Here is a 72089-nt window from a genome sequence, read left to right on the forward strand (position 1 = left end):
GCTGTGTTAAGGGGAGCACAAAAATTATCATAGTCAAGTTTACTACGGAATTGATATCATGCTTCGTAAAATAAAATGCATCACACCAATTACTCTAATCTAAGTTAGGAAAATCAAGATTGATATGCGGTATTACAGCAAATACTACAAAAAGAGCTATTAAGCCACAGACTTCTAATATTTCTGAACCTTCCAATTCCCATACATTTCAAGGTTTAGTTTTGCATATTTCCATCAAAATATCTAGCTTGGATGGAGGCATTTTTAGGCTGAATACTTGAAAAAAAAGTTTGCCTTTCCTCTGCTGCCATCTGCCCTCAGAAACATATATATGCAACCAGATTGGTTCTACATACAGAAATTTTGAAAAGCATGGAGCTTAAGACTAAGAAACAAGGGCTACCAACAAGTTGTATCTGTGTTCATTCCCACTCTGTTAAAGATTTAAAATAATAATAATAATAATAATTTTTTAAAAATTAATGTAAAACTAGAAAATGAGATGATGACTTGAATCATTTCCTATAAGAAGGAAAATCTCTGGAGAAAAAGAATAGCTGGAGAAATTCAGCTTGTATAATGGCGTCTTCGTAAAATCAACCAAAGTTAGTTTGACTCAGTGGGTAGGCAGACAGAGAAACTGTGATCTGATGAAGGTTGGCAGTAACAATGGGGCAAAATACATCTTAACTTTCTCAAGGAATTCATTGCCTGCATCAATTCGTATCCTGCTTGTTTTATACCCAAAAGAAGCTTTGATAAGAATTAATATTACCTCGGTTTTGTTTTGTTATGTTTTGTTTTTTTCCTGCTTGTTTACAGCTGGTGGTGGGAAGAGAAGGACCATGTTTACATTTATGTTGTATTTTTTCCCAATTCTGCTTTCAGATTTTTACAGAGTAGGAATATATTTTTTCAAAGAAGCATGACATTTAATTATTCATTAGTCCAAATAGCAGTCAGCTGATGGGGCAAGCAAAGCTTCACAGCCTTGAGAGAAATCTAAACTCAAACATGTGCACCCTTTGTATCTTCTTACTCATATTCCTGCAAACTGCTGAGAGTAGGGTTTGCCACTATCACCCCATGTAAGATCCTCTCTCCATACACTGAAAGAGGTAATCCCAGCAAGGACAACACTGGCACAACAACTGGGAGTTCAATATAGGGAAAAACTATAGACAGATCTTAAAAGCAGACATTGTACATCCTTTTCCTCAATGACAGGTTGCACTCGATAAGAGTCAGTTTATTTTCAGTTATCATCTTTAATCCTCTCCTTGTTGCATGATCCTTTGAAGATGTGCTCTAAACTAAGATCAATGACAGAAATAAAAACAGAAAAAAAATTCCAAAGACCTTAAAAAACAATACAGAGTAAGTTTTAATGGGTATGTTTGTTAAAAAGAAGAAAGCACGCAGGTCTCAGAAGGGTTGCAGCACTGAGCAATATGAAGTACAAAATGCCTGCCTGTATGTGTACTTAACATCATGAAAACAACTGGCCAAATGCTTCTGTAGGGCTAGTTTTCTCCTTTTTGCACTCAGTTGCACTGAATTTGAATAGGAATAATTAGCAATATGCCTTTAATGCTGCAATCCTGGTGCACGAATCCCTGAAGTGGGAGGAAGGTGTTAAGGGAAGAGAGAACTAAAGCCAAAGAACAAGCAGTTTCTATTTTTGCATTTTTAACATTCCCCTCAGAATAATTCAGTGTCAGTTTTATTAAAGTACCATGACCCTTGTTGCTGATATTTTTTTAAATGGAGGAGCACATCCATTGCAGATGACAAGTCTGCAAGAAAGCATTGAATGTACTGACCAGGATACCTGGGAACAGAGGTCTGGACAGGTCTGGAGTGCCAATGTGCCCAGCCAGGCTGCTCATGCTCAGCCCACAAAGCATTTGGAGAGATGACAAATACAAACGCTCTCCCTAGACTCAGCAGATTCAGCTAAAGCAGTTTACAAGGGAATATACTTTCTCAAATCCAATGACAAAGTATCTTTGTCCTTCATACAATCACAATGCATTTTTCAGTGGTGTCTCCCATTCTATTTTCTGAGTCTGAATTCAAAACAATGACTGACAATTTCATGAGAGTCAATATTGGTGTCAGAAATACAGTTTGAATTCTAATTTTTGAGGTCCAGTGGAAAAAAGTACGAGTCCATAGTAGTTTTCACTGATTTATTTCCTTAAGGGTTATTGTCTTGTTTCTCCATATTCCACAGAATAAGAAACACAAAATAATTATACAGTGGATTAGCAGACATGTCAAAAAACTTTTTTTCCCCCTGGTTATATCTCTTCTCTGTGAGCTCACAGCATTGCAGTATGTTGCCAAAGAAATAAGAAAGAGGATTAGTTATAATTCAGTTCAAAGCTACTCAGATAAAAATCCAACAAAGGAATCTAACTTATTTCTAATACTTTGTCACTCCTCATCCACCTATTGCTGCCAAGAGCTACCTTGCCAAAAGACTGATGGAAGATTAAAAAAAAACCTACAAAACAAAACACACCTTCTGATCCTGAAAATGCACAGCAGTGTGTTTGCACCATCTGTCATGCAGATTCAGACATGCCCAGCTGAAGATGGGCTGCTGTTGATCCATCTGCAAAACATGCCCCAGACCAATTGCTTGACTTATGGTAAATTTGGAAAGCTGTATAATAAGAGATATTTGAAAAGAAGCTTAGGGTTTTCCCCTTCCCATCCAGTGTTTCTTTTTTTCTCTGTTTTAACAGAGATTCTCCTCCAATATAATTGTATTAATTCATGGCCAGCTCCAGTTCTGCACATACAAGGGTCTTGCTTATCATTGATGCAGAACTGGGTGGGATGATTAATTGTACGGTTTTGATTCAACTAGCCTTTCATATTTTCCCCCTGTCAATTACTTCCCACAGAAGCTTGTTGCATCTTCCATCTCAATAGGCTAATGCAATTTCGCTTTGTTTTGATAGTGGGAGTGGAGAAGGAAATGGGGGGGAAGAATTGAAAGTCTTCAATGTTTAGTCTTATTAGAGAGATTTTTCAAACACCCCACTAATGAATTGCTTTAAATCACGTAAAAAAGCAATTACATGCAATGATAAATTGCTTCCTTAAATGGGTTGCAGGTGTCACATCTGATGCATAGTAGAGAAAAGTATAGTTCGTGTCAGGTGCTTCCCTTGTACATGGATTACTTTCAAACAAAATGATCAGAAGTATCTTTGCTGTACCTGCTCTCCTCTCAACAGCTCTGGTTAATGGACATTTTAATTTTAGATTACTAACAGGGAGATATTGATTAAGAAAAAAAAGTCAACAATGACAAACTTTTTAGAGGTCATTAAGTCATGCATTTTCAGAGAGATATGTATACCTCAAGGGATTCTGGTTGGAGAAAAATGAGGTGCTCAAGCAATAGGCTAATAGCAAGTTAAATTGAAAATATAAGCTGCATCCCTACAGGAGACTACTCCAGTAGCATGCTGACCTTATTGGATAATAACAATTTTCCCTTTATTATTTTTTTAATTAGAATAAGGTACCAGTTGAGAAAAACAACCAATATTCATCATCATGTGCAAACCCAGAAATGTTGTGTCTATAATATGAAAAGATAACATGCCATATGCGCTCTAAAAGTTAATAAAAATAAAATGCAGCTAATTCATTTTATTCTCATTTAAATGATCTCGTCCCTAAGCTTTAATTTGCAGGCACTGAAGGTGAAACTCGAGCTGCTAATCTTAATCATTGTTATGTACACAAAAAGATTTATGATTGTGCAAGTTTTCAGAGAAATAAAGATGATAATTTAAAAACAGGAACAATGGTTCAACTTGCATAGTAATGAATATTATGCAGAAGGAAATAATTTACCTGGAACAGGGAGCCAGATATCAAAAGTCTTTTCTTCTGTTGCCCTTAAGTTATTTGAAATGGAGTTTTGATATAAATTTATCTGCTGAAGACCTGACAGTCACTTAGTCCTGCAGCAAATTTGTCTTGCAAACATACAGAAACCATAGTGAAAATAACACCAATCTGGTCATAGAATCATTAAGATTGGAAAAGACTACTAAGATCATCTAGTCCAACCATCACAACCACATCTGCTAATCCATGTCACTCAGTACCCCATATACCCTTTTCTTGAAGACCTTCAGGGTTGATGACTCCACCACTTCTCTGTGCAGCCTGTTCCAGTGCATTATCGCTCTTTCTCAGAACATTTTTTTTCCAAATATCCAACTTGAATGGCGCAATTCATTGCCATTACCTCTCATCCTATCACTGTTATGCAGGAGAAGAGGCCAGCACCCACCTCATCACAACCTCCTTTCAGGTCATTGTAGAGAGTTATGAGGTCTCCCCTGAGCCTCTTCCCCAGACTGAACAAGCCCAACTCCCTCAGCAGCTCCTCATAAGACCTGTTCTCCAGATTCCTCAGCAGCTTTGTTGCCTTTCTCTGGACACACTCCAGGGCCTTGATGTCTTTCTTTTAGTGAGGGACCTGAAACTGAACATGGTAATCAAACTGCCGCTTCACCAGAGATGAGTACAGATGGAAATATCACCTCCCTAGTCCTGCTGACTGCACTATTTCTGATACAAGCCAGGATGCCATTGGCCACCTGGGCACACTTCTGGCTCATATTCAGCCTCCTGTCAACTAACACGCCCAAATCCTTCTCCTCTGTGAAGCTTTCCAACCACTCTGCTCCAAGCCTGCAGTGAGCTGTGCGAATGAATACAGCTGTTCATTCTAGCTATTCCTCTGCTAGAACAGAGGAAAGAATTAGGTTTTTCTGAAGTCTCCCAGAACCCAGGAGTGAATCATGCTCACATTCAGCCTCAGTATTCTTTCTGACTGTCCCTGATTGCTCTCTGCCCCTACTCATGTCACATCACCAGAGTTCTGCACTCCTGCACCCAGCACAGAGCTCCCAGCCCAGCATGGTCTCCATTAGCAGCTCCAGCAAGGAGACCTGTTTTGCTTTGAGGCCTCTCTGTGGGCTCACACCTTCCTGCTTTCAGCAGCAGTTGAAACTTTCCAAATGTTTGGTCACAACCAGATTTCCTTCTGGAACACTGAACTTGAGACTCTCAAAGGGTGAACAGGTTAGATAGAGAGGTGAAAAGGGAGAGAACTCTGGCCCTCCTCAGCCAGCCAATCCTTCCAGAAAGGAGTTAAGTTACATCCGCACGTTAGCAGGCTTCTTGGAGATTCCATACAGGGGCTATCAAGCTGACAGCCTTGGACAGGCAGGGAGAGGAACGTGCTGTTTTCCAGTTCCAGTGAGCTGTGGTTAATGCAGCATCTGTCTTGTCTGTCTTTTGCCTGCCCACATATTAACGCGCAGCTCTGTGCCACTCCGTGAAGCTCTGGAGCATATAATAAATGGAGTTCCAACTCGCTGGAACCTCCTGCAACAGCTGATATTGTAAGTTGTTTTGCTGTGACTGCTCATTTGGAAGTTCCCAATCTTGGCAGGATGGCAGCAGTATCCACTGCTGAACACACACATGAACTGTAGAAGTCTGAGAGGCATTCCAAAATGCATCTCCTACATCTGAAGCTGGGGCACGAGCTGCCCACACACGTCCCCTGGAAGAGATGTTCTGGAGGGCAGCCCCGTTCCACTGCAGAGCCCAGGCGACGTAAGCGGATATGCAGGACATGGGAGGTGTTTCTAGCATATTGCACCTTTTTGCCACTTGATAGTGTAAAAGAAAAGGGGGCAGCTCTTATTTTCTCTCCACTTTACTACAGTCAGATGTTGGCTTTCATTTATTTCCCAGGAAGTCAAACAGCTTATGGTAATGTGTTTTCTGTGAAATAAGGAAGTTTATGTGGTTCATTATCTGCAGACTTGAAATAAATGGCTCTCGCCTCAGACAGATGGAAGCTGCAACTGACACCTTTTCAGCAATGAGGTCACTTCTGAAGTCAGTCTCTCAAGTTCATTCTCCATTATCAGGAAAAAAGACTGATCTAATGCTGCATCTTCTACTAAGCAGAGGGGCTAACAAACAGCATCTCATGTCTTTACCTAGTCACATATCTCAAGCAGCCATAAAGAAAGGCTGTGGAGTTGTAATCTGCTTATCCACCATTTACTGTGGTTGAAAGTAGTCTCTGGGCTTAAAAAATACAGGAGAGGGGGAGGCTGAGAAAGAAGACCTGGCAGACAGACACAGAGGTATCTCCCATCAGCTTTTTTCCTTAGGGCAACCAAAGGTAGAGATCTGTGAAACACACCCATATCAGAAGGGAAAAAAAAGAAAAAAAAAAAAAAGGAAAAAAAAAAAAAAGATGCTAGCCTGCTTTTTAAGCGAGTTTAAAATTGGAACACAGCCACAGCCAAGTATGGGTGTGAGTTGGAATCTACAGTGTCTACCAAGTGCAGAATTAGACAGAAGTATCGGCTCCTAAGGAAGAACTGGTGGGGTGGCTGCCCCCTCTCTGGTTCTATATTTTTAGATAAAAGAAAGAGCCTCCATGAGTTCTCATGAGGAAAAAGCATGCATGAACTCTGCGCCTTATAGCCACCTCAGAGCTGTCCTTCCAGCACAATGGCTGCCTTGATAATGCTCTGCGGTTAGTTCTAGCTCTGGAAGTGAATCATACTGAAAGCTCAAAACTAGGAAGAAGGACCGTAAAAGCCAGGTCTTGTCACGCATGGCTTTTCAGTATCTAAATCCCTCATGGGCTTTACAGCCTATAGTTGAGGTTATAAAAGGCTGCTCCATCTGATAATCTGCTGCCATGTAGATTAGGAGGTAAGGGGATGTATATCTTCTCATATGGATCCCAAAGCAATTAAATACTGGTAAAATCAGTTTGGCAAATACACATTTTGGGAAGCAGTCATAAGCACTGTGGGGTGATCACTCTGTAAAGCTAACTCCTGCAATCGCTGCTGGTGCTGCTTCTCTTCCAGTTAAACAAATCTGCACTCTATGCAGTTAAACAAATACAAATGACAATACTATTCCCCCCCACGCTATAATCTACCATCTTGTTTCCAGCAGCCTACGAGAGTTAAAGTAAAAATCCATAAGAGCAAATTCAGTGCAAATAAACCAAACCTAAAAATCCATAAAAGTAAGTGTGACACCCAGAAGCCAAATGCAGTTGGCAGGCAGCAATGGCTGTACTCTGTCATTTTAACAATCCAAGTCGTTCACTCCAAATCCATCTCTGACAGGTAATCTCCTCTTTTACTCACTCCTCCTCTCCTCCAGAGGCATTCACTGAACAGAGTGGAAAACAGTTGCTGGCAACATTCTACTTTTTTTTTTTTTTTTTTTTTTTTTTTTTTTTTTGTAGTGGGATTGATGGAAACGTTTCTTCTGCAAAGACTAATGCTGGAAAAAGTATAGTGCTCTGCTTTTAAATGCCATATATGACTAAGTGCTCATATAATGTGTTTCCTGCTGTTTACTTCTTCATATGTGTCAGGCTCAGCACACAGGGTTGCATGGCTGAGCTGTGATTTCCAGAGCTATTTATTTTAGGACCTAGCATGTGCAATAACCATGTGCGCAGCAAGAGCTGTTGCTCCCCCCATGAGTGAAAAAGCTTCCCAGTAGCTGTTGATTCTCAAGTGTGATCACAGCAAAATTCATCTGGGATCCAGTGTTTGCATTTGACAAATTTCCTTGTATCATCAATCTTTGCATTGCAAATCCAATATATGGGTAGGTACCTCAGAGATCAAACCTTCTTTAGCAGAGGCTTCAGTTTGAAACCTGCTATATGGTCTTACCTGGAGTCTTATAATGAGGGCTCAGAGAATGTGGTTGCAAACACCTCACTCAGTTTAAAGGAAAGTGAATGTCAGTGGAACCATTGTACAGCCTGTTATCTCGTTCCTAACTGGGGCTATCATCACCTAAAAGCTTTCCAAGCTAAAATAAAAGTGGCTTGGAAGGAAGTTGTGAGATTGCTGTGAAAAGGCAACCTGAAAATAGATTCCAGTTGAAAAGAAAATCTCTCCTGGGAAACTTTCATCTGCTGATCTCAAAAAGATCCAGAGGGTTTGTTTCCAGTGCCTGCTGAGATCCTGAAGGCATCACATATGTTAATAATACCTGTGTCACACAAGCATGCTGACAGTGCAAAATACAAGGCAAGACTCCCTCTACCATCTTTTCAGCAGGAGAAACAATAATAGGCAGGGACAGCCCCTCACTCAAGCCATCTGTCAGCCCAAGTGACAAGCGCCCACATAGGGATGCATCACTTAATGTCCCTCAACTCCTCCTAGCAATCTCACAGCACAGATAACATTTCAGGAATTCTGAACCCCAAATTTCTATTTACTTCTGCAAAACTTAATAAAGCTCAATAATCTCTCATAGCCTTTACTCATTCCGGCTATTTTTGATAGCTGTATTTCTTTCTTATCACCCATCATAGTCAACATTTCCCTTGGTTCATCTCACTTCCTAAGTAAGTCACTAACTCAGCCTCTAAACATCATCCTGAAAGATCCCTCACTTACTACACCTTCTCCTCCTTTCCTCCAAACTCTTCTCAAAATCTTCTTCAATCCCAGTTGCCCTAGATCAGCTGCTGCTCATTAACATTTCCAGCTGGCCATCAATGCATAGCTACTGATCACTGAACTTGGTGATGTCTGCCTGCCTGCCACTCTGCTTAAAAGCTTCAAGTGCATCCTGAAGGTAAAGAAAGAGGTGCTGACTGCACATACTAGAAACATGCATAGATGGGGAACCCTAAAGAGATGTGTAGGTAGACTTTTCCAAGTGTCTACCAGCAGCACATGGGGAATGTATCCATATTAGACTCTCAGAAGTTAAAGCAATACCATGTCTATCATATTTGCAGCAGCATGGATGTAAAAAGCTACACAGGCCAATATTCTTTGCCCTTTTGCTCCTTTTCCCCTTTCTTCAGCCTTGTGAATCCAAGTTTTACTGAAGGAATACTGGAACTTCTCAAGGACCTCACGACAGAGCAAAAGGCACTAAACTCTGAAGAAGCACAGAAGTTTGAATGAGAAAAACACTTCTCAAGCAATTTATTTCCCGGACCCTTCAATGTTACTTCATTTCATGTGTGTTTGACACCTCCTTTTCCTCTGCAGAAGGTGCAAAAAGTGTCAGGGCAGAAAAAATGGATAGAAACAATTTTGTTCTAACTTAAGAGCCTGTAAGTGTCACTTACTGCGCAGAAAATAATTGAAAAAGGATTGTGCTAGAAATGTAGACATATGATTCATTGCTGACTACAAGTTCACATGCCATTACTGCCATGCATAAATGAAGGCTTTATGATCGTTAATGGCTTTACGATCTCTCGCCTCCAACTGAAGCAGTAGTTAGACCAATTACCAAGTGACACCAAGGTGGTAGCGTGGTAAAATGGCGATTTATTGAAGCACACATGACCTTATATAACCTTTGTCCACTTCGTCTACGCCTACTGTATTACACGTAGCAAGATTCTTCCAGAATATGGGGAAGGGCCTGTCACGTCACAGCCCGATAACATCCCCGTATTTCGCCTAATACAACACATAAAGTGCCCTTCTGCTACTTCAGGTCATGTGCAGCTTCTCTACGCTCATTTGTACCATCCTATTTTTTTTTTTGCATTCCTTTACAAAAAGACTCTGGGAAAAAGGAAAGCAAAACTGCAGTTTTTCCCACTGATAATTTTTGCCAGGCAAAAACCAAAGTGTGGTGCAATTGCTAATCATTCACATACAAAAAAATACGTACCCACACAGAGGACTGTTCTATCCCAGTATTATTTGATCTATGAGAATACATTTGTATTCTGGTTTCTTAATATAAATCAAAACGGAAAAGTTAATGATTTTGTATTGGTACAAAAGGGTTGTTTTGCATTTCTCCCACTCCATGTAAAGGCTGCAATAAAACTCTATCACAATCTGGTTTGAGCTGAACAAAATGTTTTGTTCCCACCACTTTAAATTGGCATTTTCAAAGGGATTGAACTTGTGACAGCCTGTGAGAATAATGCTGGCAGCATTATGGTTTTTGTCAATACGTATGAAATCAATATCTATGTTGTTTCATTAGGCACAATACCATCAACTTTACAGCAGATGTGCCAAGTTCAGCCTCCAAATAAGCTGAAATTTATTAATTAGACCCCAAATCAATGTAAGATCACATTCAAACATTACAAAATGAAGAGTAAAATCATGCAACTCCTTCCAGCAATAAAAAGGTTGTCAATCAAACCTGCATGAACAAAACGTATAAATCTTTATGTGTCATGTTTGTTTATTTTTCTTGGACAAGGATTTCCTTCTCTTGCTTTGGGCAAGCTGCCTTTATGTTGCTGCTCTGGCAGGTATCCATCAAAGAAAAAACACACCACTTGTCATTGCTACTAAACTCGAGGCTGCTGCAGCCCAGCCTCCAGGCAGGATGAAGGGAGATAATCCCCAGAGGATACTCATCCCTGCAGCCGTGGGCTCCCACAGAATGGCAGAGCTCAGGAAACCTGGTTGCCTCCTGCTCTGATTGAAAGCTACGCTTCCTTAACTCTCTGAATAAAAACCTTCTCTTGAATGTGTTTCTTCTCCATTACACCTATGGCAGCTGTTGCTCTTGTTGCTTGATGTCCTGCAGGCACCTGTGGATGCAACATGACAAAAAACAGTGTTATAAAGCAGAGTAGGGCTGGCACAGGAAGCTTTGGAGGACTAACACATCCAGCAGAAATATATCCAGCCCATTGCCCACAGCAATATGAAACTTATTATTAAGGAGGCTTTCTGGTTTGAACATTGTTGCTGTGCAGAGAAATCTATTCAAAAAGTATTTTGTTTTTACCCCCCAAATATGCACCTTTTCTACTTAAAAAGGAAAAGATTTCTTGAAAATAAAAAGAATAATAATAAAAAATTCCTGCAGGGTGGAGAATGTTCCCATAGAACATAACTGTTAATTAAAGACCACGCTTTTCTCTGAGAAACCCGATTATTTTGAACACAACTTTATCATCAGCCTCTAGTGATCTCTGTCTGTCAAATTGCTGCCGTGGTGTGAGAGGTGAAGAGGTGATCCCTTCCCTCTCCGCTCATTAGAAGGGAAAAATGATAACAGGAGCTATCTTGTACTCTTCTTCCCCTGCTCAATTTACTTCTGTTGTGCATGCAAGTAAAGCAAACCCTGAACAAAGGGCCACAGAGGTCTTTGAAGTGCAAGTGTACCAACACAGAATCACAGAACCACAGAGAACCACACAGAATCTGAGAGGAAGGGAAACACAACGATCACTGAGTCCAGCCCTACACAGCACCAACCCAAATCCAAACCCTGTGTCTGAGAGCAGTGTCCTAATGCTCCTGGACCTCCAGCAACTCGGGGCCATGCCCACAGTCCTGGGGAGCCTGCTCCATGCCCAACCGTGGTACCTCACAGGTCTTTTAATGAGCTCAGAAGATGGAGGTATGCTGCTTTGACCTCCTCCGCTCAGGCAATGAGCAGCACGTTGGTGCCAGAGCTGGAGCAGTGGCCTCACCCCATGCTGCAGGAGCCTGCAGTACTATGGGTCCTGCTCCAAAGCCACCTCCTTGGCCTAGGAGATCTTCCACAGAGCAAGGAGGAGCCATCACTACAAAATTTTCCCTCTTTTATTGTTTACTTTATGATTTTTTTTCTTAAGAAAAGAAAATCATTTTACAGCTATTTAAAAGTAAGCACAATAACTTCTCACAAAGTTGGGGGCCACATTTAGTTTTGCTTTGAGATATAAAAAGAGGTTATTTACTCTTTCATTTGAATCAAATATGCGCTGTTTCTATAGCAACTCCAACACTTCATAGCTCTGTTGCACAGACAGAAAGTGTTTAACCCTTTGAAGTGTACAGATCCGAATATTTCAGAAATAATTCCCAAATAATTACCCTTCATCATATTGCCATTCTTCCTCCCTCAGAGAAGGATGAGCAAGTCTTTTTGTTTCATATTTTTTTAAATAACCTTCCTAAGTATATGGCTTATTAACTTGTGTACAGGAGAAGCAAGGAGTCATTGCTATGCCTGGATTGTGATCAAGTGATGCATCGGTGAAAAAAAGCATGTATCAGCACTGAGAGCTTGCTGTAATAACCCCAAAATCTATAAACTTCACTTGGTGTGGGATCCTTAACATTAGATACAAAACACATCAGGACAATGTCAATTTTAGAATAAATTGATACAACACAAATCCCAGGTTGGATACTGGGATTTGTGGAAGTTCTGACCTTATCCTATATTCGCCCTTCTAACAAGCATTTATACAATGAAACTATCTCAATGAAACAACCCTCCTTTCTTGTTTCTCCTGCTTCCAACCACAAAACCCCATCCTTCCAAAGCAGGACCCGAGGCACCATGTGGACAATTCCACTTCCCTCCGGTTAGAGCTCTCCTTATATTCCAGAATGAGTAATAAAAGCATACATGACTTCAGAAAGTATGTCTGAATATTCTTTCTATTAGAAAAGCTGTGTTCTAGATTTAAATGCTGTGACTAAACAAATGGCTCAGGTGTGCAGTATCACACCATATCATATCAGCAGTATCATCTGCTGATGAAAAATTCAACGAAAATCAATCTGAGATTTATGGTGCTGTCTTCATAGCCAAAATTATCTGCTCTGGAAATCAGCCTCGTTACTATCCTTGATTTAAAACTGAAAGTCTGACGAGGTGGGAAATTTGCAATGTTTCTGTATTTACTGCTTTATGGTTTCAAGAGCAAGAGCTTCCATCTTCACAGACTTCATTAAATTGCATGAATAATGGTAATATTTTTTTTTGTGATGCATCACTAGAAAAATGTTTCAGTAAGAAGAACATGAAGTGAAAAAAGAACAAAGAAATCATTTTAAAAGAACAAAAGCAATGAATGAGTTAAAGCATGCCTATTTTTAAATATAATAGCAAGAATGAGTCATGAAAGGTGCCTTTATTTCTGAGCTAAGCTAAGTATGTGTGTAGATAGCCTTGAAAATAGTTTATCCTATAAGATGTGTCTTTTGCATGATATTTTGCACAAAACATTATTTTAAAAGTCTGAGTTAATATCTTGTCACTTGTTCTGTGGATTTTTTTAATTGTGCTCAGATCTAGAACTCAGAAGAGTTAGTGATGTTACTAACAACTTAATTCACCCTGTGCCTAAAATGTCAGATACATAAAGTTATGTCTACACTTTCTGCTATATTCATAGTACACCTGCAGCCAGCTCTGCACGCTGTTCACCTACGTAGCTGTCAAGTACTCATCTCTGCAAACCACAGTGGTCCTCAGCACAAATTTATCTGGGACTGATTCACAGGCAGGGTACTGTGCTCCTGATGAAGACACAACCCTGTTGGTCAGTCCTCAGTACTCAGTGGTCTAAAATCAACCCAACAGAGATGGATTTGCCTAGCAGGCCCCACTTTGGCTTCTGTCAACCACATGCCCACACCCCAGAACATGCCCATACCCCAGAACCTGCCCTTCTCAGGTTCAAGAGATCATGCTGCTGCCTTCCTACTCAGCAGATACAGGTAGAAGACTGAGATTGTGGATGCCCTCTCCCTGGAGGTATTCAAGGCCAGGTTGGATGAGGCCCTGGACAGACTGGTCTAGTAATAGATATGGAGATTGTTGGCCCTGCCTGTGGCAGGGGGCTTGATGATCCTTGAGGTCTTTTCCAACCCAAGCCATTCTATGACTATGACTCTATGACTGACCAAATCACAATGCAGCTTCTAGTATCAGCTGTTGTGCAGGAAAAGAAAGTACTGCAAGGAAACAGCCCCTCACACTGACTGATAACAGAAGTTACAAAAGGACAAAAGTAGCTTATGTGGCTCTTCTACCGGTTTTCAGGGAGTTCCATGTGATATTTTTTTCTGTAAATCTGTAGATGGCCAGAAGCCATAACACTGATTGACCTAGTCTATCCTTGTGAAATACAAGTTATATGTTGTCCTTGAATAATTATAACTTAACATCAGCTACCACACTGCTAAGGAAAACAGCATTTTCTCAAAGTCAGACAAATTTGAACACTGATTTTTTGAAATGATTTTTTTCCTTCCAAATTATTGGAAAAATACTTCACTGTTAGGGTGGAGGATTGAAAAATAAGGAATAGTGGCAGTACACACAACAGGAGCTTTATGATTTGTCCCTTCACACTTTCTTGTCTTCATGCTCAGAACTAGAGAGCTTTCAAGTATATTTATGTAGAAACTGTGTGTTTTTAAATACCTCATATTTCAGAAATAAAGGAATGAGGAAGATGAGGATGGATATTCAATACACCACAAGCACAGGAAAACACTCCGTGTCAGAACAGCCAGGATATATGTTCATCATGAATGTATCACCACAGCACATTTTTGTTGATTAACTGGCAGAGAAGTCTCCCACTGGGAATCACAGCACCAGTTGCCAGAGTTCCCTGAGACTTGGATTTCCAGCGTTCAGGAGGAGAAAGAGTTGGAACATAAATTACAGTTAGCGGGTGAAGCAGAAGGGCTCAGCACATCGGTGGGTGACCCTTCAGATTGCAATGCAGGGTTCAGAGCCAAGCACTGCTGCAAATGTGAGGATTCAATCAAAGAGCTGAACGGAACGATTCTGGAGTTTGATTGCACCAGGCAGGGGTCATGATGAGAAACAGTGGTTATTCACCCAGGAGATATTTGAGGAGAGCGTCCTGTCTGCACAATATACCTTAAGACATCTTATTAACATTCACAGGGATTCATACAGGGAAAAGGGGAGAAAATGAAAGTAAAATGAATGTATAGGTATCTGCAAGGGCCAACAACTTATGCATTTTTATAGAGTAAAACTGAAGCTGCATGTGTGTGTGCCTATGTGGAGGTATTCATGCAGAATTACTTCACTTTCATTGCAGGGAAACAAATCAGTGCAAGACAAATGAAATGATAGAGATGTAAAGAAAGAAGTTATTACTAACTGATCCTTAAAGCTAAAAATATGGACAGTAACACATGTAGAGGCAGTAAAGTCACATAGTTAACGCCCAAGCCTCAAGACAGAATTGGTTTCATCACTCAAAACAGACTTTCATGTTGTTATCCATAAAGATGATAACTGAAATATTAAAGGAATCTGGCAAGGCTTGCTCATATTAATAGAGTGGACCTGCTCTTTAATGGTTTTCTGGAGTGAATGTTTGCCAGAACAAAATAATATGCAGATTATTAGACTGTTTGATTCTCAGATGAGATCATTAGGATAGACTTGATTGTGAGATTTATTTCTGTCAAGTTTAAAAAATAGGTGATCATATGCAAAGCATAAAGTCTTTCTCTTCTGCCTCAGGGTTCTTGAAAAACAAACAAACAAACAAACAAAAAAAAAAAAAAACCCCAAAAAACCCCACCCTTTCATTTTAAAAAGTGATATTAAATGTCAAATCACAATAATGTGAATGACTTAGAAGCGTTCCTGCATTACATCAATCTTTTCATTGAAACCAGACTTACTGAGCTTAACTGTCTAAGCACTAATTAAAACATCCCTCATTTTGTTTGTTCTATTCAGAATTACACTGCAAGCTTAGAATGGGTTTCACAAAGCTAAGGCAGTGATAAGCATTAATAGTATTTTATTATTTCTCAAGTTCAAAGAATTTATTTCTTTGGCTGTAGCTGAGTGGTTCTGGGGACAAAAGTATTGCATAAGGAGAGTGGGAACACAGCTTCATAGCATCGCTACTTCACTGCTCTTGAAGTCTGATAGTGAAGTTTTTCTACAGCTCACACCATGGAAAGATGCCACACGTTTGTACAGAAGCTGCCTTTATGCATTGTATCGATCTGGAGTGGTGTATTTTGAGAGAGATTGAAGCAGCTAAGCAAATTCTTGAAAGCCCATACAAAGTGACATAAAAGAATGGCAATGAGTTCTATTCACTAGCTTGCACTGAGAAAAACTTACGTGATAACTCGGGGCAAAATAATATACAGTATGCTTTTTCTTTATGTAAGTGAGAGCCTTCAGAAGGAGGCGATGGTGACTGGTGCAGGTCTACATTAATGGTCCCATTGCTGAACAGTGAAAAGGTGGCTGCCAGTGGGAAGCTTAGTAACAATGCTCATAGAGAGGAACTCAGAACACAAAGAGCTCGGAAGTTTTCCTATTACTTTCTGCATGTTTTCATGTCCTGCTGGTTTGCACTTCACCATCACCTCTGCCCTGTTCAGAACTGGAGCTGTTGTAGGACGCAGAGGCCAGAGGATGGTGCTCCCAGTCCAGCTGCTGACATGTTGCTGACCTTGAAAAGTTGCTTCATTTTCCAATATCTCAATTGTCCTGTACCTATGATAAGGAACCAAGATTCAGTTTCTGTATGATCTGCTGCAAATGCCATTATATAAGCACTAGACATCAACTGTAAATGAGAAATTTCAGAAAGAATCACATTTAAAACAAATGTTGTACCTTAGCCTTTCCAATTCTGAATAAAGAATCTGAATATGACAATGTAATATTATTTTCACTGTAATTTGGCTTAATTAATTGGCTTGTGTTCCAGCTGGATTATAAAACAAGCGCCTGCCAGTTACAGGGATAAATATTTTCTAATCATCTATATAATTGGGATGTAAGTCCTGTGTTGATATTTTAACAGTTCTGCACATGAGACACATCAGGTTCAGACAGTTGCTATGTGTTTTATCTTCCAGGCCACTACTTGTACATACATCAGCTTTCAGGTACAACAAGGGCATTGTATCAAAGGAGTGATGCCAGATACCAGAGCATGATGATTATACAGAGATCCAAGACTGGATGTATCTAAAGAAATATTTCCCTTGGGACCACATTTCCCTTCATGACCAAACTTGAACTCCTTCCTGGGCCCCTCAGTAGTAAATCCCAATGAGTTTCTGAGACCACTCTGGGTATGCATAAAAACACATACTCAGTATTCAGGGAATTCCTGCATATTCTACAGAATCTATTACCATCAGCACTCCAATACGGGTATCCAGACAATACAGTTCTATACCTTCAAACTGTGAGGGCTCTGTTCTGCTACGTGAAAGGCAGCCATAAACCTCACTGCTGCAATTGTTAAGTATGTATCCATCATGTTGTGATAGCTGGGATTTCAGCGGAATGCTCAGCAATCAGCCTTTAAATGCACTAAATAGTACTCTAGTCATGCAGATTGCTGACACTAACAATGAATTGGCTTTGCCCACCCCAGCAGTAAGTTACCTGCAGCCAGGTGAAACCAAAGGCCCACCTTTCCCCAGGAGCCCTCCAAGTGCCTTGCATACACCAAGATCTGCACTTAGTCATTCCCCAACGCTACCGTGCACCACAGCAATTTGCAGGAGATAGAAGGCATCTAGATCTGTATGGGCTTAATACAGAACGTATGGTCTGCAGAGGCATATATAAAAAATCCTGTACAAGACAAAAATCTGTTTTAGAGCCAGAATGAGGCTCACCCAATCTCCAGCTGAGCACTTCACCTACATAGTCATTATCCCACCATTATCCATAATCATGGAAATAAAATGGATGAGGGAATTTGACTTCAGACAAACACATACTATTATTCCTGTAAAAGAAAATGAAGCAAAGGGATAACCACAGTTCTGTTGCCTTTGGTATATGAATCACATTTTAAAACCATTCCAGATCACAGTAAAGACCTGTCATTTCTTAAAATGGTAGACGATACAGTCTTTAAAACTTCTAAATTCTATTTAAGTCATATATTTGTATGCCCAATGCAGAGTTTGGGTTATAAGGTAGGATGAGAAAGTGGAATATTTTTGTTCTGGTGAACAGAAATGTAGTCTGTTTCTAACGAGTAGCAATCAAGACACACTGCAGGGACACAGAACATAAAATAAAACAGCAAGAGAATCCAATATGCTGCTATTCCTGGCAGTTCTAAAAATTAATTCGAAATTGCATCCATTACAAGAGTAATGGAGAAGTATAGTCACATGCTTGTGAATACCGGGACCATGGCTGATAGCTCCATTTCCCCCCTGCCCCAGTTAAATATGGCAGCTTAAATTTAGCTTACAGCTAAATTACACAATGTGGCCACAGTTTGTAAACAAAATAATCAGTGTTACTAATGTATGCACCTAATAAGCAGATACACTGTTAAATTCATGCCCCATAACTGTTCACTTCCAAATAGGCACATCTTTTATTAAGCATTTGATTATTAATTTCTCCATTCCCAGTGCAAAATGATATAACAGAAAGATTTCAGCTGTAACTCCTTTCACAAATCACAATCAAAATCTTAATAAAGTAGTTCTCAATCTGTTTCAGATCTAATTCTCCCAGACAATAGTACTTTGTCAGCCTGACCTGGATGCTTAAAATGCTTAAAAAGGTTTATGCTTTAAACTGGAAAAAATAATCATCAAATGACAATCCTAGAACCAGCCTGTGCCCCACTGCACCTCAGTGGATTGGACTGTGTGATTTTTTCTCTTCCTTTTGTAACCCCAACATCCCTGGTTCATTTAACTCCTTAAGCTTTAATTAAAAAACAGCAATGAAAGCCAGGAAGACAAAGCAGCTGAAAATTCCTTTGTAACTTGCAGAACTGCTAATATCACTTTGAGAAGAGGCAGTAAACACCACATTCAAATACAAAGGCAGTCTTCTGAAACTTAATCCTTCTTCTGTTTTATCTGAGAATCACAGAATCTTTTGAGTTGGAAGGGACCCTTAAGTGTCATCTAGTCAAACTTCTCTGCAAATAACAGGGACATCCACAGCTAAATCAGGTGCACAGAGCCTAGTCCAGCCTGGCAGGATCACCACCTTCGACTTGCTGGCCACGCTGCTTTTAATGCAGCTCAGGATATGGTTGGCTTTCTGGGCTGTAAGGGCACATTGCTGGCTTGTGTACAGCTGCCCTGGCAATGATCAGCTCAATTGGTAATGGAGGTTGCCACAACTCAGGTAGAAACCACTTGGCTTTGTTGAACATCCTGTGGTTCTCCTGGGCCCACTGTCTAATGCCTGTCTAATGGCATCCCATTCCTCAGGTGTGTTGACTGCATCACATCCTACTGAGGAATACTTTACAGAACTAGATTTTAATTTCTCACAACAGGGGAAGGAGCAACCATAATACTTGTAGAGGAGCTTGTGCAACTCATTCACTACTCTTTTATCTGTTGCATTCTTCTATCTTTGAATGCTGAATATGGAGCCCATTTAACTTACTGCAAGAGAATAAAACCTAAATACTACTAAGGATGCACATATGTAAAAGCACAAAGTTCCACCTCAGTTCAGGTTGCAGGAAGAATTTACGACAAAATGGGAGAAAGGTAGTGCTGCAAGAGGTGGAAATGGAAGAATCATGCCAGGGCAAAGCTTCTGGAGTAAACATCACTAAACAAGTCCAACTGGCTGCCACAATATAGGTTTATCAAGAGAGACATAGTCTCTGACCTAATCACAAAATGCTATGCCTGTACTGCAACAGCAGGAGACCTCTGTGGGCCCAGAGTGTGTTGGGAGCAGCCAATGAAAAGAAGCGTGAACTTTTTTTGTGCACTTTTTGCACGTGTATTACAATTAACTTACACTATAGATTCAAGTCATAAGTGAATTAGGAAAATGTATATTTTTTTTTTTGTGTGTGTGTGTGTTTTCAAGTAATTCTGACATGCAGGGAAAAATCATTAAAGTTTGTCAGCAAAGGCATACTTCACCACAGAATGTATCTTTTGACAAACTGGTATATTTGAATGAGAAGAGATTATAAAAAAAATTCAACTTCAAACTATAAGAGATATTACTCAGTGTGATCCTGCATTTCCAAAGGAAAGCTGTACTTATAAAGCCCTTTTGGAAGCCCTGGTCTTTTTACCCCCAAGAACTATTAGGACCAATCCTGTGTAATACATTGTCTTAAGTAGATTTTGCACAATGAGAATTAAGGTCACTAAAGCCAGAACCAAACAGACAAAATCCTCTCAGAGAAGTTAATGACACTTAATGTCAAAATAAGAGCCTAATAAAGGAGAAGACTCCAATGTCTTAAATTTTTCATACAAGCACAATGGAGCACACAGGTAGATTCAGAGCTCCAGAACTTTGACCTTCATTTTACTCAAATGTTAGTCTTTCCCAAATATTAGGGACCATGCCCTACATCTCCCTTCCTGATGGGATTTCAGCAGTACTGTGCTGACATTGAAGCAAAGTATATTTCTGCATTTCTTTTTTATAGAGTTGACTTCTTTAGTTGAGTAGTTTTTACAGCTTTCAATTTGACTTTTTAAACACAAGTTTATAGTGTTTCACCTTTCTCTCAAATGGATAAGCCTGTAAGAACTTTGCTGTTTGATTAAGTTATCATGCATGAAGAACCAGAAAAATTTAAGACAATTGTTCATTTAAATAGCTGTTAATTACATCCTCCTGACATAGTTATTGTACTATAAGCACACTTTGGATAAAACTGCTGTACTATCTAATTGAACTCAAAAATATTTCTGACATTTTAATGAACACACCAATTAGTTTTATTTTACAAGACTTTCAAATGAACCACGGAGGATTACAAAATGACATTCAAGGTCTGCATATAATTAAATTGCATACACAAAAGGGGGGAACATAGTGTCATATTGAAAAAAAAAAAAAAGAAAGAAAAAAAGATGGGAATCATTAGCATTCACGATGTGTTAGAGTAAATAAGGTCTTTGAAAAACAGAAGCAGCTCTTTCTTTATCACTGAAGTTCACAGAAGTCAACATAATGACACAATGTCATTATCACCAGCCACTGAGTATAAGCCTGGGGACTCCAGGACTGTTCTTTTCCTTGTCAGAGATCCCATTTTGATTTCGTTTTTATTAAATTTTGCATAATTACCTGCATAAGTCAAATGGAACTTCGGAGAGACAGTAGAGTTACAGTGTAATGAATTAGGTGTGAAAAGGCAAACAGTTGCCTGGGCTTCAAAATGAGCACGTGAGGTGCATGAGAAGTCTAAACAAAAAAGCTACTGGATAGATAGAATGAACTGGAGGCAGTTAAACCAGTTGAATTAGATATATATTTCACAGCTATCTGGATGTATTTGACTAAATCAGGAAAGAAGAGGACTACATGACATGTGTTTTCCATGGATATAAGGGATTTGGTATTACAGACCTCCCTCTACAGCAGCTAACTCATGTCAAAAGTACTTCTAAGCAGACTGTTTTCCAATGATCAGTAGCTCTATAAAGTAACCGTAGGGCGGAGGAAAGAAGTGTACTCAAATGGATGTACACACAAATATGCAGCAAATTTTACACACATAAATCTTTGATTTCTGTGGTCAGCAGTCATTCAGGGAAGGGAAGGGAAGGGAAGGGGAGGGAAGGGGAGGGAGGGAGGGGGGGAAGAGGGAGGGAAGGGAGGAAGGAGGAAGGAAGGGGGGGGGGGGGAGGGGGAGGGGGAGGGGGAGGGGGAGGGGGGAAGGGGAAGGGGGAAGGGGAAGGGGGAAGGGAAGGGTGAAGGGGGAAGGGGGAAGGGGGAAAGGGGAAGGGAAGGGAAGGAAGGAAGGGAATGGAAGGGAAGGGAAGGGAAGGGAAGGAAGGGAAGGAGGGAAGGGAAGGGAAGGGAAGGGAAAGGGAAGGGAAGGAAGGGAAGGGAAGGGAGGGAGGGAAAAGGAGAAGGGAAGGGAAGGGAAGGAAGGGAAGGGAAGGGAGGGAGGGGGAAGGGAAGGAGGGGAGGAAGGAAGGGGGGAAGGGGAGGGAAGGGGAGGAGGGAGGGGAGGGAGGGAGGGGAGGGGGGGGAGGGGAGGAGGGAAGGAGGGGGAGGGAGGAGGGAGGGAGGGGGAAGGGGAGGGGAGGGGAGGGGAGGGAAAGAAGTTAACAAAGAAAGAGAAAGAAAGATAAATTCAAGGATTAATTTTGAACAGATTTAAACTGCTCTGAAGGAGGCTGCCACTTGGACAAATAAAAACTCAGGATCTCATTTTTTCTATGTAAATTTATTCACATGAATAGAATTAGTCAATCTGTACCACAGTGTATGAGAAAATCTGGAGAACACTACCTCCTGATCATCCTGGCTGATGAGATGGAGATGGAGAATGGCAACGCCTGTTAAAGGACAGGAAACCAAATGAAATGTTAGAATAGAACACTCTTCTTAAGGGAATGTGAATCAGAGGCTTCTGTCCTATTTTTTTCTATCAGCACATTTGATATCTGTCTCAACAAAACTGTTTCTAGCAGATTTTTTCATTATTATAGCAAAAAGAAATGAAAGAAGTTAAGTGAACTATTAACACTGTCTATCTATGGAAAATTGGGATTGGAAAAATGAAATTCAAATGGGGTAATATTGCCAATCACAGAATAACTCTCCTCACTTAAAGACTTTCATGTTTTGCTCAGTGTAAAGTTTTTATTCTTGAAGATATGGTTTCTTTTGCACAGTGTCTCTTCACTTCCACCTTCAAAATTACAGAATAAAGGAGGTGGAGAGGGGCAACACACAGCACTGCTATAATATATCTGGGTGGTTAGTAATATCTTTCCACTTTTTTTCAGGTTTTAGGGCAATGTGATACCCCTTGAAAATTATTAAAACTCTCACATCCTTCTGTCTTAACAAGAATTTAGAAAATAATAGAAATTTGTTCTTAGTAGAGACAGTTCAGAGCAAAGCAGATTTCATGGTTTTATGATTTCAGTTATCAGTATTCTACATCATGACATCATGTAGTGCACTGGGAGTTAAAGTGTTAGTGCTCCAGTCCCAGGTGCCTGTTCAGAAGAGAAGAACTGCATTCCCCAGGGGGCTTTGTGGTCAGAGGGGAGATAGAATTCCTGGCAAGGTCACTTGATCTCTCTCCTTCGCCTTTCCTCGCTGCTGCCCATTCTGTCTGCATTCATCACTTCAGTATTACTGTAAGGCCTTCAGCTTTTTGGACAGTGTTTCATTCTATTTGATTTATTAGCTTCAATTCTAATTATATTGTATTACAGTGTGTTATCTTGCCTTCCGATACCATATTTAGTAAATTAGTTTGTTTCTCCTCAGATCGTTGCTGCTGTTTTTCATTATATTGGGGTCCCCTGTTTCCCTTTTCCGGAGGCGTGGACTTTGAAAAATCTCTGTGCCCCACTAGTCACCAAATCAGGCTGAACCAGTTTGTAAACCGTACCCGACACCAGATAAGGTAAAACTGATCAATAGTTGAGTAAATTGAGTAATCTCAGAGAAACACAGCTCATTCAATTAGCTATCTGCTATCATCTTTAATTTGCCAGAACTCATACAAACATAAAATAAAAGTCACATCCTAATTTCAATAATTTTATATCTCTGTGAATATTGAATTTGATAGCATTGTTCCCAATTAGATCCTCTATTTCAACAGTAATCTGCATTTACTTTCCTAAATCATTTGGTCATTTCCTATGTATGGAGATAACTGGGTAAATTTAGAGTCTGGACTTTACTCAGTGGCAGTCAAAATAGCTCCACTAGAAAAAGTGTGAGACCCTTTGCTGAGGAAGTCTTTCTCACTAAGTGCATCTTAACATCAAAGACTGCCAAAAAGATACTCATTAACATATAAAACAATTCAAAACTTACTCAGTAGATACAACTGTAGCTCGGAAAACTGCATATAACCTTTCAGACTCACTAAATAAAAGTTTTGACTTTGAAACTGTTGTTTCTGCAGCCAGAAACAACAGCATTTCTAAAAGCGTTACCTAAAATATGCATTTTCATATTGCTTAAAAGCAGAACTTTAAATGACCCTTTGCTTGTGTGTAGTGGAGAGATAAATATAGATTTTAAAGATATTTGGAATTCACTGTGCAGAAGACACTGCAATTAGATTAAGTCTTGTCTGCAGTGGCATATGTATATTTGACTTGTGTTCTTATGTATTTTGTCACTTCATAGGCAATGCAACATTGATTGTCTTAAACTTAATGTCCCAAATACTTTTGTGTTTATTTCTCATGCTTATGTCAACATCTGCAATATGTAGCTAAATGTTTAGTCTATTACAAACATAACTGGGCAATACGTATTTACCATGTAAAGCCTTTTTATCCCTTCTACTTTTTTATCCCATCTACTGCATAAAAGATGCTTATACATTCCATGGAAAATGTAACCATAATCATATTCTTTTTACTTGATTGTCTTGTGGATTTACATTTGCATCACTGGAGACCTACAAATGTGAGCTCTTCTCGGTCTTAATACTGGAGACAGTCTCTCGGAGCAGTCCCATCCTATGAGGCTGAATACTGCTGTCTTCAAGAGGAAAAGCATGGAAGTACTGCATCTTTAAGGCTGACCCTTGCTCAGCTTCTGCCAGTGTCTAGGCTTGTTACTTTGCAAACTGCCTTTCTCAGAGGCAGAACTCGAGGTCTTGCCAAAGCTCCTCTTGCTATGTACCACCAATGCTAAAGCAAAGCTGAGCTCCTGAGAGTACCTATATAAGTACAGAGGATTACAGTGAAACTCCGGGCCTGCAGAAAACAGGAAATTATTCAAACTACATGAGCCCTTGTCTGCCAGCAAAGGGAACCAGTGGAAGGGGAAAGCCATGTTCCTGATGATAACTGCTGATTGAAGAGCACTTCTGGTGTTTAATAGTTCATGCTGGGAATGCTGACTATGCTCTTCACAGTAATGATATCTGAGACTGACACATTTTTGTTGAGTCTCATGGGGAAACAAGGTTAATTGCAAATTGCCAGAGGCTGCAGAAGTATCCTGGGAAAGTGTCACTAAACACTTTTTCCATTCTTACCTCCTTCCCCAGGCACCCATTACTGGTACCAGCTGGAAGCACGACACCAGGTTAGTAAGAGCACTCATTTGATTGGAGTTAGCTGTTCTTGCACGATGACCATGTTGTGCTTAAATCCCAATTAGTGCTTGAACTCACTGCCTGACTTACCCGGGTTTTGATGGATGGGTTTCAAGGTGAAGTTTTAAGCTGTGTTTCATGCAGAACTATCATAGTAATTGTGAGGGAAAATGTCAAACAAAGATGGTTATACAACATCAGAACCAAACAGCCTCACACAGGGCACAGGCACTCACCAAGCTGATGTTTGCATACAGGAGCATAACTGCCAGAAATAGTAAAAGACAATCAGCCATCACCAGGAACCAGGAACTTGATTCCCATTTTGCCTATTCTTGTGTCTGTGAGATGTGACTGTGTCAAAGTGCCACTTGACAGCTGTGCTCTGCCTCCTGCCCATGGATGGGGGACAATGCTAGCATGGGCACCTTCCTCCTCACATGCAGGTGGAGTCAAGACATTGCACACAAACTCTTGCACCAAGGCCAGCACAATCAAAAAGAGTGAGAACAACAAATCTGATTCTTGCCCCTTTCAGGACCTCTGCCGTGAGCCTGTTTCTCACCTTGTACAGCAGCACCCCGAGGTTTTGGGGAGAGAAGCTGTGGTGGAGACAGGCAAAGGAAAAATTGGTGAGAAATGGACAGCTATCACGGGGAAGCAATAAAGAAATGGAGATTAAATAAAATAAGCCTCGAGAGATGGAGATGACTGAGGCTGGGGAACAAATGACACTCATTTTCCTCAAACACTGGCAGGTCTTGCCATTTGCACACTGCTTTTCCCCTTAGCTCCAGAGATCTGCCTCCCCTCATTTCCCATACTCTGATGTAACACTGCCACATTGATGTTCCCCTCCACAAATCTTTCTCTCTTTTTCTGCTATGCTGGAAAACTGAATTCCAAATACACTTCCAGGCAGAGTTAAACTGCTGCTGCAAACAAGGCACTCCCTAACAGAAAGCAAGCCTCTTCCCTGCTGCTCAAATGCTAGACATTCAGCAGAGAGCAGGGGTAGAAGATAAAACCATGAAAACCTTCTTGACTTATTCAGTCTCCCTGAGTCAGTTTTGCAGTTTTGAAGGGCTGTGTCCAAATGAAGACATCCAGCTCTAACGGAACAACAGACCCAGAGGCAGACTGCTGTGAAACCTTACTGAGGAAGTTACTTTTTTTTGGTAAACCACTAAATGCATACCTTTACAATGCTGTAGCACCAAGTGAAGCTTTGAAATATTCCAAATACTCAGACCAACCAGACTGAACATGGGAGGGGGTGGAACATTGTTCATATGTGAGTAATTTCCTGTTCCATTCTGCAAGATAGTAAGGCACTGGAAATTTGCTGCCTGCTGAAGATCAGACAAGTCTGAGTTTTGGAAGATATCACTCATGCTGGTGGAAGAAATGGTTTGGTTTAAATAAGTGATCTCAGGTGTCTCTCTTCATGTCAAGCCACAAGCTTTAATTTCAGTCTCAGACAATGGTGGATATTAGTACCTGTGCTGAGCTCATGAAGAGATGAATAAAAATATATCTAAAGGGCCACAGATGTATGCCTGTCAAACATTCAAATGATTAACAGAAGAAGAACCAGGAAAAAATAAAAGGCATTAAGCATGCAGAAAGCATTGGCATGGGGTGGGAGGACATCTGATTCTTTGTCAAACAATCACAAAAGAGATTTATGTTTTTTAAGAACCAGAGTCTGGAGGGAAGCAGAGAACATGATCCAGTTGCAAAGGCAGTGAAGACAGCAGTTTTTGAATACAGTCTTTAGTTAAAGAAATCAAAGTTACTCTATCATTAATATGCCTTAAACAGCAGGTAAGCCAGCAATTTCTTCCTCTGTGAGCACCTGGTGCTCCTCACAAAATAACACTATGTTTTGACACATCCGTTATTTGGCATAGGCTGTCTGTCAAGAAAAGCTGACAATGGAGGGATCCTGGTGTGTCTTGCACAGCCACTGCTGTGTAGACCTTAAAAAAGGCAAGTGATAAATAAGTTATCTACATGGAGCACCTTTTTGTGCAGCACATGGGTGGGCTGTGGTTAGCACCCTCTGCTGGGAACAGAAGGCTTTCTGTCAGAGATACAAATAACCCAAGACAGCTAACTCTGAGAAAACATCCACACTTATTACATGACTATCCTGGGCCTGAAATATAAAATCTACCAGGACCTCATGTTTTCACAAGGGCTGAAGAGAAGAGCAAGACATTAAATCCCTAACCATGAAAAGGACGAAAACCAGAGGCAATGCACGGAGCAGGAACCACAAGTCATAGCTTCTTTCTCATGCTACAAATACTTTAAATCCTAGGATGCAGAGATGCACTGATTTTTCAGCCCCTACAGCACACTTCTACATCAAGAGACCTGGACTTTACAGGAACAAAGTACCCTGTCAAGGTATTTTTCAGTCTATGCAATGTGCAAGTTTGGAGCATTTTAATACCAAAAGATATGTTAAGTCAGATTTTTTTAAATTTTATTTATTTATTTATTTACTTTTAATAAATTAGCAGAAAGTGATAGGTTTCCCTAGGTACTTATGAGCTGGACAAAACTGAATTCTCTTTGAAGACTTTTCCCTCTAAGGATGTTAATCTGACCTTTCAAAGGTACATAAAGGTATTTTCAGATACTATTATACTATTACCTTGCTTAAGTGTCTAGCTGCACTCTGCAACAATTACCATATTTCTTCTCAAAAGATAAATACCCAACATCTAGATGCAATTAGTTTCCTTTATATAAGTCTTTCACAAATGGTTTTAGACAGAAAAGTCATCTCAGTAAGAGACAACAAATTACGCAATCCCAATAACAGTCATGATGAAAGTCTTCCTTCCTACCTTAGTGCTGAAAAACTGTAATTATTAAATTAACTGTCCTCTGGCACAGAAGAAGTATTTACCTTAATAAGAAAATTCAGAAGAATTTTCAATTGGAGACACAAACCAATCATTGTTGAAGTTAGTGGCAATACACGTGTTGAGATTTATTTTACAGCAAGCGCGTTTCAATTTAACAATACACCTCTCCATTTGTACAACATGAGAAGTTTGTTGTGATGCTTGAACCTGGCCAACATGTTCTGATCTCTGCAGTGGCTGAGGAGTCGGAATGGTTGTGCAAAATTTGTATTGATTTGTAGCCTTTAAGTATGTTATTATTCCCTCTCTTACCCACTTGTCAAGTGCTACAAAGAAAAAAAAAATCCATGGCCCTGAGAAATCAGCTTTTCCACAGATGAAGTAGCTGTCTTGCTTATAAAATGAAAAGTTCAATTAAGCTGAAAAGTTAGATGAAGAAGTGTTTTCAAGGAAAAAAAAAAAAAAAAAGCCTCTTCTTTCACTCATCTCTGCAACCTTTTTTTCCATTAATATTCCTATAATTGGAAACATTTGATTTCCATTTGATTTGCTCAGGATCAATGCTTTGTCTTTAATGATGTTGAGATGCCTTCCAATAAAGTCTGTAGAGTGAAAATACAAAATATGAAGTTCTGCTATCTGAAAGGCTCTTTTGTAACTAATCACCTAGAAATTGGGAACTACAGAACTGTGAGACATAGGATGAAGATAAATAGTTGGATTTTTAATGAGCAGTCCTTCAATATTTACTTGGTTAAAGACCGTAATACTTTATCTTGCTTGTCATAACAAATATGTTCCTCTTGGCAACTCAACATCTTACGTTTAACATTACATTGACAAATGTACCTCTTCCCCCTTTGTGGTGAATACAAGCATAATTTTAAGGCAAGCTGCCATGTTATTTTCTTTTCTTCCCTTAATTTTACAAATGCAGTGCTTATTCTAGACTCAGAGACAACTCTTGCAATTGAAATCTAAATCTTATGTTTAAAGTCATGTCAACATTCTCCCTACAAACCCTCAGCTTAATGTACTGCTCAAAAGTGTAAATCAGTGGAAACAGAATGATTAATACAAAGGTTCCAAAGGTGAGTAATAAGGACTAGATTTTCAGCCAGCCCTGCAGCCAAAATCGGATTTGCCACTGGTGATAAAGAGGAAAAATTATACTTTCCACATATATAAAGCAGAAGAATTCTTCTGCCCCATTTCTCCTCATACACCTGCCCAAAATATTCTGAGTGGTCTAAACAAATGTAAGGATGTTAAAGGAAAAAGGAGATCTCTTCTCACTTTACCTCCTGTTGTTCCAGCAAGTTTCCTTTTTTTCTGCACAGTGTCATGCATGACACATAGTAGATTGGTCATACGGATGTGGCTGAAGGAATGGACAGCAGGAATTGTTGACTCTGTTTTCTCAAACCCCTGTTCAGAGCACAGGGGACATCACACTGCTTGACTTATCTCCCATGATATCAAATGGGTTCTTCTGACCAGGACAAAAGAAAGAGTGAATTCAGTGGGCAGTGTTATCTACTTTTACAGTCCATCCCAATGTGTCACTCCAGTTTTCAGACCTAGAGAAAATTCTTCTATTATGGAAAGGTTATGATTGACAAAAGAATAATGAATATGGGATATGGCAGAAGAAGGAAAGAATGTAGTATATGTTTCTTGGATGAGAGACTGGGTATGTCAGAGGGAACGAACACAGTGTGGGAGTCATGATGAAACAATGCAATAGTACATTTGCTTATACACAGCTGGCTCAGTTTTGCTAGTAGGTCACACAAAAATGCATAGATATTCACTTCTCCAGTCTTTTGACAACAGTGATAATATGAAAATATATTGGAGTATTCAGTTTTCCCCCAATCAAAGTTCAGCCAGATTGCTTATTTATCTTCATTTATTCCAATAAATAGAAGCCACATCCAGGCCCGTTATTTCTCTGTCCCAGCTTGTAAATGATGTTTTGGCCCATGGGACAACTGTTCAGGAGGTTTGTTTTGATTTTGAAGCCTCTCATCTTTTACTGATATTACACACCACTCATCACTGTCAGTATACAAAGCAACACCAGAATCTGTAGCATTGCTAACAAGACCATCTTCAGCATCTGTATCATCTTGCAGCTCTACCTCTAGATTCATACTCACCCCCCAAAATGAACTCTGAATGGCTCTTCAAGATTTTCAGCTTTTCACCACCCACCACAGAAACAGAGCCAGTTTTATGAGCAGTAAAATTAACTACTTAGATGCCTTAAAAATATTGTTTTAGCAACAACACTGAGTGTGGCACAACAAAATTCTAATATACAAAGCACAATTCCTGCATATTTGTGGAGAAAACATACAACATTTTTAGAGACACTCCATCATGAAAACTCCTACAGCATGTCACAGTCCTAAGTGTAGGGTGGGAACACCATGCCCGGCAAGATCTCACCATGCAAAGTAATATTCTCCCGCACAGCTCAAATGGACTGAATATACAAATCTCCCTTGCAAGGCTAATTGCAATTCCAGCTCTAAAAACCTTCATACAACTGCTTTGGGAAAATAAAAGTCAGCGTAAATGACTTCTTGTGAACACTGATGGAAATGCATACCAATTTCCAAATCACCCGTCTTTGTTTCTGGTCATCCTTTAGGCATTAGTTCTGCATCAAAATAAAACTGTTTTGTTAAACAAGAGGAGATGCTGATAGCAGTGACAAAGACTGCTGGAACACAAACAATGTGTGATTAAGGTGACTGATGTCAGGAGCCGTTTAATATATATGAAATAAATGCACTTCGGATTATACAAAAAGAAAATACTATTGATAAACATTTTTCATCCTAATATCATTTAGTAAATGGGACATTAATGGTGTGGAAGAAAGGCACAGTTTATTAGCAGAAAGTACTGTTCTTTTGCTCCCTGCTTCAGTGCTCTTTTGTGAATTAATTTCATTTAAAAAATCAATTTCTTAACCACTTTACTCTTCCCTGTGAACACCAAATAGAGAAAATTATTTTCTCTAATTAAAATTAAATTCCTCCTCGCAGGAGGAACTGGAAACTGTGATGCACTCTGAAAGTTATGACATTGTTACTGTCACAGAAACATGGTGGGATGACTCCCACAATTGGGATACTACCATCGATGGCTATAGACTATTTAGGAGAGACAGGCGAGGTAGGAAGAGTGGGGGAGTCGCTCTCTATGTCAGAGATTGGATAAACTGTGAGGAGCTCCCCATGAGTAACAGTCCAGAACAGGTTGAGAGCCTGTGGGTTAGGATTAGAGATGGGACTAATAAAGGTCATCTGGTATTAGGGGTATACTACAGGCCACCTGATCAAGGGGAGGCTGCTGATGAGACTTTCTTGCTCCAGATGCGTGAGGCATCTGGCTCACGGGCTCTTGTCCTGGTGGGGGACTTCAACCATCCAGACATTTTTTGGAAAAACCACACGGCGAGCTGCAAGAGCTCCAAAAGGCTCTTGGAATCCATTGATGATAGCTTTCTGGTTCAGGTATTGGACAGACCGACTAGAGGACAAGCGTTGCTGGACCTGCTGCTCACCAACGCTGAGGAGATCATCAAAGGCGTCAAGGTTGGAGGATGCCTGGGCTCCAGCGACCATGCCCTGGTTGAGTTTGTGATCTCAAGCCATGTGGGCCTGGCAAAGAGCAGGACCAGGATGCTGAACTTTAGAAGAGCAGACTTCAAGCTACTCAATGGAATGCTGGCCAAGATCCCCTGGCGTGCTGCCCTCAAAGACAAGGATGTTGAGGAGAGCTGGCTGCTCTTCAAGGATGACCTCCTGGCAGCACAAGAGGTCTCCGTTCCCCTGATTAAGAAAGTGGGCAGGAGAGGTAGAAAACCGGCATGGCTCAGCAAGGACCTGCTAAGAGAACTGAGGGTGAAGAAAGGGGTGTACAAGCTCTGGAAACAAGGCTGTGTCACATGCGAAGAATACAGGGATGCCGTCCGGACTTGCAGACGTGGGATCAGGAAAGCCAAGGCGCAGGCAGAACTGAACTTGGCGTGGGATGTGAAAAACAATAAGAAAACCTTCTACAGGTACATTGGCCAGAAGAGACAGGCCAAAACAAACGTACCTACTTTGGTAAATTTAAAATGAGAAATGGCTACAACAGATGAAGAGAAAGCTGAGGTGCTGAATGAGTTCTTCACCTCGGTCTTCACTGGTGGCCAGGATTCTAGTCTTTTTCACGTCCCTAAGTCTTGCACCCCCATACCTCTATGTGGGGACCAAGGGACCAAATCCCTTCCACACTGTAAAGGGTAGAGCGAAGTCCGAGAAGTGCCTCCTTTTGGATGAATGAGTATTAAGTCTATGGGGCCACATGGCGTGCATCCAGGGCGTCCTGAAGGAGCTGGCTGAGTTCGTTGCTTGAGCAGCTCTCCATCATATTTGAGAAGTCAGGGCTGTCAGGTGAGGTCCCGATATTGAGAAGGGTCACGTCACTTCCATTTACAAGAAGGGAGCAGGAGGACCCGGGGAACTAACAATCCGGTTGAGTAGCACGGTGCGCGCTGCCTGGGAAGATTATGAACAGACTCCTCCGGGACACATGCTGTGATCACATAAAGAATGAACACGTGATCCGAGACAGCCAGAATGGGCTTCACCAGAGAAGGTCTGCTTAACATAATCTTGTGGCCTGTCTATGATGGAAGTGACGGCGTTGGTGGACAGGAAGGCGACCGATGTCATTTACTGGACCTGAGCAAGCCTTTTGAAATGGCCCCCATCCACATCCTCATTCTCCAAACATGGAGGGACATGGATTTGATGGGTGGACAAACTAGATGGATAAGCAAAATTGGTTGAAAGGCCGCAGGACAGAGAGTGATGTTGCAATGCTCTAGTCCAGTTGGAGCTCTGTAACAAGCGTGTCCCTCAAGAGTCTGTCTTGGACCGGTCTCTTTTAAACTCTTTAAAAATTGACAATCGATGAGGAATGAGGCACCCCTCAGCAAAAAAAAAAAAAAAAAAAACAAAAAAAAAAAAAAAAAAAAAAAAAAAAAAAAAAAAAAAAAAAAAAACTGTTTCATGATGACACCAAGCTGAGTGGTGCAGTCGAGATACGCTGGAGGGAACGGATGCCATTCAGAGGGACCTTGACAGGCTTGGAAAGCTGGCTCGTGTGAACCTAATGAGTTCAACACGGCAAAGGCAAGTTTTGCACTGGGCCGAGTAACCCAGCACCTGTACAGGCTGGGAGGAGTTGTCCTTTGAGAGGCAGCTCGGCAGAGAAGACCTGGTGTCCTGATAGATGAGAAAATTAAAACATGAGCAGCCAGTGCGCTCTGCAGCCCGGAAAGCAAATGGGATCCTGGACTCATTCAGGAGAGCGGTGGTCACAGGGAGATAGGGAGGTGATTGTTCACCTCTCTACTCTGCTCTTGTGAGGCCCCATCTGGAGTACTGCTGTCCAGGTGTGCGAGCCCTCAGTACAAAAAAGTACATGGAGATTTTGAAAGTTCCAGAGGAGGGCCCACAAAAGATATCAGGGGGCTGAGCACCTCTTCTATAGGAACAGGCTGAGGGAGTTGGGTTGTTCAGCCTGGAGAAGAGAAGTTGCGAGGTGACCTCATTGCAGCCTTTCAATACCTGAAGGGAACGTACTCCCGGAGGGGAGTAAACTCTTCGAAAAGGCTGATAATAGCAGGACTAGGGGAAATGGATTTAAGTTAAAAGAAGGAAGATTTAGGTTGGATGTTAGGGGGAAGTTCTTTACTAGGAGAGTGGTTAGGTCCTGGAACAGGCTGCCCAGGGAGGTTGTGGATGCCCCGTCCTTGGAGGTGTTCAAGACCAGGTTGGACAGAGCTCTGGGCAACCTGATCTAGTAAAGGTGCATGTTTGGTGGCCCTGCTAGGCAGGGGGGTTGTAACTACATGATCCTTGAGGTCCCTTCCAACCCGGGTCATTCTGTGATTCTGTGATTCTCTAAAATGAGGAAGAAAATGATACCAATTACTTTGGAAATTTAACATTCAGAATTCTTTTTTTTTAATTACTTTTTTTTTTTTTTAATATAATCCTACAAATAAACTAAAAGAATATCCTGAAACGGAGTGAAAGTTTTGATCATATTTATAAACAGAAGGGAAAAAACAAATACATTTTAAAAATGCCCCAAGTTAAAAAGAAAATATTAAAATATAATTTTAATTTGAAAAATATGAATCCATAATTCTTAGTTTGGATTTAACAAGTAATCTACCTGTGACAGATTCCCTTGCCTTTCCTTCTAATACCACCTATACCAACTGAGCTGGGAATCTCACCTTTAACTTGACATCCGACAATATTCACATAGCTGACAATATTCAAAATCATCTTGTGTGGTTTTCCAAGTATACTTTTGCTGGTGGTTGACCAAAGTCAGGAGAGCATTAGAATAAAGACAGCCCCATAATCATTTCTTGCCATCTCATTTCCCTCTCTTTTTATGACTATATCACTTATGAACCCTCCTTTACTACTCAAGCATATACAGAATAGAGAATCTGTAAATACATTTGTTGTAATGGATATTGTTTTATTGTAGTAATTTTCCCCACCATTTTTGTCATTACAAGAAATACCAATGGCCATGTACAGCTGCCAGGATGACTAATAGGTTTTAAAGTATTACCTTAAATTGACAGATTCTTCTCTGATTGTAGTACAGTCAGAAATGGGCTATGAACTATATAAAAGAGAAACAGTACAACATAGACTCCTTGTGCTTTATTTCTGTACTACTTTTCCACTCGATAGTGCATTACGACTGCATATTTTGATCCTATAATCACATGTAGAGTAGACTTGAATGCAAATAAGCAGTAATTTCAAAGGACTAAAACCTATACACAGACCCAAAGCACCATTAAACAAAACCGATCCTGAGAAGCCTGCTATAATCAGAGGAAACTACAGGATGATGCTGGAGGTACACAGCATGCCAGTCCAAGGTATTAGCACATTAGACTACAGAAATATAGCTGTAAAGTAACTAACTGTTCAGTAGAAAACTACAGTTCACACTTCCCCATTGTATTTCCAGCACTGACTGGGCTTGTAGGATTGCCAAAATGGGCCTCTAAATTACAAGCTATCTGACAGCTGATTGTAAAGCACTAGTCAATGGGAGAACATAAAGATTATGTTTTCCTGCCCTACTTGCTTCATGGAAATTTTGTGGAAACATAGCTCCATTTCTCTTGTGCTTTGTTTGATGGCAGTGAAATTCCTGAACGTACATACCACAGCCTGCCAACATGCCCAACTCAAGGCACTCTTATTATTTCAACTTAAAATTTTTCCAAGCTACCCTTTAAATCGGAAACGTTCAGTGCTTCACCTAACTCTCCTTCCTTCAATTATAGGAAGTTCTGTTTATGTATCAGGGAGGAATATTACCCTTCTAAATCAACCAAGATGGCCAGCTTATTCCAGGTAGCACTTCTTCACCTAATGCTTCCTGAGGAACCTCTCCTCTTGGTCAGTATCATGTCACCAGTGTCAGCTAGTGAAAGTATCCCCAATTTTTTACTGATGCCCCAAGGATATTTACATTCACGAACCAGTTTACGGAGTAGTATTATTTATTGGATAATTACATCATCTGTTTATGGTCATCTTACACAACTAGAAGAGGACAATGTAAGGGAGGCAGTTGATTTTATGGAGTGTAATGGACTGTATAATTAATCCTCTTTGCTAGCTATTAATAATGCAGCATTGAGGCCAAATGAGTAAGTATGCTCAGTTTCATGACTATCTGCAAAAAACCACAAGGTGAAAGGCTTAAAAAAAATCAAGAGGGAGTAATTTTCTACATATAGAATGTCACAATCACAGGAGAGCTGGGTGGACAAAAATTTAGGCCACTTCATACAGTTTAGGTAAAGCCATAGTGAAAAACCCTTACATGTAACATTTATGTGGAAAACCACTTAACTTCAGGAGGGCAATAAGATTGACCAAGAGAAGAAAAATTGTGTTAGACATCTGCTCTGGCCACTGTCAATGTAGTCAGGGTGTTTTGTTGCCTCTCTCTCTCTCTTACCAGCTTCTAATTTAACTGTTCTAAATTTCCTGGCTGAAAGAACATGGGAGAGGTGACCAGCTGCTCAGTGTCAAGGCCATCGGTTGTTCAGTATCTATACTGAAGCACAGTATCTTCTACTCCCCATGGTTTGTCCAGGGAGGTTCACATCCTCCTCTCTGGAAAAGATCTCAAGGCACATGGCTGAAATTTATATTTCAGTCACATCAAGCTACACATTTTCACATTAGAAATATGAACTATGGAAGAGGGTTTTAGTGCTATTATTTATTAGACAAGTTCTCTAGATTTTTATCATCTATAACTCACACCTTTGAATGGATTTGCTACTGATTCCCCTAAGTCATGTACAGAAGGTCCTGAAGTACAGTTTTTCTGAAATACCATTTTTTAAATTTCACATTTACATGCTCTCCATCTGCACACTGAGAACATTAAATATCATAAATGTAGAGTTAATGTCTCATTTTTTAAAATTATGTAGTTTTGTAATTACATTAAATGAGGAGATACTGACTTTTAGAAACTAAATTCCAAGTCTCTATCTATTGCCAAAGAAGTCGGGAAAATCTTTAACTAAGTTTTTGCTATGGGGACACTTTAATGATCACTGTTAAAACTGGAAGGAAGAGAAAAAAGTAGCAAAGTGAAATAAATGAAACTTCAATTCGTCATAAATCAGTGGAAAAGATCAGCTATTGATAATCAGCAAGATTTTAATGAATTTTTTGAAAGTTATATCCATGTACACTTAAGAATAGACTTCCAGGAGTTCTATCTAAAGCAGAAAGAGAATTCAATATATGAATTAAATTTTTCTTAGGCAAGTATGTCATCTATGCCTCTTGTCTAGAAAAGCAAGAACAACAGCAGGCAGATTTTTTCCTATATGAGTTATTTTATTATTCATTTTTCACCAAATCTTGCCAAATTTTCACTTTTTTTCCCCCATGAACTGCTTTAATACTTCTGAATGATTTTACTTAGTTTCATTTTTATTTTTTTTATTTTTTTTGTGATGGTATGTGTAAATGCTGTATTTATATGAAACCACCAATTGCTTGTATCTCAGAGAACTCAGGAAAAGTGTGCATACAGAGCAGGTACATAAGATTTAGCTAAAATTCAGTTATAGGAGTTATTGCAAGAGTAATTGGTGGAAGTCAGTGGGTGACCTTACAGTCATTCAGAGGCTGCCACATATAGTCCACTTTAATGCTGCAGCATAACTCTTACACAGTTTTTCCCTAGGTAAGTTCAATATAATTCAAGTTAGATGGCAACTATATGGACTCTGTTCTCGCTTGCTCTTCAAAATTAAGCTTCACTACAATGTGTTACCTCAGAACTGTGGGAAGATTTGCAAAGCAGCAAATGAAAATTTTCTTATGTTTTTACATTCTAAATTACATTTTCAGACCAAAAAAATGGTTATGCCACCCAGCAATTTGCTCTAACAAAACAGTGCATTTGACTTAAGAAAAACCACACACAGCAGTACAATCAGTTCTGATAGTGAAGCAATGCCTGGTGGTGTCTCACATTGTCTTACAATGTTTTATTTGGATGCTGAGGATGTGTCATGTTTCACAGAATGCAAATAACAACCCACTGATGATGAAGAAGATGGAAACAAGCTTCAGAAGCATAACAGCTACTACCTGCTGTCAGGCAGCCTTGCTTAGTGAGGTGTAATATGTCTTTTAAATGGGTGTGTATATTTTCAAGTGCGAATGTGCATCTGTCAGTGCCAGCTGAGGTGTATTCACCAATGATAGAAACTACATCTCGGAAAGCTCTACCAAAAGATTATTGTGTGATAGTCAATCTGTAGGTAGATCTCTAACATGGCCAACAAAAGCAGCAGCAATCAAATCCAAATACCAGAAATGTGTCAAGTAGAATTATTGGAAGTGATGATAAAAATGTTTGAATTCCATTTGGTAAAAAAAGGCTTGGATTTTGATACAATAGCTAAAAGAAGTCTAATATTTAGTGTACTGTAGAGAAAAAGAAGGCTACAATCATTAAATTCTATGTGAAAAAGCTCAAGGTTTTTGTTGTGTGTACTTCCCTCTTCCTCACTGACCTCATTTTTCCTACTAATGCTTTCCCCTTTGTCTTAGTGTTGATGCCAAGTCTAACAGTACTGTCACATGCAAATAAAAGATGGGCAATATCCAAACTGGAAGTTGCTATGTCATTAGAAAACTAATGTTTTTATGTTAGAAGTAGCTAAGGTAACATCACTTGTTACAGACAAATTGAAAAAAGAAAAAGAAAAAGAAAAAGAAAAATGAAAAGAAAAAGAAAAAGAAAAATGAAAAGAAAAAGAAAAAGAAAAATGAAAAGAAAAAGAAAAAGAAAAAATGAAATGAAAAGAAAAAGAAAAAGAAGCACAAGTAGAAGGCACAGAAAAAATTCTTTTTCCTGCAGAGCAAAAAAACATAGTGCACAAGGGCAACAGAGGACTGTACTTTTATGATAAACAAAAGCAATTTCATTATTTCAAATTAAGATACAACCTGAAAGAATTTTTTTCTCCTTGCACAAAATGGTGCACACAGAAGGTAACATTTTGCTAAGACTGTACCTGCAATGTGCTGTGCCATAAAGATTGCTTTTAAAAGAATAAGAAAAGATTTATAAAAAAAAAATTAAGAAATGACTGTTTTGAAGCCTTCTTTCTAGGATGTTTAGCGTCTGCTGCTCTCAGTAAAACAGAAACAGCAGCAGGAAGCTGCCACCTGAGGAAAGTCAGGAACTGACACAAAGCCCCCTGAAACCAAAGGGAGCCTTTCCACCAGCTTTAATGGCTCTACATCAGGCAGGTTCTTTGAGTGCAAAGAGTTGATGATCTGTCATTGAAACAAAGGTTTGTCCCATTTTGAGATGCTCTTAATATATGGTGACAGCAGTGCACGGTAATCTTTCCAAATGGCCCCAAGACTCATAGGCCTGCACAGAGAAAGGAGTCAGAGTTCTCTGTTCTCAATAGTTTTGATGTTGGAGGCTATTGCAAAAGCACTGCTCTAGGCATCTTCATTCTCTCATTTGCGTACACCTTCCATTTTTGACCTGGATTCCCCAAAAGTGAGGTGTATAGTCTTAATGTAGCACTGAAGCTGTGCAGGAGATGCAGTAAATTATTTGCTTTGTGTTTTCTGATGAGCAGACAGCCTGCTCAGGACATAAGATGTGTATTTACCCCTAGAGCTATGAGGTATTTTACATACAGTTTCCAGGCACTGAACAATAGAAGAGACCAGTTTAATACTTTTGCTTAGTTTGCAAACAGCCTAGCATGCTCTCATGATCCGACAGCAGATCAGCATACGTTTACCATTCAGGTAATTCTACCTGAAAATTATTCTACACAAATAATTTACCTCTTTGGCCTTCTGATCTGGTAGTATGCATCTCAGTTATTTCATGCCTTTCCCACTCTACATGCAAGACTCATCTGACAAACTGATCCTAGTGTTTTTATATAAATTGCTCACTTTAAGAACATAAATGAGCACAGGTCATAATGCCTAAATTCATTCCTTTTATGAAATATCAGAGCATCACAATCAAGTGTCCAGGAAAAAAGCACCCTTGGTAAAAACACTTTCTATGACATTGAGCCTACTGATGTCAGTAAGATCTTCTAGTGGTTAATAACCCTAACCATGGAAAAAAAAAAAAAAAAAAAAAAATCTTTACCCAGGAAACATACCTATTTACAGTGTGGATTTGAGTAGCTTCAAGTCTGGGTGAACATCAGAGCTTGGTATAAGTCAGCTGTGAAAAATGCTTTTTAAACTGCTTTTTCCTGTATTGCAGGTCACGGATCACAGACTACCCCTCTTCAAGGCAGAAGTGGTTCTTGGTTCAATTTCTATTTCAAAACAACCAATTTTTGAAATTATTTTAATTTGTTCCATATTATCACAGTTCCTCTTTTCTAAGGCACTCACCAAGTTCATGGCTCTTCCAGCTTCCTCTCATTTTGCTGTTGTACCTTGAAATGTCAGAATCAGTCTGCCTTCAGGACTAGACACTGACGTAATGCCATTTTCTCACCTTTCTATAAGCACTGACGCCCAATGCTCAGACCTTCTGCAAAGTCACTGCTTCCCAGAACAGACATCACCTAAATTTTTTTATTGCTAGATGTAAGGCCTTTCTTTTGGGTATGTTAAAATGCGTATTGTTTGCTATTGCTCAGCCAACTAAAAAATTAAGGTTAAAATTTCATCAGCTATCAGTCATCTTAAGTACGTAATGTCCTTTTCTACTTTACTCTTTGCATTATGTGCCAAAGTTCTTCCTCTACAAACCCAGCCATCTCTTCCAAGTAATTGATAAAAGTATTAATTTATGCCACATCGTGAAACTTCCCTGAAAGCAGCACTCACATACATACCTGAGACCTTGGCTACATCTGCTCCGCTCAAACTCGTTAGCTGATTCCAGAAACAAAATCACTGACAGTTTTAATAGTGAAGGACTGCATAAAGCTCTGGACCACATCTTCCTTGCTCTTATTACTCTGCTTGGTGTCAGCAATTTTACGCTTACATAACACATATTGGATCTGAACACAGAGAGTGATAGTCAACCAAAAAACAGTGTTTTGGTAGTCAGGAAATCAAAAAGCTTGGTTCAAGTCAGTGTGGCTCATAGGATCGTTGTGCAACAGACAACTGAGCCATAGAGCAGTAAATAGGGAGGATGACACGTTGAGCCATCAGATGTAAGTGTTTGGCTGCCCGGGTCCATGGAGCTGCCACTCACTGTGTTAGGGGCTGGGCCAGGGTTGGGGAGTGTGAAATATGAGACTGTTGGAGTATAAAAATCATACAGCAAAACACTTAAGTAGAAATTGCTATCCATCCACTATGCCTATCTCATAATAAATACCAAGTGTAATGGCCCTGAATGGTGAGCTTCTGTTCCTGGGGCTGCCTCACCCTTCAAAACAAGAGAGAGTACAACACAATCCACTTCATATTTAGATCTGGCCATTTGCCAGTAAACCTGTTTCTGTTTGTATAATTCTTTGGTTTCTTTTTCTTGCATTCAGCAGCTTTTTTTTCAAAATGAGACTGAATCAGTAAAAGGTGAGAAAAAGTCTATTTATAGGAACATTTTTAATGGATTCCAAGTATACAGAGCAAATAAAATTATCCTTTAGGATTTTCAACTTGACTATGGATAGCAAAAGCAGTCCAAAGAAATTGCCCAAGTGTAGAAGACATTTATCTGAACAAGCAAACTACATATGGTGCCGTTATAAACTCCACCTGTGACTTCAACTGCCAAGATTCTTTCCTGTTTTTTCACTGCTGTAGTGTGAAAACAGGAAAGTCAGAAACAGACACTAATTCAGCTTAGCACATCTGTCTCCAAAAGCTTTTGTGGTAACTACATGCAAGACCAGACACTGATTTACTGATGGGCAGGTAAAAAAAAAAACAAAACCAACAGATGAGATAAAAGGAGCTGCTGTAGCCTCTGTTTTCCAGTGGCAGAGATTCTGTTTGCATTTGTATGTGTATTGCAGTTAACATGAGTGACTTCATTGATTTCAGTGAGAAAATTCAAATACTCAGAGGTAAAAAAAAGTAGGCAACAGAGGGGCTTTCAAATTTAATAAAATGCTACAAGATACACCTGCTGTTAATAAGCAGACTGCAGTCTTGCCTTGTCCATTGTCCTTGCCTTCCAGTGTAAGGACGAAAAAAAATGAGATGCAATATCAAATGAAGAAAGCCCTTAGCTGCCTTTGTTTTAGATAAATGTCCATGCATTTGCTGTGTGACCTCACTTCTCTATATTACTCCAAGTGGAACATTTAGGGCTACTTCAAATGGAGTGCTGAGTTATCCAAAGGTGTAACTGACAGCAATTATCAAGATGTTAGGGGCAAACGCTACATAATTCTTAGAGCTGAAAAAGGTGTTTCCATGAGATAAAATGGTTCAAAACAGCAGGGGTTATCACACAACTTGGTGTTAAATCACTAGGATTGTTTTTAACATCTTCGATTAGCAGTTCCAAGAGGCAGCAGACCATTATTTATTGATTCAAAGTCGTGCTGTGGGACTAGAGAGCTTTCTAATCCTTGTTTTGCCAGTGCCCTTCTCCAGATCCTTACACCTGCCACTTGACCTTTGTGTTTCTATGTTTTTTACACCTGCATTTCGTGGCATCATCAACTTGAAAATCATTAAGGCAAGGACTAACCATCTTTTCTACTCCTGAAGCATCTTGCCCGAGGTGGTCTCAGGTCCTAGGGCTGGCAGTTCCTGCTGTTATGTAAATAAAGGCACCATAAGCAACAAGCAGAAATTTCCCTTCAGAGGGAGGTTGCTGTGTTTTATTTCTTTTCCACATTAGTTGTGAAAAGAGGTGCTGCAGGTATGGCAGGGGGGCCACTATGGCCATCAAACGTTCCCATTTGAAGTGGAGTACTCATTTTAGAGATATTTTAATCTGTCGGTATAGACAATTACCATAAGTGAATGGCATTTTAAAAGAATTTCTTATCTATTTAAAATAGGAAAGCCTTGTGAATTGCTGCCATCTGGATGCAGCTAACCTCCTGGAGAATACACCATGCCTTGGGTGTATGCATATAGATTATATTTGTTCTTTTTAGTCAGTGATCCTAACTTTTTTCATTTCCCATCTGACTCATCTTGACTGGCAGGCAAAAATTTCAGTTTAAAAAAAAATGGTTGAGATTCATTTGCTAGAATTCATAATCAGAAATAGAGTGATTAACAGTGAGGCTCTTACTCTCTGAGGAATAGAATAAAATCTGTACTGAAGAAGAATATGAATATGTATACAATACTAAAGCCATTATACAAGATCCATACTACTCATTTAAATTACCTCCAGGTATCTACCATGCTTTTAAAAAATTTATCAGTCTATAAGAGAAAGCAAGCTTGCACAAAGTGCTGGTGTCAGGCAGGTACCAGAAATGCATACTTGGAGATGCACTTACCTGGTTTAAATGCTTGCTGTTGTATTGTTTATATTCACCTTTACCAGACATGCTGATTATGTCTAATACTGACATTTCTGTAAGAGATCTCTGGGCTTCAGGAGTTTGTTTTCAGAATGTGACATTGTCCAAAAATTAATGAATGGTTGGTTTAAGCTGGAGATCTGATTTATTGTCTTCTGTGATCTTTTAATTTACCGATGATCAACCATTAGATATATGTATATATAAAAAACAAAAACACTTTAAAATACGATGAACTCAGAATGGAAATGAAAAACAGAGGGCAGGCTCCAATCCTGTTGTTTCTAGCTGAACCATTTCTCCATCCTCTTCCTCCCAGTGTTATTCATGGCCTTATGTTTCTTTCAAGCTGCTGCAATGAAAAATGTTTCTTTAGCACCAGGCACATCTGTCTGCTCATGTGCCTCAAACGCCTTCTGTTTCTTGGGGAATTTCCCACCTTTGTATCTGGAACGGTTGAGATGAGTAATGTAATTGGGTGGGATAAACTATGAAAAGAAGACAAAAGGGATTGAAACCAAATGCAGCATTTTCCTAAAGTTCAGACTACCAAAAATATATTTTAGTTTGCTAGTTTTTGTTATTTGTTTTGCATTGATACATGACATGAACACATACATTCATACAAAAGGTTTTCAAGGCCTTAGATGTCATTGGTAGTACTGAGTACGTTTTCCCATTGGAATGACATTTTGTCCAACTGAATAATATTTATTAGTGCTGACATCTAAAGGATCTAATTGAAATAGCTGACAAATGCAATCCTGTAAGATCAAGTCTGATATTGACTAAAGGTTATTATGAGAACTGGTTGTCTTCATGTTTAAATAACAAACATCCAACCGCCTTCCAAAGTAAAGTGACCACACAGTGACCTGAACACAACACCAACTGGAGCTGCCACTAGAATACTGTTTGCATTACCGAGATTCACAGTACCTATTTCAGCAGTGCTCATGCCCCTTCTTTTTCTAGCTATAAACATTCATGCAAACAGCTTGTTTGCACAACTGCTTGGCCACAGACATTTATACAAGTATCTGTGTCCCATGCGAACCCCACTGTACCTGCACAGATTATCGTTCAACACTTGTTATTTGCTATTCAGTGTTTGTCATTTGTCATTTTAATTATCTCTGGCTATAATCATCTGTCTATATGTCTGGCTATAATCAGCTGTCTGATCAGGGACCAGCCAAGTCACCTAGGAGATCACATGCCCTGAATGACAAATGCTCCATACAGCTGAGAGGCCGATGTGACCACTGTGACCAACACTAGAAATAAATGCATCTGCAATAAACAACCAAGAATGACCTCCAAAATGTGTGAAAATTTGCTGAAAGATACATTTGAAGAACTGATGCACCACAGGTAATACATCTGGAGTTATTCTGGGCTTAATTAAACTCCAAAAAATAGGTTCAGTATTCCTTCATTTCTTTATGGTTGTGAAATACGCAGATGAAAGAATAAGAAGCTTTTAAAATAGTGCCAGATGCAACTTTCCAGATGTCAGCACCATAGAAGGGTCTTGGATTTAGTTGTTCTTGAAACTGCCTCCCAGTTTCTTACTTTGTGAATATCTTCACATTCTTTTTATGTAAAAGAGTTTTTCTGCTTTTTGTTTTGTTTTAGTATTGGTTTTGCATTTGCTTGTAAGAAAAAAAAAAAAAAAAGGACACCGTTTTTCACAAGGATGTTGGACAGCTGCTCACTAGGAAATACAGGGCTAGACCAGTGCCACAAACAGCATCTATTTTTAGATTAGCATTTCATAGAACACTGTGAAAAAAAACAACACAGCAGCACTATCCCAACCAGACCAGCATGCACAGGTCATTTTGTTTGATCCAGAAATTCAGCTTTGCCCTCACTTACTTCTGCAGCCTTGAGTACTGCCAGCAGCAATACGGTGGAGTTGTGCTGCCTGAAGAAGTTTATTCTTATCCGTACTCACAGTAATTGGCTTGTTCACAGTTAGAAGTACAACTTAGGCACTGCCAGACAATTGCTCACTGTTATTAAATCCTTTTTTTTTTTTTTTTTTTTTTTTAAGCTTAAGATTGAAGCCTGTGTGGTGCTGATACACACGCCCTACCACAGTGACAACATAAATTAGACATACTTCTTTGAGGAACTGAAAGATAAGGAATCACAGGTGTCTGCATATGTAATTACAGGGAAACACATTAATTTATTCAACCCTAATCTCTTGCAGGTGAAACTGAAAGTATATAATCAGTGAGATGATTTGCTTGACAAGTGCATTTGTCTTCTTTATGAGCCTTTTTTCCTGAGGCACCCAGAACAATTCGTGCATCAGAGCACATCATCACTGAAATCTGAAAGTTTAATATTTGTGAAAAAATTCCTTACACAGACGTAGGAAAATTTAGACCTGAAAATCTCTGTAGGGACACCTGCTTGCTGATGACTGGGTATGTTTGACAAGCTATTTAAATAGGAGTAAGTATTCAGAAGAAGTGAAGGGAGTGTGTTTAAAGATTCCCCTGTACACAAAATTTTCTCCATATATTCAGATGTGTTTGATAATTCTGATGTGTGGCCTGACTTTCTGCAGATCGGCTCCTGCAGCCCAAATATACTTTAACAAGACAGCTCACAGGGACAGGGGTACAGAGTTGAGTTTCATGTCATTTGGCAAGCAAGTGCAAATTACATTCACAGGACCATCTGCTGAGATAGCAATTTCTCTCCATCAAAGAAAGAGCACAAGGATTGAAACTCTGTTAAATACATCGTGCTTTTAAAATAAATCACTCCATGCACTCACACATCATGGTCTGATTTTTTTTTTTTAGGGTGATGTTACTCTGAAGTAATATAGTTCGGCAACCATAGGGAGTGCAGGGGTCTTTGCCCCATTAACCAGCAGAGAGTGAAAAGTGTATTTGCTAACAAAATGTTCGCTCTATACAGACAAGTGTCTTGTGCTCCTGTGCCTTCCCCCTGTAAGAAGAAAAAAGTCCTTGTGGATATAGGGAAAAACCCACAAACATGAGACAGTTCTGAGGCTGAAGCTGTAACTTGGCTGGACAGTGATGTGCTACATGACTTCCTGATCTTCTGCCAGCCACGAAATTTTCCAGCTCAAAAATCTTCCCCTGAAAAGCAGTGATTCAGTGGAAGCCCAGCAGTTTGCAAGGCTGTGTCGAGTATGTCAAGACATTTGACAGAACACAGAAGAGATGATTTTATCTGTGAATCTTTTACTTTGCTCATAAAGACAATGCTCCCAGCTCAGGACTGGGAGGAAGGAGTTCTGATTCCTGCCTTGCTGTAGGTCTACTTACAGAGCTGCACCATTTTTAGTTCCATCTCTGTTTATCTGTGGGTTACCAGAGAGGTGTGACTGCACAACCTGGGGTCTGTTGTCCTTCCAGCGTTGTAAGCCAAATTCTGCAGAGGGCTGATTGCCCTCCTGCCTTCACAAAGCACTTGCTGTAAGATAAGAGCCTCAGGGAGCAAGAGAAACACTGCCCTACAAGCACTTCCCAAGCACCTCTGCCTGCAGAGCTGAGGGCTATAGTCACAGGGCACACCAGCTGGGACTGAACTGGGACACTACAATGCAAAAGCTGGAATAACTTGTATACTCTACTACATATTCAGGGCAGTTCCAGTTAGAAGAAAGTGAGACCAACGGCAAACAGAGACAAAAGAGAAATCAGTTTCACTTAAGACTAGCGAGGTAAATATCAGAAAAGAAAAATAAATAAATATATATATATATATATCAATGGTTAATAGTCTCTATTTTCTTTAATTAAAACATTGAAATTTACAGTCAGATTGCAAAATCCAAAATCAGATACCTGACTGACACTACTCTTTCTTGGCATCTTGGGGAAAAAATTAATAGCAAGGACAGATTGCTGTTACAATAAGTATTTTTCCTGAAATAGATTTTAATTGGTGCTTTCTACATGCTCACAGCCTAGACACAGGTAGCTATTGTACTCTTCCCCTACAGTCTCCCTTGCTGATATTTGACAGCTTTTGTTTATCAGCTAGTTGTGTTATTACCGACTCTAACATGCTCCAGTAGCCTCCGTGATCTGAGAACACCGAAAAAACAAACCTTGAGAATGACAATGTTGGCAGCATAGTGGAACTGAGCAGCCTACGAGCTACATTTTAAAATGGCAATCAATATTAACTTACATCACGCTTTAGAAATAAAATAGATTTGACAAATTGTTTCAAAAGCCTGATGCCAATTGACTCTTGTAAAGGAATGCTTCTCTTGTATTCCATTTATGTTTCTAGAGGTTACTGGAGTTTTTTAATAATGCTTTCATGTCATCAGAGAATTGGTTCTTGCAGCTGAATTTTTTACTTTTTGTGCTCAGACATAAAACTTTAATCTGTAAAAAGAGGCAAAGCTTTAGAAAAGATATTCCAAATATCTCTGTAACCTAGAAGTAATCAGAAGACATTAATATATTTTTTGGTGTCATCATAAGAAAAGATTAATTTATTCAAAGTAAATGTTTTATTATCTAGGTAAAACTCTATTTCACCAAAATAGCAACACAGACATGTATGCATGTTTGATTATTCACTAAATCTGCACGGAATTATTCTTATTATGGTAGTACAAATGATATAATGACAGGACAGAAAAGGCCAAAGCTCTCCTCCAAGAACCTGAAATCTCATCACTTCATCTTACACAGATGGGTGGAGAAATGAAATCCTTTCCTGGAATAAACCTTTCTGAAAATATCAGTGAGGCCATTTTTTAACTGAAAGGACCTCTGAGTCAAGTTTTCAAAGCACAAAGAAAGGACACACATCAAAATTAAGAATCAAAATGCACATAATTTTTCTGTGCACAGCATGGTATGTATTAGTTGCAGAATGAGCTATGTGGAAACCCTGAATAAGAGCTGCAAAATCATCTCCCTAAGTCAGGGAAGACTGTTTGCAACTCTTATGCATTTTTCTTAGTTATATATGTCTTGGCCTTAAAAACATTCAGTGACAGGGAACATATAAACTCTTCAGACAATCTATTCCAGAGCCTGTTTCAAACTATTAGAAATCTTTAGTATGATTAGCCTAAAATTCCCTTGCTGCGATCTCAGCCAATTAATTTTTGCCCTGGAATGGAGAAGATACTACTCAGCAACGCTTGACATCCTGGAAGATTGGACTATCATATCTCCCTGACGCCTTTTCTCCTTGAAAGTTAACTAACACAATTAACTCAATATCTGCTTGTAGGTCAAGAGTTCTGGACCTGCTGTCTTGTTCTCTGCCTCTGGATGCATTCCCTCCTGATGCTTTCTTACCATTCATGAAGCATGGTGCTCAATAACTGTCATTAAATGGAGCAGTCTTATTCTACTTACCTTATGAACAAATCTTCTATTTCTGTTCATATAACATTTACTTTTTTTTTTCTTTTTTTTTTCTTTTTTTCTTTTCTTTTTTTTTTTTTTTTTTGAATAAGCCTTATTTACTGTAATTCCCACCTCATTTCCTGAAGAACTGCTGCTAGTTTTGTAGCTGATCACTCCCGGTAGGTAATAGAATTTTTCAGCATCCTTACCTAATGTTCTGAGAGACAGGTTTATCTGGAAATTTATTCCCACAGAGATAGAAGCAAATCCCAAGAGGAAAATCAAGTGTGCTGAATTTAAGATTTCATTCATTCCAAGACTACAACAATAATTTCAGCTACAAAGAAAATTGTCTATGACACTGAATAACACTTTGTATAAACAGATCAGATATAACTTCTTTATCAATGAATTTACATAAGAAATCCTATTGTTTGACAATACATGTGCCTACTAAACCTGACATACAGATCAGATTGAATTTCTCATTGACATATAGTCATATACATCAACACAAGGACAAATACAAAGTACGATTAAGTCAAAATGGTTCATAAGTTTCATTGAACCAGTTAAATAAATTTCATGAGACAAACATCAAAGGAAATTCTGACCTGGATTGTTCTGCACTTCATGAATTCCAACAGTGAATCTTGACTTCTAACAACTTGAGAAGATGTTGTCATAAAAACAGAATGAACAATGTTAATCCTGCTACAGGGACATAAGAAATGCTATGCCAAAAAATAAACGTATAGATCTACAGTTTGGTCAATCCAGAACTAGTTAAATGTAAGCCAGCTTCTGGAAAGAATAACATATTCAGATAGTGGTGTTTACAAGTCCTAAACTTGCTCCTCGATTTTTTTTCCTAATGTTGGGTGTTAATCTGATCTTTATAACTTTTCACATTTGGTAAAAACTTGTTGTTCAAAACAGGACACTGTGTGCAGCAGTGGCTCCATACAGGCCACAGGCAGAGAAGAAAAGTTAGTGAATGGGAATTGGAAACAGCAATGAATTTGAATGAATTGCAGCAGTCAAAAATGAGCAGGCCTCACAGCAATTGCATAGTTTGTGAATTTCTCCAGTGAAATCAACCAAATAAGTTTCTGTGAGCACTGTACACCATATTAGCATAACATGTGGCTGCCTGCTGCTAAATCCAGGGACAACGAGTGCACTGGCTCAGCTCATGTTTTGGCTGGGAACAGCTCTTGCATCGTGGACTCCAAGTGTCCTTATTTCAGACCTCCACCTGTCCGACTCTATTTCTTGGCTCTGACCTCAGCAAACATCTTCAACTATTTTTTTCACCAGGCAGGCAGGAGCCTTGCTGCCCTAAAGGTACAATATTAATGAGCAATCAAGCATGGCAGACATTCATTCTGCACAGACTATGGAGTCAAGCAGATGTGCTTCTCATTCTGCTTGATGCTTTCATGAGGCATAGACACAATGTCAGCAAAGATACAGACAGTAATGGAAAGGCTTAGCTATGCAAAGAGGTGAATATATGGCAGAGATGCACAATATGGAGATAATTCAGAAAGAAACAGTACACAGACTTTTGTTTCTGGACACTTCTCCTTTAAGTGTTAGAAAAATCCCTATAGAGATTGCGTAGAATATTTATTGTTATTATCCATACTCCTTTCTCAGAAGAACACTTGAATCACATTTATCATCATTATTTCAGTCCAAATATGATTTTTTTTTTACTTGTTAACTAAGATTTAATTTTGCTGAATTGGAATAAAAAAATACTGGTGACATCTATCACAGACAAATGTGGATCTATTATCAATATATTTCTTACATTCAGTAGTTGTTCTGGATTCACCATTCTGCTCCATCCAGAACGGCAGAAGATATAAAATGCTGTTCAAAACCATTAGAAAATCCAGTAGGCTTAAATCTGGCATAAACTTTCAAGACTTTCTTACTGGATCTTCATGTGCCTGAGATAAACCATCTGAGATCTGGAGCCCAATTTCCTTCCTGCTAGACAGCTGCAGACTCAGAGAGCTGGGTGATGGCAGGGATGTAACAGCAGGGTGATGCTGGTGAAAATTCAGATTCAAGCAGGTGATTTAATTCATGAATGTGAGGAGCTGAACTGGGAGATTAAAAAACATCCTACCATCAGGATATTATATTTCAAACAGCAAATATGGGTGCAGCAGCCAACACCCCATACAGGCTGGGAAGCATCATTACTTGCAGAACAGTAATTACTCCCAGAGTCCATTGCTAGCCTGATTGCTTCTCTTCTCATGGCTAATCCCAGCAAGCACCCCATGCACTTGGGTCCTATGCCCAAGGCCTGTCATTATGGAGCTTCACCATGTCAGGGAAGTATTATCTGCATTGTGCACTGTCATATTTGAACCTCAGATCATAACTGAAAGCCGTACTGTAATAAAGCACTGCTGTTAATGCATAGGGAGGACTAGATGTGATTGCAGGTGTTGTTCAGCTTCTATCTACACCAACTATTCCATTTTTGGCTCTTTTTCATTCAACACCTGTTCCCTCTACAGGAGTCTGTGCTGCAGACAGAAAGCAGTGCCTTCCTGCCAATAAAAGCTTGTTCTGGGATTTTTACCTTCTCAGGGATTTGCTGGCCTTTATCCTTGGTTCACCTGCCACCATTGGAGATACTGTTATTCTGATGTTGATAACAAGAATTTGCAGTGGGCTTGTGCTCCTCTTCTCACATTTTTGTGGCTTTTGTTTAAGGCTTGTAGTCATTGAGGAGATTTGTTTACCACACAGAGCAAACTATTCTAAAGTTTTTTAAATGAGTTTCAAGTTGGTGATTTAATTGGGAACATCCATTTGTCCTGATGACGCCCAGGTCAAGACATGATCAGTGCCTCAAGTTGTGAGTTTCCAGGTCTCAGCCAAGAGTGGTTTCTTGGTGAAGTACAGGAGAGACAAGACTATTTAATTAACCTGAAATCTCCCACTGGCACAAAATTAAAGTTCTTTTGCCAGAATCATTAGTAATTTGTGAGCTCTGTTCAGTGGGAGAGTAACACAAATTTGATCAAATGTGCCCTTTCCAGGAAATGACAGCTGTTACAATGAAGGGGGAAAAAAGCACTTCAAAATTCACTTGATAAAGTACAGTAATTTGGAATACGTTGTGCTCAAAAGTCTGTTAACACTCACTTTTGCTTCACAGAACATGTTGGAGGAAGAAGCCATGCCCTCCCTCCCTGCTCTCCTCAATCCTGGCATACAGCTTGACTTTAAATTATTTTTTAATACACACATCTCAGCAGCTGGCAGAAAGGATAGAAAGCAGTTCTCTTGCCATCATCCTTGACTAGGGCATGCCCTAAACAAGGAACAAGCTATTTTATGTCAAATACATAATTTATATTGGGCTTAGGCGGTTATCAGAAGGTGCATTTTTGTGTATTCGGGTACACACAGTCATACAATTAGCATATCAGATAATTGCACACTTTTAAAATTTGAGTAGTCATTATTTTATTGTACAGCTAAGTAAAGGGAAGGATGTTGGTAGATCCCCGTGGAGCTTGTGGGAGCTGCTGCTTTTGTCAGGCTATGTTAAGCTTCTATATGGAAAAGAGAGCAAAGCTCAAAATACAGCTGATGCATCCTAGGGAATCTTTGCAGAGAAGTGTACAACAAAGGTAACAGACCATGGAGCTGCGTGCAGGCAGCACAGGCTGTGGGGAAGGAGCTAAGTATCTACAGACACAGGAGAGGCAGCCTAGGAAACACGACCCCAAGGAAAAAGCTAAACAAAGCAGGGCTTATCTACACAGCACTGGCTGCCTGAGACAGTCTGGTGAGCAGAAAGTACTCTCTCCTGCTGTTTTATCCTACCCGTGCTCAAAGACAAATAAATAAATGGGATTACATCATCATATCTGTTATCCAAACAGCTCTGCTGCTGCTGCGAACAGAAACAGCAACACTTTTCATTTAACAGAAATGAAAAATTTGGAGATCACCAGCGAGGTAGCTTTCATAATTGAAAGCTGCATTTTTCAAGCCTTTCAGTTCTACTGCAGAGTGCAATGCTTCCCTTTCTCTTCCCTAAAAAGAAAATATGTTCAAAGCACTGGCATCCTCTGCAGAATGAGAATTTATTTTATTTTATTTTATTTTATTTTATTTTATTTTATTTTATTTTATTTTATTTTATTTTATTTGCAGGTGCAATTTCTAAAATCTGGGAGCAGGAAGGCTTCTTGGGGCACAACCTAGAGCAATCTGGAGACCTCTTTTTACAATCTTTTGCCATCTCCACTTGTCTTACACTTTGTTGTGCCAGTCAGCTCCCTGTAATGGAGACAATGTGAGCAGTGCAAAATGCACTAGGTTTTCCTGTGCTGAGTATTGAGAGTTCATACCGTAGCAAGGAAAGAATAGCACAAAAATGAGCACATACTGATTAAAGACAGCAGTCTGTAAATTTATGTTTGTATATTCTTGAGGCAGTGAGCACAGGTAAGATGGGGAAGAAGAAGATAAAAAAAATAGTACATCTGGAAATCATTTTGATTAATTTGCCCAAAGTATCTTGAAGCAATATAAAATATAATGTGCCTGTTTGAAAACTGTAGTGTCCTTAAGCACTTTGTCAAGACACTGAAAGGGTTGGCTGAGCTGCCAAAAGTCAATATTTGTCCTGTACCTTTGCAAAGAGCATGAGTTTCCAGTTAACTGTAGTTTAAGATAATTGAATTAAAAAGCTATATAAATGACAGATCTGTAATTTGAAGAGGAAGAGCAGCTTTAGCTAAAGATCATTCACAGATTTTTTTTCCCTATAATTTCATTTTGTTCATAAGGGCAGTTTTTAGCAGAAGGCAGACCCTTCTTTTGTTTCTGACAATTCCCTGCTAGGATGAGTACTTTCATGTGTATCTGGCAGCAGACTGAAGTTAACATAAGGTGACTGCAATAGCTCCTGACTTCAGGAGATTCTCCATATCAGATCACATCATCATGTCACAACATGGTGACAACTGCTGGATTAGCAGCTTGCTCAGAAACAATATCTGCATGTCTGCTCATCTCTAGTACATGTTACACAAACAGTGGAAAATAATTGAAAATAACTTTTCTTCATCTGAAATAAATTTCACCACTGATTTTTCTTTTATCTGTATAGCTTTCAATTAAAATAGAATTAAGCTTGCAATTAAGTCAAAATCAAGTTCTACTTCAGTACTCAGCCCACTTTTCATAATGTTTACAGGATAACTCAAGTTGGAAGTAAACTCGGGATCTCTCTGGTCCATCCTCCTTCTCAAAGCAGGGGAAGTACAGAGCTTAATTGAGTGAGGACTTGAATGCCTACAGAGATGGAGATAAACAGGCAAACTTTTGTCAATGTATTGAAAATCTTCACAGAGAGAAAGCCTTTCCTTACATCCAGTCTGCATCCCATGAGCAAGGAAATTTCCTGCAGAGCTCTGCCCAGTGAGAAAGGCCCAGTCTGTGCAAGGCTTTGATTCTACAGTTCCTTTGTACATCTTCTAAACATTCACCAGGCTCCCCCTTTGCAGAGAAAATGGTCAAAGACCTGTTACATAACTCGTACTGACTTTGTATGACTAAGGTTGAGAGAATTTCACTCTGTTTGTCCTAGACCTTTCTTTGTGAGAGAGGTACCCTAGCCCTCTTCATGGCTGTCCTCTGGACCCCCTCCAACAGCTCCGTGTCTTTCTTGCACTGAGGGCCCCAGGCTTGGATGCAGTACTTTACAAAGGCAGAGCAGAAGGGAACAACCACAGTTGGCATTATGGGTGACACATGCATACTGTTGGCTTGTGTCCAGCTTTTTGTCCACCAGGATCCCCAAATCCTTCTCTGCAAGTCTGATCTCAGGGAATTGTTCTCCCAGTCTGTATATATGCCATGACAGAAGTGTAACACTTCACTCTTGGCCTCGTTGAATTTTATTAGATTCACATGGGTTCACTTCTCAAGCTTGTTTCTATCTCTTTGGATGGCATCCCTTCCTTTTGTTGGATCAACTGTGCCACTTGGCTCAGTGTCATCTGAAAACTTGTTGAGGATGCACTTGATTGAACTGTCTGTGTCAATGATAAAAATGTTAAAGAACAGAAGTCCCAAGACGGACCTCTTGGGGAACATCACTAGTCTCCAACTTCAACCTGGACACAGAGCCATTGTCCACAATCCTCTTGTTGCTGCCATCCAAAGTGTTCCTTATCAACTGAATAGTCCAACTTTCAAATCCATATATTTCCAATATAAGACATAAGAATGTAGTATGGTACCACAACAAAGTCCTTGAGTCTTTGAGACAACCTCTGCATGAGGCCCATTTTAGAATGTCTTTATATTCTCCACATGCAAAGAACTTAAATCCTTAATGGTGGTTGAAGGAATGCTTCATGTAGCCTGGGACACAGACAGAATTTGCTCAGGTGTTTCTAGGCCAGCCCTATTACCTATAGGTGATAGCCAGGCAGAGAACCAGCAGTACAACAGTCTCCCATAGACCAAACTATCAACAGAGTAGATGCAGCTGAAATCTGGAATGGAGTAAAGTCCTGAACTGATTATCTCTGGGTTCTACTAACGCATAATTATAAAAATATCTGCATACTTGTTTTGCTTTCATAACAAGAACCAGGGCAATGTTTGAATAGTCCGGCAAAAGGCTGATGCTTCCAGCCACCATTCAAAGTGAGTTTTGATAGAATTTTTCTATTGACACATTTTTCAAGCCAAAATTTGGACCTCAATTCAATGAAAATTTCCTCAAAAAATGTTTTATGTCTAGGACAACTATATAAAAAAGAATCTATTTAGATTCAGAGAGAATAAAAGTATTAAATCAGTTTTTATTTATTTTTATCTGATATTTGTAAATGTAGATATTTTCTTCAATTTTCCTTCTTCCCATTCCTTTCCTTTATTTTAATAGTCTACTAGTGATTCCAAATCACCAGTTTTAATGTTGCAAATATTTTCAGCATGATATCCAATGTACTCTACTGTCTCATAGATACAGTACCAGAATAAAATATATCTCTCTTCAGTGTCTGCTCCCCTCCTTTTCTTTGTACACTTTGTACTTTGCAATCTCATCTTTTCCTTCTTATCCATATATAAGCAAGGAGTGACATAAACCTCTGGAGGAAAAAATATAGCTAGTAGAGTAGGGCTGTTCTTTATAACTTGTCTTTTACTCAAAATGATGCTTCTTTCAATAAAATAGCATTAAAACTGTATTAAAAAAATGGAAAGATTAACTGTCTCTGACTTTGTTGTGGAGGGAGATATAGATGCAGGCGTAGCCTGGAGACATATCCCTTAATCTATCCCAAAGCTACACGCTTAGGTCAGGTTTTTCCCACTGACCACTTTCACTCACATTCACTTAAATCACAAAAATTAGAAATAAAGCAAATAAAAAATGTAATTTTCAGTTTGACTGTACTACTGAGCTCTACTTTTCTCAATTTTTCTAACCTAGCCCTCTTCCAACAAGAAAATAATTGAGTACCTTATTATCCAAATTTGTAACAGGTTGCAGTCTTTACTAAAGAGATGATCCAACAAAACCGAAAATACCCTACTATTATTATTTTTAATAGGCAAAGACTAATATTATGTCCTATATAGATAGCAAGAGGTATAATATCTATTCATTTCTCTGACTGAATGTGGGGACATGAAAATAGTACAAGAGATAAAAATGGATTCTTTTATGCATATGTTATGAAATTTATGTATGCACCTTTGCTCACATTGTTCCAAAGGGAAAATTTTTCACAGTAGGCATCAGTTGCTTAATTAGCACAGAATAATTAAAACTTACTGTAAGGAGAATTCCAAAACCCCATAGCAATTATATAGGTAGAGTTCTTGGCTATTGCTTATACAATTCAAAAATAACTTTTAGGTAGGTTACCAAAAACACCACCTCTTCAAAATTACCTTGTAACAGGAAGGCTTTTCAAACAACTAAGAAAATTAAACCAGGGGGAAAAAAAAGAGAGAGAGAAGGATCCAGCAGTCATCAGTAAGATGCAATCAAGAAGAGTATTAACTACTTCCACTTCATTTTTCATGATCTGTTCTTTTTATCAGTCATACTGATTTATGCAGAATCCTGGAACTTGAAAAAACATTCAGAATAATTAGACAGCAGTAACAGCTGCATAGTTAGTTAATAATAATGAAATAGTTTATTCGCCACCAATGAAACTTTATTTACTTTGCGCTTTTTTCAGTATTCATAAACACATGACTATTGACTTTTAACAAATCTCAGACTCGTTTAATTAATTTAACACCCTTGTAAAATAGAATAATGTTCCTCATTTGATAAAGAAAAAGTAAAAATAATCTATGTGAATGTATTTTTACAAGGAGAATGTCACCTCCTAACAAAGAGTGTGTCAACATCAAGGCCAAATTTTAATTAGAACTTTTTTTGTGTGTGTGAAATTTGAAATATGTGAGTCATTCACCTATTTTTATTTTAGTTTATAATTTTATTTTGGTGGAAATATTCTGATATGAGCTTTTGTTTTTACTCTGTCTCAGCCTCAGCATTTAATTCCCTCTTTCTTCTATGGCAGTAACATACTTTCCTGCAAAGTCTTCCCTTTGTATGGTGCCCATTGACTCAGGTTGCTTTAGTATGCCTAGACCACTCTCAATTGAACTGTCCTCTTCATGTGACTGAAAATCTGGTGGACTCAGTGCCAACTACTTTGTTATTGAAAGAAATGCAGTACGCAATTATGCTGTTTGTGCAGAGATCTGAACTGACATATTCACACACGACATATACATTGGCATGTAACAGACGCATCCAGATTCATCTTTGTGTTTCCCCCCTACTCCACAAGGTATTATTTGAGATTCTACAGTTCTAGAAATGTATCAGGCTCAGTTCAAAAGAGCATACAGACCAGCCTGCAGTTATCCAGATGACATGGATTTAGCGTCAGAGGCACTGTCTTGTCCATATAGCTAATACTGTTGAATCTTGTATAATGCTTAATCCATTGGGATTTAACAGAAGTACACTAAGAAGATTTTTCTTTTCACCTCACTTTATCTTGAGAAAAATTAAATGAACTCCCAAGATGTATAGCCTTGTTCAACATGGTTCACAGCTACATAAGAGTTACAGAGATCCTTCTGGTGGAAAAGCTGCCACGCCAGCAATTGAAATTAGTGTTTCAGGGATGTTTTGAGTGAACCCTTAGAAAAACAGAGAGAAGCCGTTAGAATTCCTGCAAGTCACAGACAACATTTTACATGTGTTGTTTTGAAAAAGGTAAGGTTAAATAAAATAAATGTTTGATGAAGATAAGGAAGTATTGATTCCACAGTTGAAATGCTTTTAGGAGCATAGTAAAGGAAGAGAAACCAAAGCAGAAGGACAAGAGGAGATATTAAGCAAAACTGAGCTGTATGTGCTGCAAACATGACAGCTTTATAAACTCTGTATACATTTGCAGTCCTGCAGATGTTGGAATGAGGTGATTTACATTAAAAAATAAATAAATACATAGAACATTCTCTTCATTTTCTCCCAAAGTTGGGCTTGAGAAAACCCAAAGCACTGAGGTCAGATTTAAATCTGGTCTTTATTCATCTGTTATAAACATGTCCCTCTGCTTCCCAAAAATGTCACAAGAACATCAGCCCATGGTCAAGACCCATGGTCCTAACTATTAAATTAATCTAAACTTTAATTATCTGCCTTTGAATCAGCCCCTTTAGGCTGTCTGCATTTTCATGGAGGTTCTAGATAAACACATAACAAAAAATGCATAAAATTTCCTATTTATTTCATTTAAAGTTAAATTACATTCCTTTTGTGCTAGAGTAAATTAATAAATGAAATAGGTACAGGGAGTATGTCTGCTGCAAACATAACAGAGAACTTGCTTTATTAACTTCTGCAAAGCTATCAGGGAATTGAAATGGGAAACAAAGATTCTTTTGGGGTCATTTAAGCCAATTTAAGCCACGGACAAAATTACATCATGACATCATAAACAGATTAGTACAGATGTAAGTGAAAGAAAGCCTGAATTACCATGACATTTAAAAACGCAAATTACTGAAAAATCTCTTTAATATGAGCCATTGTGGTCATGTATATTTCACAATGGACCGTATTTTCTGCTGCGTGTAAAGATTACTGTGATACGTAATCCATACATTATATGATATTGCACAAGGAGGCTGTGGAGCCCCATCCCTGGAGGCATCCAAGGCCAGGCTGGATGTGGCTCTGGGCAGCCTGATGTGGTGGCTGGTGACCCTGCACATTTCAGGGGGGTTGAAACTAGATGAGCATTGTGGTCCTTTCCAACCCAGGCCATTCTATGATTATATGATATGATTCCATGATGGATTATAAGCAGAGACTCTTTTTCCATGGGTTTGGTTTAATTATCTGGAGTGGAATTATTCCTGTTTTCACCACAATTATTAAAATCCAGACAACATTTTAATTCTGAACATGTTCTCCTTTGAGAATTCAAGATCCTTAAGATGAGCTTCCTGCATATGTATTTTTAAGTACTGTAGTAATGACTTAGGAGACATAGGAAAAGTAATAGAGATTTGCAGACATGCTGAAAAGAGAAGTGGGAGTAAGAGCAGATTTCTGTCAAGGAAAATGCCAAGATGATATACAATGAAGATAAAAAGAAAATCTGATAGGATAAGAAAGTTAAAACAACTGGAATAAATCTTCAGCTGTGGAGTAATGTCCCAAAATATGAGCATATATGATGAATATTTGTGGTCTCTGTCCCTGAATGTGACATCAACTTTTGCCCCACTACAGACCCGCAGATTGTACAGGATTATTTAGTACTGCACTCTTCATTTTCAAGTGGAAAAGCCACAGATATTTTGTAAGCTTCACTTATTTGGTATATGACATTGCTGAGCCTATATCTGAATAATTTTTGCAGGCCATCCTATGAACACTGGGGAAGCCCTCAACAGCAATTGGCAAAATTTAATCTCCTACCCTTCATACTGCCACAACCATTAAAGCAAGAGGCCCAAAGAAAAGCAGACCTGTCAGCTTTTAAGAATTGTAAGCTTTTGTCTTGCTTTGGTAAATCACTCATCAGATTAAAACCTAAAAGCTCATAAAAGTGTTGATGCATACTTAATTTTTCTGTGAATCACTCTGGGAAGCTTTTCAAAAGCAAGTCTCTACCAGCCACACAGATCCTATTCATTGTCAGTGAAATGTGCCTCCTACTATTTCTGTCCTAAAAAAAAAAAAAAAAAGAGTTCTTTTTGGCTCTGAAAACATGAGGTAGTTACCATAAATGAAGGTACGGTGTTTCCTATCTTTATAAAATAAATCTATCCAAAAGGCCAGAATAAATCAGTCCTAAAAGAATACATTTCAAAATCCAGACTTCAATACTCTCTAGAAAAGACACCTGTTAGAATCCCATAGCGCACCAACCATCAGCCAACTGCTCAAACAAACAGTCTGAGTTGCCTAAGAAAGAGAAAATAGTTACATAGGTGGCTTCCAGTGCATCTCCCTACTTTTGGGGCATTATGCTTTTTCCACCTAACACTTAGGAAGAAATAGGTAACAGTTTTGAAAGATGACAGCATCAGTGATGCAAAACGGGGAAGGAGGCTTCCCTATTCCCCATCGTTGATCACAACTTCAGGCTTGAAGATATCGCAAAGCAATGTCTGTGATGGAAAAGTGTTAGGCTCTACCAGAAACACTTGGGCAATGGTAAGCAGTTGTAACAACACAAAACAATCAATATTTCTGCAGGATGGATTAAGTTTTGTAATTTAATAATTCATCATAAGAAGTGTCCCGCATTCCTGTGAGGTTGAACTACGGTCTGTCATTCCAAAAGAGAAATATTTAACATCAGGCACTTAATGACATCTGCTGAAGCCTTAGTTCCCTAGATCCCATCCCAAGAGGATTCCACAAGCCAATTCAACCCAGAGAAGTTGACTAAGTTCCCAGTATCAGGTCTTTAAGCGTATGTAATTTCAATGATGCCAGCAGTTCAATTAACTTCAACAGATATTATCCATATGCTTAAGGGTTTTACTAGATTGCAGTACAAGCTACTGAAATATAATTTTACTTTATAAATATTGACAGATGGAAAGTCTCAGCTTGATTTTGAGCAGGAGAAATGTGGGCAAGGAGCACATGATAAATATTCCACAATAATTACTCTATAAGACATTACTGAAAAGAAAATAACTTGCGTGCAATACAACAACAAAACCCTAGCTGCCTTATACAGAAGTTGCTGGGTGGTTAATTAAGTTTATGTCTAAAACATAAGTATACCGTATGCAATATAATATACAGTGGTAGATAAGCTGTCCTTACCACTTCTCCCAGCCAAATTTCTGTCCAGTGCTTTTGCCAAATGGCATCCATTATGTAGATGTGCCTTTTAAACTGTGAGTAATTTATTTCATTTTATTTTTTTTAATTATTTGCAATAAATAGTAAATTTGATAAAAATTATCCAGGAAGAAGAAGGGGAAGGACAGAGGTTAGTATGTGATTTTAAAAATGCAAGTCTTCTTCATTCTGAAATACAAAAGAATAAATTGTAGTTTTTAGTTTGTAAATAGCTTTTCAATTAATATGTTTAAACTGAAAACCAGCTGGTAAGAAAAATAAATGAAAGCAGGAAAAAAAATTCAAAATCTCTTGGATTGACATAATATGACATATTTTCTTTATTTAACTGGGAACAAACTATTCTAGATTTTTATCCATTGAATTTCATTATTGTAGGAGTTCCATAATTTGTTGTATCAGAAGTAATCTTTTATTTCTAATACGTTTAACAGAACTAAAGGTGCTGAATTCCCTACTAGCATGAAATTAATCCATTTGAAAAAACAGCCACGTGGATTGCAATTGACTAGCATAACTTCTATGCATCACAGGATTTCTGTTTTTAATCTAGAGGATATTTTTTAGGTCACTTCTCCAAAACAACACCAAAAAACATAGCTAGCTTTGATCCAATCTCTGTCAGCAGCATAGAAAATGCCATAACTCTGAATGTACAAGTCCTCTAGTATTAAATACATATGTATGGCTCACAGTCTAAATTTATTTGTTTTAGAGTGGGAGGAATTAAGTTTAGTCATGACTTTGATGTCTTTCTTAATTTCCTATTTGACAGGAAGCATTAGTAAACAGCACTATAAAAAACAAGTGAAACACTTCCCACCTAATCTGGCCTCTAAAAATTGCTCTTACACCTTAGCTGAACACAGACATAAAGAGAACGTCTTTTAAACATCCTAGTTCTCTTGCAAAGGTTGTTAGAAATGGCCCCATAAAGCATATGTTCAAGACTATTAATTGTATTGGAGGAAATGAAATCTCATCAACATGTCATTTACCTGGACCTGAGCAAGGCCTTTGACATGGTCCCCCATCACATCCTCATCTCCAAATTGGAGGGAGGTGGATTTGATGGGTGGACAACTAGATGGATAAGCAATTGGTTGAAAGGCCGCAGACAGAGGGTGGTGGTCAATGGCTCTATGTCCAGGTGGAGGCCGGTAACGCGCGGCGTCCCCCAAGGGTTGTCTTGGGACCGGTGCTCTTAACATCTTTATTAAGACATCGATGAGGGAAAGGATGCACCCCAGCAAGTTTGCTGACGACACCAGCTGAGTGGTGCAGTCGATACGGTGAGAAACAGATGCCATTCAGAGGGACCTTGAACAGGCTGGAAAGCTGGGCTCGGGGACCTAATGAGGTTCAACACGGCAAAGTAGCAAGGTTTTGCACTTGGGCCGGAAGAACCCAGGCAACCTGTATCAGGCTGGAGGAGTTGTCTTGAGAGCAGCTCGCTGAAAAAGACCTAGGGTCCTGATAGATGAGAAACTTAACATGAGCCAGCAGTGCGCTCTGGCAGCCCGGAAAGCAAATGGATCCTGGGCTTCCATCAGGAGAGGGTGGTCAGCAGGGATAGGGAGGTGATCGTTCCTCTCTACTCTGCTCTTGTGAGGCCCCATCTGGAGTACTGTGTCCAGGTGTGGGAGCTCAGTACAAAAAAAGATATGGAGATTTTGGAAAGGGTCCAGAGGAGGGCACTAAAGATGATCAGGGCTGGAGCACCTCCCTATGAGGACAGGCTGAGGGAGTTGGTTTGTTCAGCCTGGAGAAGAGAAGGTTGCGAGGTGACCTCATTGCAGCTTTCAATACCTGAAGGGAATTACTCCCAGGAGGGAGTAAACTCTTCGAAAGGGCTTGATAATAGCAGGACTAGGGGAAATGGTTTTAAGTTGAAGAGGGAAGATTTAGGTTGATGTTAGGGAAAGTTCTTTACTAGAAGGGTGGTTAGGTCCTGGAACAGGCTGCCAGATGGGGGGTTGTGGATGCCCCGTCCTTGAGGTGTTCAAGACCAGGTTGGACGGGCCCTGGGCAACCTGATCTAGTAAATGTGTATGTTTGGTGGCCCGCCAGGCAGGGGGGTTGGAACTACATGATCCTTGAGGTCCCTTCCAACCCGGGTAATTCTGTGATTCTGTGATTCTGTGATGTCTTCATTATGCAGAAGTCCCAGATGTTACACCAACAATACTGGTTGCACCCATTGCTGGTTGGTATAACAGTGCAAAGGAGTAAGGTGCAGGAGGAAAGCCTGCATTATATTATGCACTCACTAGCTGAGAGAAGGGTAGTAAGGCAAAGAGGCTGAGATTGTGAAGGAGAATAGCTCAATATCCCTGAAAAACCTGTGGTGGGAAGTTGGCACTGTCAATGTGTACTTAAGATGCACTGACATCCCAAGGAATTAGAGCAGACATTTGAATCTTATCCATACACATTTTTTCTGAATTAGGAAATATAACCCAAGCATATATGAGTAATAGCATATGTTCAGTTTAAGCACTTTGGAAAATTAGGATTCATGACATTTAATTTCTCTGACCTGAACTTCCATATTTGCCATTAGCAATGTGCAGAAGCAACACATATGCAAACCATATGTCTAAGATTATGGGTATGCAAATAATCTAACTGTTGACTTGTGCAAGAACTTGTATAACAGAACAGTGCTGGTGCAAATCAGTCATTAAGCCAAAGCTTTGACTGCATTGCACCGTAGCCAATATGCCTTTTACAGACATACTGGCAAAATAAGACAAACAAGGGCAATAAATATGCTTTCACTAATAACCAGACCGAACTTCCTTCGCAGAAGGAGCAGAGCAGCAGAAGAGCAGGACAAGCTGGGATAGGATGCGAAACAATTCAAACTATTGTCTTGCCAGATCATAAGAAGTGTTGTAAGAGATTATCACCTCTTCCTGCTGTGCTACGCTTGCATCCAGCTGCAGTCATTAAGTGAAGGGCGACAGAGCCACCTCTGCGCCACACAGCCACAAGTGACATTTCTAGTGGTAGCAGAGTGAGGGTTGTCGCATCACATTAGTCTCCACTAAGTCCACACTTAGCTGTGCCCAGTATAGAGCTTTGATGAGTCTAAATGGCACTGACCATTACACAGAGAGCAAAATCACACCTTGGCACTGCAAGCAAACCCATACGTATTTGAAAGATGGAAGAGACCAGGAAGAATAGGAAGTACAACTACTAGAAAGGCTTGTAGGGCAAAACATGCAAGGCACAGTGACCAACAACAGATAGGAATACAGTGTATCAGATCCCATTTCGTAACAAGTTGAGCATATACTGTTTGAGAGGTACATTATCTGGAGAACACAAGGGCTGAAAACAGGACTGAGATGAGTTTTGTATGGACATGCCAGTGCTGTTGCTGCATGGCTTCAGCAAACCCAAAGAACACTGCTACAGAGATCAGGTGACTTTTCAGTAGGGTTCTGAATGAACAGTGTCTTCCACTGCTCAGCTACAAAGCAGGATGGAAGTGAACTCAATAGAAATGGGAATGAAGGAGAAGGCAAGTACACAAAGCCTAAAGGCAATGAAACAGGTTATCTCTTAATCAAACAGGTTTTATCTCTAGAAACAAGGAGTCATCTCTGTATGTCAGATGCCCTAAGAAGTGCAAAAAAAGGGAAAGAGAAGTTTATTTAAAGTGTTGGATCACGTCGTTTAACATTTAAGTACACGTTTCTTATACTAACTAACATAGAATATGAATTACAATTTATTGCTTTTATAAAATAAAACTGTAGTTATTCTGCCTCTTCTTAGACCTTCTAACAGTGCAGAAGTGACAGAAAATAAATGCACTGGCTTTCTGGGAATATGTGGCTTTCTAATTGCATATTATTCCTCTTAAATCAGAGCCAAAAAAGAGCAACTGATGACTACAGCTGGATGAATACTGCAATCATTAGCCTTGTTATAATGATATATTTCAATAACAACTACAATACTTGATCCTCATGGATGGTTTTACAATGACCATGGATTATGCTGAGAAAATGCTATTCCTAATTTTATTCTTAATGGAGTGTGAAAGTCTTGGTATGTGGTAGAGACTAATTGTCACTTTAAATGTAATTTACATAACTCAAAGAACATGTATACTTCACGGCATTAATTAAAATATACTGCAGAAAGTTTAGTTGACAAGAAATGGTGGTTTTTGTACTTTGAACCAAATGAAGAAGCAGTTATCACACTATAAAACCTCGTATTATCATTTAACGAAAGCACATTTTATCATAGATAACATGTGGCCATATGAAAGAGCACACCCGGACTTCAGAACATTTGGTACATGCTAAATTTAACTAATCAATTGAGGAGCAGTAATCAACAGTCAAATCTTAATGAGCTAGAAAAAATGATACTTCAATTCATTGTCTCAAAAACTCAGTTTAGCACAATAATCACAAAATACTTCTAATAAGTGAAAATAAATTGTTTTTCTCTTATTCTTATATGGTTATGGTGTATTAAGGACAAATTGCAGTGACTTTGCAAATCATCACCTAGTCCTGTGTAACTTAATAAAAATAATATAAATACGCTACACACAAAAAAAATTGCCAATTCTTGTCTCTTTCTACATTGTATTGCTGTGGGTTGTTTGGTTTTTTGAAAATATCATTTTCTTTAAAAATTTGTTGTTGAACTCTCATTCAGTTTATGCTGAATTCTATGCATTACATATGCAATGCATATTACTCATTGGGTAAATACTGGGGGAGGCCAAGTACTTTCAAGAAATTCAGTTGCCCTGAGGAAGTTGGCTGCAGAGCTGACTGGTAGAGCTCAGCAGCAGCTTTACATTCACTTTGCCTCCATTCTAAATATATGGAGAGGGATTTGATTGAGATCAGCACAGTGATAAACCTAACAGCAATCAATGTTATTCTCCATCCCGCAGACACATATATTAGCAGTCAAGATCCACGTCCCATTCCACAAGGCTCTTACTAGCATGCAAGTACCAACGTCAGGAGGACTGACTGCAACAATCAAAACTGATTTTCAACTTTATTCTACTTATCAGAAAATGAGACGCATCCGTAAAACTAAGATATACTGGAGGTGGGATGTATTACGAGAATTTGTGCTTAAGTATTCTGATTTCCATTGCCTTGTCTGAAACTGCAAAAGCATGGAAAGCTAAATGTGATCCAAGACTGTTACCACATTCAAGGAACTTCAGCTAGGATGTAGCTAAATCTTTGTTCTATGTGCAACTTGCAGTAAATACTACTTTTCTTTTCTGAAGTCATTCAGCCAGCTCATTGTCATAATCTGTTACATATATCTATCATTATATCTATCAGATATATTTAATTCAGTAGAGAGAACTTGTTAGCTAATGGAAGGGAATGGTAGAGAAGGATTCTAAGCCAATTTGTTGGGACAGATTCATAAAGGATTGTCCTCCTGTCTATGAACACGTGAAACTGTGAACATTGCTATCAGTTCTCAACAATAAACCTAATTTAAATTGCACTGTTTCCCTACCTCATTTTAGCACTGCAAAATAGCCAAAGCTTCAAAGAACTCATCAGCCATCTGTGCCTGCAGGTGTTTACAATATAGTATAAATTAAGAAGTGACAAGTCATTGAGAAGGTTACAGTTGAATAATTACCATGGAAAACTCAAGATCTTATGCACCATTTCCACTACTGAAAATGGAGTATCCTTCTCTGTCCTCTTTAAATCAGTTGCCACTCTTGTTTAAGTTGTCTGAAGGACATCTCACTTAATCAAATAAAAAACACTTGCAGCAATTAAGCCATGTCAATACTTGCGCTATCAAGTTTGTCTTTTTTTTTTCCTTTTTGATTTAATTGATGCAACAAATTCAGTTACCAGTGTTGAGACCAAAGACATCTGCTTATTTCCATCAAAGACTGCTTTTCCTGTGAGAACATCTTCTGTCTCTAGCTGTCGCATTTCCTCTCTGAAACACGTTATGAAATGTTCAGTTCCAACATGTTAAAAAGAAATATGTTGAAATATACGGAATCAAAGGCATCCCAAGCCCTGCATCCTGACTAAGCTTCAAGTTAACTTAAGCATTGTAAGTCTTCTACATAGAAGTGCACATGTATCATCACAACAGAAACACAGAAGATTTTAGATCTCATTAGAACTTGACTAGACTTTAAAAAGTAAAAACAAACAAAAAACCCAATTTTTAAAATCCTCAAATTAATGAGATATGTTTAAGCACTGAAACACAAAATGATTCTACTGGTGAAATGCCCCCAATTTTGAAAATGGGAAGTTTTAAAATGTTTTCATCCTAAACATTATCTAAGAAAAATTCTTGCCTATGATGAGAAATAGTTACAAGATGTTATTGTGGAAAATACTAAGTATTTTACAGCTAGGAAAATGTTTCGCCTTTTCTAAAGTTGTTAACAAATTTAAAAAGGAAATAAATTAGGAGGGAAAAAAAAAAAAAGAAAAAAAAAAAAAAGAAAAAGATTTCTTCTCTATAATAGGGAGATAACTATCAGAAATCTTCACAGAAAATCTGTTTTGCTCATCCCTCTGTTTAGACATAGCAGTAGCAGATTTCAGGACATTTAGAAGAAATCTATGCACAAGAATAAAGAAATCAGTAATTAAGAAATCTGGTATCTTTTTTTTCCTATGGAATAAGCTCTGTTTTGAAATTCACAGAAGACTCTGAACAGCTGTAGTCATGAACAGCTCAGATGCAAATCCATCTTCCAGGATTTTCAGTCAAAATAACAGTTAATACTCCCCAAAGTAATTTTTCCTCTTTGATTGTCTGGAGAGAAAGTGAGAATACAGAAGACGCTCTTCTCTCTGCTCACTGCATTACCCCAAAGAACGGTGCTGTGATGCTAAGCTAGCAGCAATGTGTTATTATTGCATAGGCTGAGAAATACACATGCATTAAGAAAAATAATCTCTGTAAGCGTAGATGAGGAATCACATCTTCCAACAACTGTAGGTTGGCTCAGGGCAGCAAGAGGTGCATTCCACAGCGCCTCACACTCCTAAAACGGAGACCACTTAGTGACAGAATTTCTCAAGGAGATAGAACAAAAGACCTTGGGCTTTTAATTTAATAAATCACATATGCTACAGCTGAAGAAAAGCCTTATATCTGTCATCTAAGTAGAGGGAAGAATCTGTGTGGTCACTTCTGTGGAGATGCAGGCTCCTCCCCTGGATTTGAGGGACTGATTTTGGAGCTAAAGGGTGATCCACCTCACTGTTCCTTTATCCCAGTCTCACTGAGTCTGTGTTTTGGTCAGACATTAAAAAAGAAAAGAAAAAAAGTGCCTGAATTCTATGGTACTTAGAAAACAAAGCCAAGAGAATGCTTCTGACTGGGGTGGGGATTTTGACTAATCAAAAGATTTGGCTAGGTTAGCAGCACTAGATATGTAAGCAGCAAAGTGGGTTACCTTCCAGTGCAGCTGGAAAATGAAAAGAAAAAGACTAAGAATGAAATGTATAGCGGCACAAAAATGGCAGCAAACCTGGACATGGGTTATCTCTGTGAAGCAGATGTTATTAATATGTCATATACTGGCTGATATGCAGAGGAACTAGTAAAATGATTTACTGCTATAATTATTCTTATTTTATTATACAGAATGAACTAAGATGCAAATCTACTAACCTACTCTGAATATTCCTAATAAAGGAATTTAATCTTGACTTTGAGCAAGACTGATGTGTCAGGGCTGGTATGAAAAAAGATACTTTATAATGTGATTTCACACTGCCCTACACAAATGCAAAGCAGTTACAGTGGAGACTGCTGTATCTGCTAGCCCAACAAATGTAAGACTGCCGTAGTTTTAAGTCTGCAGTTTCAGCAAGTAGACAGACTGAGTGCATGTTCCCAGCAGGCACACATATATACACTTGATACATACAGATATTTTAAAAAGTGTGGTCAGACACTAGAATGGGCTGCCCAGGGAGGTGATGGAGTCACTGTTCCTGGAGGTGTTCAAGAAACGTTTAGATTATGCACCGAGGGACATGATTCAGTGGGAAATATTGGTGGTAGGTGCATGGTTGGACTGGATTATCTTGGAAGTCTTTTTCAGCCTTGGTGATTCTGTCATCCTGTGATTCTCTCAATTAACAATGCTTGTTTGGTTCGCCACTGTATTTTATGGTGGACAGTAACCATGGAGTAGAATCCAAAAAACACATCTAACAACTTTGTTGGTGGTGTTTTAACAGTTTAGGCAGTCTGCCTTCCAGAGGTAAATCTGGTATCAGACTAAAATGCTAGAAAAGATATATTTTTAATATCTTTTTTTCTTAGGATTGAAGGGAATCTGTTCTCTGGAGAAATCCTAGCAGAGTGGGTCAGCTGCTCATTTTATTATTGCTCCTATCCAAGCACTGATCTTGGGGCAAGTCCATTTCATGGCATTTCCTAAGCAATCTGAAATCTACATCTCACCACATAAGCAACATCCACAGTGAAAAGCACACATAACCTCCTCTTAAACCTTCACTGGTCCAAATGCTGTTCTACCTCCTCTTCCAGCACAGTAATATGGTCTCTCTAAAATTTTGCCAGTGCTCCCTCTTACCCTAAGAGACATCTTCCCCAAACTAACATTTCCTTTTTAACTCCAGCTTCACCTTCAGTAGGGCAGGGTGTAAAAGCCAAGTCAGATGTTTCAAAACAGGAATGAAAATGCTCAGAGACAATGACAGAAACACTGCTGCAGACATACAGAGGCAAGCTTTTGTTCACATGCCTATTTGGAGGCCAGGAGACCTATTAATATTTTTGAATCACACCTACTTGAGAAGAATGGAATGTTTGTAGGATTATCTAATTCAAATGTTGTGTGAAAAATGGGCAGCGTAGAATTACTCCACAAGCCTTTTTTGTTTCTTCTTATTGTTCTAACACATTCCTTCAAAGACGGATTGTTTTTCCTTTTGTTCTTATTTTTTAAAAGCTTTTGAAAAGCACATCTTGTGCCCAGTACTGCTCCTACTTATGGCAGTTTGCACCAAAAATTAGTCAGTGAGGGAGGCAATGTGAGAGAGAAGCCAGACACCTCATATTTCAACTCATTTTACAATTGCACAAGAAGTCAGGAAACTAGGAGTGTATGGCATATTGAGGCAGAAATGGAAGTGTCTGACAGGTGTGATTAAAGTGGGGGAAAGAATAAAATCTGGCAATGATTGTGGAGCCATCACCCAACACAAAGCCATGAAACGTTTCCAAGGAACAGGTGTGTCAGCATGCACACAAACCACAAAAAAACAAGGTGGGTAGATGTTGATAAAATAGCTCATATCCATCACCTGATGATGATCCAACCTAGAGCCTCCAGTGTCAAATCTGACACACCGGCTGGCACTTAGGCAGATCTTGCAGTCTTTGACACATGTGCTGAAGAGTAAGAGTGAAAATTAACACTGCTGTCACATTTAATTATATGCAAGTGCCTCATCCCACTGCAGAGTGGCTCTGTATAAGAAGGCACAAATATTTACTGCCAGTGTTTTTCAAATAATTTTAGCAATTAACCTTTTGTTCACAGTTGTTGAAAAACAGTTACTGGGGCAAGTAAGACTTCCAGCAGCATTTCAATTTTTTTGTGTAAGCCAGTCTGATGTTTTTGCTGTATGCAACAGAGCTTACCTGGATGAAGGGGTGTCCATCATTTATTTTTGCTGCATAAAGTTCTGCAGTTCATGTGAAAAGCAAACTGTAGATCATGTTTGCTGCTTGCTACCATGAGCTGGGAGACACAAATGTCTTTGCATGAGCAGGTTTTCATATTATCTCTTCTACGCTGATGATTTCAGCTGTCTGCTCACTTGAGCGTGTCTAGCCCAACTCAGATCAATATGAGCTTGAAATTATTGCAAGGAACACATGAAATTCAGAAAAAGTACATATAGAATATATACTGAGGAATGGGGTAATGGGAACAAAGCCTGTACTGCATTGTGGCATGGCACAGTGTTTTTTAAATCACACCATGACTCATTGCATTCTGAAAACACACAAAGCGAAAAAGAATCAACACATTTGTGCTTCCTAGCACTTGGAATTTTTTACATATGCTTCATGTTTCACTGAAATGCTCAACTCTTTTGTTGGTGTAGGGAACCTGCTTTGGTGGGGGGGTTGGACTCGATGATCTCTAGAGGTCCCTTTCAACCCCTACAATTCTGTGATTCTGTGAAATGTGGAGCATAGAAGCATTCTTAACTGAACTTTCTGACTGAAATATAACTGGAGTTGGCCAGTTTTACCCAAATTAAGCCACTAAAATGTAGAATCACGCATCCATGTACATTTAGATCTTAGAGAACAAGTCTGTTAGTTTTATTAATCTCACATTTCAACCAGCTACTTACTCTGAAACACCTAATTCAGCAAGATGCTGTTCAGAAGGAATAAAGATACTGGAATTCTACACTTAATCATTTAGCCCCTGCATCAAAGATCTGTGGGCTCTCTGTGGACTCCCTGTGCAAGCAGAGCACTGGAGGAAAATTCTTGAAGCCCTGTCTATCCTCTGATCTGCCATCACTCTGGAGGAGTCACAATGAACTCATTATGTCTACTCCCTGAATATTAAAGAGAAATAAAATGTTATACACCACCATAACTAAAAATGCAAGAGAAAGTAGTACACTATGTACATAATTACTATCTTGTGGTTCTAAGACACTATTTTATTTCCCAGATAGGAGAGGAATGAAAGTGTATTTTCTTGCAAGAGATCAAACATAGAAAGGACAGATCTATGGCAGAAAAAGAAATGCGCACAAATAATTGGACCTAGCAGAAATGTGGTATCTCAGACAAACAGGTACAGGAAGCAAATTGTCAAAAATAAATTAAATGGAAATACACACACACAATAAAAGAAAATCATATCAATATAACAGGATTAGACCTACCTATACTTACCTGTACTGAAATTATTTACATTTAGTTCTGTGGGACTGAACTGTACATTTTTGGAGCCATAGCTTTGCAGATCTGCAGTGACGCTATACTGTTCCCAGGGGCACTAGGTGATTTGGTTATAGGGTTTAGTATCAGCCTGTAGTTTGAACATCGTTATTGGATTGCTTTGGGGCTGTTCTGAGCAGAGTAATTTCAGGCTGTGCTATCACAACACCTGGAAAGTACATAGTGGAAAAGAACTCAAATCTCCCAATCTTCTGTGAAGGACTGTGTAGTGTAACAATAAACACAGCTCAGGAACAAAACAAAACTAAAAAACAAAAACAAACAAACAAAAAAACCTGCATAGCAACAATGCATTCAGTGGTTTTCTTTACGAAATAGCATCATGGATAACCAGCCTTCTTATGGAACCTTATAAGGCAGAGTGTGTAAAAACAAGGTTTTAAAATAT

This window comes from Coturnix japonica, chromosome 8, assembly GCF_001577835.2.
Source record: "Coturnix japonica isolate 7356 chromosome 8, Coturnix japonica 2.1, whole genome shotgun sequence".
NCBI classification, from domain to species: domain Eukaryota; kingdom Metazoa; phylum Chordata; class Aves; order Galliformes; family Phasianidae; genus Coturnix; species Coturnix japonica.